The 70339-nt window shown below is 43.0% G+C and overlaps 6 protein-coding genes, 1 long non-coding RNA gene and 2 pseudogenes across 8 annotated transcripts in view; 6 read left to right on the top strand and 3 right to left on the bottom strand.

Moving 5' to 3' along the window:
- LOC135544279 (uncharacterized) overlaps window positions 1-20622 on the bottom strand; it is a 21455-nt gene extending 833 nt beyond the window's left edge. The window contains exons 1-3 of the long non-coding RNA XR_010456322.1: window positions 20450-20622; window positions 18624-18740; window positions 1-1262 (exon numbers count right to left, since the gene is read on the bottom strand). The exon at window positions 1-1262 is cut by the window's left edge and continues 833 nt beyond it. This is a non-coding gene — a long non-coding RNA (uncharacterized LOC135544279). The remainder of the gene's footprint in view (window positions 1263-18623; window positions 18741-20449) is intronic.
- LOC135543687 (dentin sialophosphoprotein-like) lies at window positions 1359-3132 on the top strand (the record flags this gene model as incomplete). The annotated part of the gene is given in 6 exon segments (XM_064971056.1): window positions 1359-1367; window positions 1493-2353; window positions 2385-2680; window positions 2682-2945; window positions 2947-3012; window positions 3048-3132. Coding segments are annotated over 6 exon segments (1581 nt in total), but the record flags the coding sequence as incomplete, so codon positions are not given.
- On the top strand, window positions 3695-8632 carry LOC135543686 (dentin sialophosphoprotein-like; annotated as a pseudogene).
- Window positions 15319-18632, top strand: LOC135544278 (leucine-rich repeat transmembrane protein FLRT1-like). Its single transcript, XM_064971766.1, has one exon. The coding sequence runs from the start codon at window positions 15377-15379 to the stop codon at window positions 17468-17470; it is 2094 nt and encodes a 697-aa protein (XP_064827838.1). The 5' UTR covers window positions 15319-15376; the 3' UTR covers window positions 17471-18632.
- An 11327-nt stretch (window positions 20623-31949) lies between the features above and the next one.
- Window positions 31950-42108, top strand: LOC135544277 (stress-induced-phosphoprotein 1-like). The gene is made up of 14 exons (XM_064971765.1): window positions 31950-32221; window positions 33266-33475; window positions 33580-33721; window positions 33837-33978; window positions 34170-34335; window positions 34493-34619; window positions 36201-36303; window positions 36571-36691; window positions 36819-36915; window positions 37081-37205; window positions 39989-40025; window positions 40273-40376; window positions 40658-40833; window positions 40982-42108. Exons 1-14 carry the CDS (start codon window positions 32213-32215, stop codon window positions 41052-41054), a joined length of 1632 nt encoding a protein of 543 aa, XP_064827837.1. The 5' UTR covers window positions 31950-32212; the 3' UTR covers window positions 41055-42108.
- Window positions 42109-43308: 1200 nt separating this feature from the next.
- Window positions 43309-49737, top strand: LOC135544276 (fermitin family homolog 3-like). Of its 2 annotated transcripts, XM_064971763.1 has the most exons (15): window positions 43330-43491; window positions 44163-44291; window positions 44870-45103; window positions 45216-45335; window positions 45469-45637; window positions 45744-45846; window positions 45965-46072; window positions 46197-46331; window positions 46872-46921; window positions 47257-47381; window positions 47657-47763; window positions 47955-48170; window positions 48290-48414; window positions 48530-48671; window positions 48833-49737. In XM_064971763.1, exons 2-15 carry the CDS (start codon window positions 44168-44170, stop codon window positions 49010-49012), a joined length of 1938 nt encoding a protein of 645 aa, XP_064827835.1. In that variant the 5' UTR covers window positions 43330-43491; window positions 44163-44167; the 3' UTR covers window positions 49013-49737. The 2 variants fall into 2 exon arrangements, with proteins under 2 accessions (XP_064827836.1, XP_064827835.1); XM_064971764.1 differs by lacking the exon at window positions 48833-49737 and having other exon boundaries at window positions 43309-43491; window positions 48290-48409; window positions 48530-48617.
- A 3509-nt stretch (window positions 49738-53246) lies between these two features.
- Window positions 53247-60825, top strand: LOC135544274 (histone acetyltransferase KAT5-like). The gene is made up of 15 exons (XM_064971761.1): window positions 53247-53314; window positions 53422-53488; window positions 53917-53985; window positions 54144-54406; window positions 55018-55086; window positions 56204-56386; window positions 56497-56577; window positions 57298-57363; window positions 57620-57868; window positions 58602-58691; window positions 58797-58937; window positions 59087-59180; window positions 59330-59489; window positions 59581-59662; window positions 59773-60825. Exons 1-15 carry the CDS (start codon window positions 53291-53293, stop codon window positions 59905-59907), a joined length of 1773 nt encoding a protein of 590 aa, XP_064827833.1. The 5' UTR covers window positions 53247-53290; the 3' UTR covers window positions 59908-60825.
- Window positions 60826-60901: 76 nt separating this feature from the next.
- Window positions 60902-64993, bottom strand: LOC135544275 (cation channel sperm-associated protein 1-like). The gene is made up of 10 exons (XM_064971762.1): window positions 64848-64993; window positions 64604-64717; window positions 64356-64515; window positions 63935-64170; window positions 63755-63818; window positions 63566-63638; window positions 63430-63475; window positions 63216-63303; window positions 62945-63059; window positions 60902-61041 (listed from the first exon to the last, which is right to left on the bottom strand). Exons 1-10 carry the CDS (start codon window positions 64978-64980, stop codon window positions 61003-61005), a joined length of 1068 nt encoding a protein of 355 aa, XP_064827834.1. The 5' UTR covers window positions 64981-64993; the 3' UTR covers window positions 60902-61002.
- A 2402-nt stretch (window positions 64994-67395) lies between these two features.
- On the bottom strand, window positions 67396-69120 carry LOC135543891 (insulinoma-associated protein 1a-like; annotated as a pseudogene).
- Window positions 69121-70339: the final 1219 nt, after the last annotated feature.

The following is a 70339-nucleotide window of genomic DNA, read 5'->3' as shown; positions in this document are numbered from 1 at the left end:
TATTGCACACTAGAATATTGGCCTGAATACAAATTCAGTCCTCCCCACACTTACATAAACAAAGGCAAATATAAATGTGCATGCAGGTGGAGAGGTCATTTCCTGTGCTATTTGTATTTATTTGTTTGCTTATTAGGATCCGCATTAGCTTTTGCAGAAGCAGCAGCTACTCTTCCTAAGGTCCACAAAAAAACACAAAACATGACAAGCAACAAACCACTGATAGACAAGGACAGTCACACACATGTAAAATACAACAATACACAAACAATAACAGCAACAAAAAGAAAAGCCTATTGTATCTCTAAACTGTGATACCGGCCAGGGTATGTGACGATGTGCACAAAATTCCAACAGAGAGAGGAGGGAGGGAGCGTGAGCAGGAGGAGTGGGTGGCTTATGGTCTCAACAGATGATACAGGCTGGCTCTGCCTCGCATGTCCATTTCAACTTCACTCCCAACCACCACCATGCTCTAACTGAGAAGCAAGAACAGAGTGACAGTAGCAAAAAACTATTCCAAGTACACTAATCCATTTAAAATATATATGCTGCCACATCCAACAATTACCCAGTGCTAGCTAAACAAACCTTGTCCTTAATTCTAAATGTGGATTTTTATTTATTAATGGGTATTCTCTGATTTTAATTTATACTTTCGTTCAACTGGATGTGTTGTAGGGGCCAACTCAACTTGTAAAGAATGTACACCCGTATTTCCTGAACCATTTTGATGTAATATCAACATGGCTAGTTATAGGGTAAATAGAAGTGATTGAGATGGAAATAGTGTTATAGAAACAGAGCAAGAAAGAAAGGGAATTTAAAGTTTTAAGTCTAGAGTCTTTCCTGTATTTTCCAAGTAACATAACTGTATAAAAAAAGGTTAATGCATGTATATTGAGTTTTCAAAAAATTGTGTGTGTGCAGTAAGCTAGTCAATTCTATAGCAGGCTGTGTGAATCCACTACAGTACTGACAGACTGACTGGGAAATGCAATAACAGGGAGAGTGAAATGCCAACATGGAAAAGCATCCATGATGATGTAGCACCTCTTCCATGATGATGTAGCACCTCTTCCATGATGATGTAGCACCTCTTCCATGATGATGTAGCATCTCTTCCATGATGATGTAGCACCTCTTCCATGATGATGTAGCACCTCTTCCATGATGATGTAGCACCTCTTCCATGATGATGTAGCACCTCTTCCATGATGATGTAGCACCTCTTTCATGTCAGATCTAATCTGACAGCCAACCTAGAGATATTACAGTCAGGAATTCACTGAAATCATCAGACCCAGAAATCACACGCCCCATTTTCACATTCATATATTCCTATTTTATATAATTTGATGTATCTGGTAATCGTCTCCTCTTATGTGGCAGAGTGGCCCTCCATTCCATGCAACAGCATTTTGCTGCAGGGGGCCACGACTCCTCTGTTAATGCTTAGAGGATTTACTTTTAATCTGGGATTGTGGAAGAGACACGGAGCCAAATTAATTCATATGGCAGCAGCAGCAGTAGTAACAGCAGCAGCAGCGACAGTAGTAACAGCAGCAGCAGGGACAGTAGTAACAGCAGCAGTGACAGTAGTAACAGCAGCAGCAGCGACAGTAGTAACAGCAGCAGCAGTGACAGTAGTAACAGCAGCAGCAGCGAAGGTAGTAACAGCAGCAGTGACAGTAGTAACAGCAGCAGCAGCGACAGTAGTAACAGCAGCAGCGACAGTAGTAACAGCAGCAGCAGCGAAGGTAGTAACAGCAGCAGTGACAGTAGTAACAGCAGCAGTGACAGTAGTAACAGCAGCAGCAGCGACAGTAGTAGCAGCAGCAGCAGCAGCAACAGTAGTAACAGCAGCAGCAGCGAAGGTAGTAACAGCAGCAGTGACAGTAGTAGCAGCAGCAGCAGCAACAGTAGTAACAGCAGCAGCGACAGTAGTAGCAGCAGCAGCAGTGACAGTAGTAACAGCAGCAGCAGCAACAGTAGTAACAGCAGCAGCAGCGAAGGTAGTAACAGCAGCAGTGACAGTAGTAGAAGCAGCAGCAGTGACAGTAGTAACAGCAGCAGCAGCAACAGTAGTAACAGCAGCAGCAGCGAAGGTAGTAACAGCAGCAGTGACAGTAGTAGCAGCAGCAGCAGCAACAGTAGTAACAGCAGCAGCGACAGTAGTAACAGCAGCAGTGACAGTAGTAGCAGCAGCAGCAGCAACAGTAGTAACAGCAGCAGCAACAGTAGTAACAGCAGCAGCAGCGAAGGTAGTAACAGCAGCAGTGACAGTAGTAGCAGCAGCAGCAGCAACAGTAGTAACAGCAGCAGCGACAGTAGTAACAGCAGCAGTGACAGCGTAGCAGCAGCAGCAGCAACAGTAGTAACAGCAACAGCGTAGTAACAGCAGCAGCAGTGACAGTAGTAACAGCAGCAGCAGCGACAGTAGTAACAGCAGCAGTGACAGTAGTAACAGCAGCAGTGACAGTAGTAGCAGCAGCAGCAGTGACAGTAGTAGCAGCAGCAGCAGCAACAGTAGTAACAGCAGCAGTGACAGTAGTAGCAGCAGCAGCAGCAACAGTAGTAACAGCAGCAGCGACAGTAGTAACAGCAGCAGCAGCGACAGTAGTAACAGCAGCAGTGACAGTAGTAGCAGCAGCAGCAGCGACAGTAGTAACAGCAGCAGCAGACAGTAGTAATAGCAGCAGCAGCGACAGTAGTAACAGCAGCAGCAGCGACAGTAGTAACAGCAGCAGCAGCGACAGTAGTAACAGCAGCAGCGACAGTAGTAACAGCAGCAGCAGCGACAGTAGTAACAGCAGCAGCAGCGACAGTAGTAACAGCAGCAGCATCAACAGTAATAACAGCAGCAGCAGCAACAGTAGTAACAGCAGCAGCGACAGTAGTAACAGCAGCAGCAGCGACAGTAGTAACAGCAGCAACAGCGACAGGTAGTAACAGCAGCAGTGACAGTAGTAACAGCAGCAGCAGCGACAGTAGTAACAGCAAGCAGCGACAGTAGTAGCAGCAGCAGTGACAGTAGTAAACAGCAGCAGCGACAGTAGTAACAGCAGCAGCAGCGACAGTAGTAACAGCAGCAGCAACAGTAGTAATAGCAGCAGCAGCGACAGTAGTAACAGCAGCAGCAGCGACAGTAGTAACAGCAGCAGCAGCGACAGTAGTAACAGCAGCAGTGACAGTAGTAACAGCAGCAGCAGCGACAGTAGTAACAGCAGCAGCGACAGTAGTAACAGCAGCAGTGACAGTAGTAACAGCAGCAGCAGCAACAGTAGTAACAGCAGCAGCGACAGTAGTAACAGCAGCAGCAGTGACAGTAGTAACAGCAGCAGCAGCGACAGTAGTAACAACAGCAGCAGCGACAGTAGTAACAGCAGCAGCAGCGACAGTAGTAGCAGCAGCAGCAGCAACAGTAGTAACAGCAGCAGTGACAGTAGTAACAGCAGCAGCAGCGACAGTAGTAACAGCAGCAGCAGCGACAGTAGTAACAGCAGCAGCAGCGACAGTAGTAACAGCAGCAGCAGCGACAGTAGTAACAGCAGCAGCAGCAACAGTAGTAACAGCAGCAGCAGCGACAGTAGTAACAGCAGCAGCAGCGACAGTAGTAACAGCAGCAGCAGCGACAGTAGTAACAGCAGCAGCAGCGACAGTAGTAACAAGCAGCAGCGACAGTAGTAACAGCAGCAGCAGCGACAGTAGTAATAGCAGCAGCAGCGACAGTAGTAACAGCAGCAGCAACAGTAGTAATAGCAGCAGCAGCGACAGTAGTAACAGCAGCAGCAGCGACAGTAGTAATAGCAGCAGCAGCGACAGTAGTAACAGCAGCAGCAGCGACAGTAGTAACAACAGCAGCAGCAGTAGTAACAGCAGCAGCAGCAAACAGCTGTGGCAGCAGCAGTGACAGTAGTAACACAGCAGCAGCAGCAACAGTAGTGACAACAGCGACAGTAGTAACAGCAGCAGCAGCAACAGTAGTAACAGCAGCAGTGACAGTAGTAACAGCAGCAGCAGCAACAGTAGTAGCAACAGCGACAGTAGTAACAGCAGCAGCAGCAACAGTAGTAACAGCAGCAGCGACAGTAGTAACAGCAGCAGCAGCAACCTTAGTGACAGCAGCAGCAGCAACAGTAGTGACAGCAGCAGCAACAGTAGTTACAGCAGCATCCGCAACAGTAGTAACAGCAGCAGCAGCGACAGTAGTAACAGCAGCAGCAGCAGCGACATCAGTAGTACAGCAGCGACAGTAGTAACAGTAGTAACAGCAACAGTAGTAGCAGCAGCAGCAGGGACAGTCGTAACAGCAGCAGCAACAGTAATAACAGAAGCAACAGTGACAGTAGTAACAGCAGCAGCAACAGTAATAACAGAAGCAACAGCGACCGTAGTAACAGCAGCAGCAGCAGTGACAGTAGTAACAGCAGCAGCAGCAGCAACAACAGTAGTACAGCAGCAGCAGTGACAGCAGTTACAGTAGTAACAGCGACAGTAGTAACAGCAGCAGCAACAGTAATAACAGAAGCAACAGCGACAGTAGTAACAGCAGCAGCAACAGTAATAACAGAAGCAACAGCGACAGTAGTAACAGCAGCAGCGACAGTAGTAACAGCAGCAACAGTAGTAACAGCAGCAGCAACAGTAGTGACAGCAGCAACAGTAGTAACAGCAGCCGCAGCGACAGCATTGCAGCAGCAGCAGTGACAGTAGTTACAGCAGCAGCAGCAACAGTAGTAACAGCAGCAGCGACAGTAGTAACAGCAGCAGCAGCAACAGTAGTAACAGCAGCAGCGACAGTAGTAACAGCAGCAACAGTAGTAACAGCAGCAGCAACAGTAGTGACAGCAGCAACAGTAGTAACAGCAGCAGCAGCGACAGTAGTGACAGTAGCAGCAGCAACAGTAGTAACAGCAGCAGCGACAGTAGTAACAGCAGCAACAGTAGTAACAGCAGCAGCAACAGTAGTGACAGCAGCAACAGTAGTGACAGCAGCAACAGTAGTAACAGCAGCAGCAGCCACAGTAGTAACAGCAGCAGCAACATTAGTAACAGTAGCAGCAGCAACAGTAGTAAAAGCAGCAACAGTAGTAACAGCAGCAGCAGCAACAGTAGTAACAGCAGCAGCTGCAGCAACAGTAGTAACAGTAGTAACAGCAACAGTAGTAACAGTAGTAACAGCAACAGTAGTAACAGTAGTAACAGCAACAGTAGTAACAGCAACAGCAGCAACCTTAGTGACAGCAGCAGCAGCAGCAACAGTAGTGACAGCAGCAGCAACAGTAGTGCAGCAGCAGCAACAGTAGTTACAGCAGCATCCGCAACAGTAGTAACAGCAGCAGCAGCGACAGTAGTAACAGCAGCAGCTGCAGCAACAGTAGTAACAGTAGTAACAGCAACAGTAGTAACAGTAGTAACAGCAACAGTAGTAACAGTAGTAACAGCAACAGTAGTAACAGCAACAGTAGTAACAGCAGTAACAGCAGCAGCAGCGACAGTAATAACAGCAGCAGCAGCGGCAGTAGTAACAGCAGCAGCAGCGGCAGTAGTAACAGCAGCAGCAGCGACAGTAGTAACAGCAGCAGCAGCAACAGTAGTAACAGCAGCAGCAGCGACAGTAGTAACAGCAGCAGCAGCGGCAGTAGTAACAGCAGCAGCAGCGACAGTAGTAACAGCAGCAGCAGCGACAGTAGTAACAGCAGCAGCAGCAGCAGTAGTAACAGCAGCAGCAGCAAACAGCAGTGGCAGCAGCAGTGACAGTAGTAACAGCAGCAGCAGCAACAGTAGTGACAACAGCGACTGTAGTAACTGCAGCAGCAGCGACAGTAGTAACAGCAGCAGCAGCAACAGTAGTGGCAACAGCGACAGTAGTAACAGCAGCAGCAGCAACAGTAGTAACAGCAGCAGCGACAGTAGTAACAGCAGCAGCAGCAACCTTAGTGACAGCAGCAGCAGCAGCAACAGTAGTGACAGCAGCAGCAACAGTAGTGCAGCAGCAGCAGCAACAGTAGTTACAGCAGCATCCGCAACAGTAGTAACAGCAGCAGCGACAGTAGTAACAGCAGCAGCAGCAGCGACATCAGTAGTACAGCAGCGACAGTAGTAACAGTAGTAACAGCAACAGTAGTAGCAGCAGCAGCAGGGACAGTCGTAACAGCAGCAGCAACAGTAATAACAGAAGCAACAGCGACAGTAGTAACAGCAGCAGCAACAGTAATAACAGAAGCAACAGCGACCGTAGTAACAGCAGCAGCAGCAGCAACAACAGTAGTACAGCAGCAGCAGTGACAGCAGTTACAGTAGTAACAGCGACAGTAGTAACAGCAGCAGCAACAGTAATAACAGAAGCAACAGCGACAGTAGTAACAGCAGCAGCAACAGTAATAACAGAAGCAACAGCGACAGTAGTAACAGCAGCAGCGACAGTAGTAACAGCAGCAACAGTAGTAACAGCAGCAGCAACAGTAGTGACAGCAGCAACAGTAGTAACAGCAGCCGCAGCGACAGCATTGCAGCAGCAGCAGTGACAGTAGTTACAGCAGCAGCAGCAACAGTAGTAACAGCAGCAGCGACAGTAGTAACAGCAGCAGCAGCAACAGTAGTAACAGCAGCAGCGACAGTAGTAACAGCAGCAACAGTAGTAACAGCAGCAGCAACAGTAGTGACAGCAGCAACAGTAGTAACAGCAGCAGCAGCGACAGTAGTAACAGCAGCAGCAGCAACAGTAGTAACAGCTGCAGCAGCGACAGTAGTAAGAGCAGTAGCAGCAATAACAGCAGTAACAGCAGCAGTAGCAACAGCAGTAACAGCAGCAACAGTAGTAACAGCAGCAGCAGCAACAGTAGTAAAAGCAGCAACAGCAACAGTAGTAATAGCAGCAGCAGCAACAGTAGTAACAGCAGCAGCAACAGTAATAACAGCAGTAGCATCGACAGTAGTAAATGCAGCAACAGCAGTAACAGCAGCAGCAGCCACAGTAGTAACAGCAGCAGCAACAGTAGTAAAAGCAGCAACAGCAGTAACAGCAGCAGCAGCAACAGTAGTAACAGCAGCAGCTGCAGCGACAGTAGTAACAGTAGTAACAGCAACAGTAGTAACAGTAGTAACAGCAACAGTAGTAACAGTAGTAACAGCAACAGTAGTAACAGCAACAGTAGTAACAGCAGTAACAGCAGCTGCAGCGACAGTAGTAACAGCAGCAGTAACAGTAGTAACAGCAGCAGTAACAGTAGTAACAGCAGCAGCATCAACAGTAATAACAGCAGCAGCAGCAACAGTAGTAACAGCAGCAGCGACAGTAGTAACAGCAGCAGCAGCAACCTTAGTGACAGCAGCAGCAGCAACAGTAGTGACAGCAGCAGCAACAGTAGTGCAGCAGCAGCAGCAACAGTAGTTACAGCAGCAATAGTAGTAACAGGAGCATCCATAACAGTAGAAACAGCAGCAGCAGCGACAGTAGTAACAGCAGCAGCAGCGACAACAGTAGTACAGCAGCGACAGTAGTAACAGTAGTAACAGCAACAGTAGTAGCAGCAGCAGCAGGGACAGTAGTAACAGCAGCAGCAACAGTAATAACAGAAGCAACAGCGACAGTAGTAACAGCAGCAGCAACAGTAATAACAGAAGCAACAGCGACAGTAGTAACAGCAGCAGCAACAGTAATAACAGAAGCAACAGCGACAGTAGTTTTAGCAGCAGCGACAGTAGTAACAGCAGCAGCAGCAACAACAGTAGTAACAGCAGCAGCAGCGACAGTAGTAACAGCAGCAGCAACAGTAATAACAGAAGCAGCAGCGACAGTAGTAACAGCAGCAGCAACAGTAATAACAGAAGCAACAGCGACAGTAGTAACAGCAGCAGCAACAGTAATAACAGAAGCAACAGCGACAGTAGTTTTAGCAGCAGCGACAGTAGTAACAGCAGCAGCAGCAACAGTAATAACAGAAGCAACAGCGACAGTAGTAACAGCAGCAGCGACAGTAGTAACAGCAACAGTAGTAACAGCAGCAGCAACAGTAATAACAGAAGCAACAGTGACAGTAGTAACAGCAGCAGCGACAGTAGTAACAGCAACAGTAGTAACAGCAGCAGCAACAGTAGTAACAGCAACAGTAGTAACAGCAGCAGTAACAGTAGTAACAGCGGCAGCAGCAGAGTGGGTAGGAAAATGGACTAGCGACAAGACGGATGCTGTCTCAAATCCCAGGAGTAACATGTCATAGTGATGTAGTGCTCATATCAAGGCACTTAACCTCAATGGCTCATGGGTAACCTTCTAATTTAACATTCACGGCTGTTACTGAAACATTCACAGAAATCATGTATAGATGTCCCTCTGAGATTTGAGTTAAAGTTTACATTATGATGCGTGCATCTCATTTTAGGATACGGCCCTAATGGAGTTTTCAGATTAAATGTACAATATGGTAACAGTACTGTTTGTACGTTACTTTGATTAAAGCATCTGCTTTGAATTTATAGATTGAGTGGATTAGGTAATATGTTAATCTCATTATTTATAAATTGATGATTATTATCTTTTAAGCCATTAATAATTTGTTTAATTGTTTTTAATACAATCATGTGTTTTGCAGCATTAGGTTGGTTTGTACCCGACTGGACATTTTGAAGGCAGCTGATTCAGATTTAGTAGCGGTAACATCAGTTCAGAGCTAATGACTTTGAAGAGGCCTAGGGTCTGTTCCAGGCAAGCAATGAAGCTCACTGATTGCACTCTGCTGACTCAAGCACAATGGACTGCTTCTAATAGTTTTTCTCTCACAGAAACGACTATATACAGTACTGCCAAAGACACGGTATTTAAACTATTAAAAGTCTTGCAGAATGGTCCAACAGTGCATTCAGAAAGTATTCAGACACCTTGACTTTTTCTATATTTTCCAGCCTTATTCTAAAACGGATTGAATTTTCAATTTTTTTTGATCATCCTTGATGTTTCTACAACTTGATTGGAGTCCACCTGTGGTAATTGCAATTGTTTGGACATGATTTGGAAAGACACACACCTGTCTATATAAGGTCCCACAGTTGACAATGCATGTCGGTGCAAAAATGAAGCCATGAGGTCAAAGGAATTGTACGTTGAGCTCCGAGACAGGGTTGTGTCAAGGCACAGATCTGGGGAAGGGTACCAAAACATTTCTGCAGCATTGAAGGTCCACAAGAACACAGTGACCTCCATCATTCTTAAATGGAAGAAGTTTGGAACCAACAAGACTTTTCCTAGAGTTGGACTGAGCAATCCAATCGGGGGAGGACCTTGGTCAGGGAGGTGACCAAGAATCCGATGGTCACTCTGACAGAGCTCCAGAGTTCCTCTGTGGAGATGGGAGAACTTTCCATAAGGACAACCATCTCTGCAGCACTCCACCAATCAGCCCTTTATGGTAGAGTGGCCAGACGGAAGCCACTCCTCAGTAAAAGGCACATGACAGCCCGCTTGGAGTTTGCCAAAAGGCACCTAAAGACTCTCAGATCATGAGAAACAAGATTTTCTGATTTGATGAAGCCAGGATTGAACTATTTGGCCTGAATGCAAAGTGTCACATCTGGAGGAAACCTGGCACCATCCCTACGGTGAAGCATGGTGGTGGCAGCATCATGCTGTGTGGATGTTTTTCAGAGGCAGGACTGGGAGACTAGTCAAGATCGAAAAGATGAATGGAGCAAAGTACAGAGAGATCCTTGATGAAAACCTGCTCCAGAGTGCTCAGGACCTCAGACTGGAGTGAATCTTCACCTTCCAACAGGACAACGACCCTAAGCACACAGCCAAGACAAGGCAGGAGTGGCTTTGGGACAAGTCTCTGAATGTCCTTGAGTGACCCAGCCAGAGCCCGGACTTGAACCCATCGAACAGAGAAGAGAGCAGCGACGCTCCCCATCCAACCTGACAGAGCTTGAGGGGAATTGCAGAGAAGAATGGGAGAAACTCCCCAAATACAGGTGTACCAAGCTTGTAGCGTCATACCCAAGAAGACTCTAGGCTCTCATCGCTGCCAAAGGTGATTCAACAAATTACTGAGTAAAGGGTCTGAATACTTACAATACCAGTCAAACGTTTGGACACACCTACTCCTTCAAGGGTTTTTCTTTTTTTTCTTCTTTTTTTTACATTGTAGAATAATAGTGAAGGCATCAAAACTATGAAATGACACATATGGAATCATGTAATAACCAAAAACGTATGAAACAAATCAAAATAGATTTTATATTTGAGATTCTTCAAAGTAGCCACCCTTTGCCTTGATGACAGCATTCTACAATCTTGGCATTTTCTCAACCAGCTTCATGATGTAGTCACCTGGAATGCATTTCAATTAACAGGTGTGCCTTGTTAAAAGTTAATTTGTGGAATTTCTTTCCTTCTTAATGCATTTGAGCCAATCAGTTGTGTTGTGACAAGGTAGGGGTGGTATACAGAAGATAGCCCTATTTGGTAAAAGACCATGTCCATGGACTGTCATTTCTCTTTGCTTATTTGAGGTGTTCTTGCCATAATATTATTATTTATTTGTACATTTTAATTTAAGCTTAATTGAACTAGGCAAGTCAGCTAAGAACAAATTCTTATTTACAATGATGGCCTAGGAACAGTGGGTTAACTGCCTTGTTTAGGGGCAGAACAACAGATCTTTACCGAATCCCCGAGCTGACAAGGTAAAAATCTGTCATTCTGCCCCTGAACAAAGCAGTTAACCCACTGTTCCTAGGCCATCATTGTAAATAAGAATTTGTTCTAAACTGACTTGCCTAGTTCAATTAAGGTTCAATTAAAATAAAATATAAAATATATATATTATTATGGCAAGAACAGCTCAAATAAGCAAATAGAAACGACAGTCCATTTTTGCCTTTATACATGAAGGTCAGTCAATACGGAAGATTTCAAGAATTTTGTGTGCAGTCGCAAAAACCGTCAAGCACTATGATGAAACTCATGGGGATCGCCACAGGAAAGGAAGAGCCAGAGTTCCCTCTGATGCAGAGGATAAGTTAATTAGAGTTAACTGCACCTCAGATTGCAGCCCAAATAAATACTTCAGAGTGTTCAAGTAACAGACACATCTCAACTGTTCAGAAGAGACTGTGTGATTCAGGCCTTCATGATCGAATTGCTGCAAAGAAACCACTACTAAAGCACGCCAATAAGAAGAGGAGACTTGCTTGGGCCAAGAAACACGAGCAATGGACATTAGACCAGTAGAAATCTGTCCTTTCCAGGTGAAGCTGGTTGAGAGAATGCCAAGAGTATGCAAAGCTGTCATCAAGGCAAAGGGTGGCAACTTTGAAAAATATAAAATTTCAAATATATTTTGATTTGTTTAACACTTTTTTGTTTATTACATGATTCCAAATGTGTTATTTCATAGTTTTGATGTCTTCACTATTATTCTACAATGTAGAAAATAGTAAAAAAATAAAGAAAAACGCTTGAATGAGTAGGTGTGTCCAAACTTTTGACTGGTACTGTATGTACATGTGATATTTTCGTTTAATTTTTTAAAATAAATTTGCTAAATTGTTAAAAAAACAGTTTTTTCTTTGTCATTATGGGGTATTGTGTGTAGAATTTTTTAAATTAATTTTAGAATAAGGCTGTAACATAACAAAATGTAAAAAAGTCAAAGGGTCTGAATTCTTTCCAAATGCACTGTACACTGAGATACATACAAATAATAATATACGGAAATAACATTTTGGAGAGTTGATAGAACAACAATGATTGAGCATGGCCGTATTCTAGCACAATAAAAGGAAATAGGTCATCGTTTTTACTTGTATATATTTCTTTTCCATCCTCAGACTCTTCATCCTCTATTTTTGTGTTTCATTTATTCATCCTTTGATCCCTTCATTTATCCCCTTCAGCACCATGGCCATCTCTTGCTTGCATCACTCCTTCCCAAGCACCAATCACTACATTTCAAATGACATTCATGGACATAGGCATGTAAGATAAGCTTCGTGCCAGTGTTATCTCTACCATGCCATCAATAGAGTGGATTTCCCCGATACACCAGCACCCGCTTTGGTAATCATTCCCGGATTTTCCTCTTTTATAATAAATATGTGGATATGAGTCCTGCCAGTTACGGTTTCTGTAGTGGATTTCATGGTGAAGATACTGTAGCAACAGTCAATGCTGTAATTTTAGATCTACTCTCTCTCTCTCTCTCTCTCTCTCTCTCTCTCTCTCTCTCTCTCTCTCTCTCTCTCTCTCTCTCTCGGTGGCTCTCTGTCTGTCTCTCTTTCTCTCTCTCTCTCTCTCCACCACCCCTCTCTCATTCTCTCTATCTCTCTATGTAAATTGATCCTCTACTTCTTGCTCCAGTATTGGAAAGTGTAGGGCTGTTTTGTGTACTGTACCCTCCCTGCCTTAGGCGACTGTCTGTCTGGCCAGACCATTTCCACACCAACCCCCTCCTCATCCCCTCCACACAGCCCCGCATTGTCTGACATCTCCCGAATACAGATGACTGCAACTTTGACTGCAACAATTTGTGGGGACACACACGCGACCTGTACAGTCTGACTCACGCACACACACTTCTATATACTTCTGTCACCGTACTCTACAATTACATCCACACACACAAACACACACACACTCTCACACCCTCAATGGATCTGCATAGACTATAATACCTTCAGAAAGTATTCATACTCCTTTACTTTTTTCACATTTTGTTGGGTTACAGCCTGAATTTAAAATTGATTAAATTGAGATGTTGTGTCACTGGCCTACACACAATACTCCATAATGTCAGTGGAATTATGTTTTTAGACATTTTTACAAATTAATTAAAAATAAAATGCTGAAATGTCTTCAGTCAACAAGTATTCAACCCCTTTGTTATGGCAAACCTAAATAAATTCAGGAGTAAAAATGTATTTAACAAGTCACATAATAAGTTGCATAGACTCACTCTGTGTGCAATAATATTGTTTAACATGATTTTTAAATGACTACCACATCTCTACACCCCACACATAAAGTACAATTATCTGTTAAGTCTCTCAGTTGAGCAGTGAGGAGTCAAACATAGATTCAACCACAAAGACCAGGGAAGTTTTCCAATGCCTCGCAAAGAAGGGCACCTATTGGTAGATGGGTAAAAAAGCAGACATTGAATATCCCTTTGAGCATAGTGAAGTTATTAATTACACTTTGGATGGTGGATCAATACACTCAGTCACTACACCGATACAGTTGTCCTTCCTAACTCAGTTGCCGGTCAGGAAGGAAACCGCTCAGGGATTTCACCATGAGGCCAATGGTGACTTTAAAACAGTTACAGAGTTTAATGGCTGTGATAGAAAACTGAGAATGGATCAACAACATTGTAGTTACTCCACAGTGCTAACCTAAATGACAGAGTGAAAAGAAGGAACCCTGTACAGAATAAAACATATTCCAAAACATGCATCCTGTTTGCAATAAGGCACTAAAGAAAAACTGTACAAAACAATGGTCAAATAAATCAACTTTATGTCCTGAATACAAAGCGTTATGTTTGGAGCAAATCCAACACAACACATCACTGAGTACCACGCTTCATATTTTCAATCATGGTGGTGGCTGCATCATGTTATGAGTATGCTTGTAATCAGCAAAGAATAGAAACAGAATAGAGATAAGCACAGGCAAAATCCTAGAGGAAAACCTGGTTCAGTCTGCTTTACACCAGACACTGGGAGACAAATTCACTTTTCAGCAGGACAATAACCTAAAACAGGACAAATCTACACTGGAGTTGCTTACCAAGAAGACAGTGAATGTGGCCTAGTTACAGTTTTGACGTAAATTGGCTTGAAAATGGCTGTCTAGCAATGATCAACAACCAACTTGAGGGAGCTTGAATAATTTTTAAAAGAATAATGTGCAAATATTGTACAATCCAGGTGTGCAAAGCTCTTAGAGTCTACCCATTAAGACTCACAGCTGTAATCGCTGCCAAAGGTGATACTAACATGTATTGACTGAGGGGTGTGAATAGTTATGTAAATGAGATATTTCTGTATTTCATTTTCAATACATTTGCAAAAATGTCTAAAAACAAGCTTTCACTTTCTAATTATGGGGTAGTGTGTGTAAATGGCTGAGAAAAAAAATATATTGAATCAATTTCAAATTCAGGCTGTAACACAATTTTTCTTTTGAATAAATCAAGGGGTATGAATACTTTCTGAAGGCACTGTAATTGATGTCATAATGTCTGTGAATTAGACCAGCCCTGCTAGTGTAAGCCAAATGAGTAACCATGGGAGGGAGAAACTAAAGTAACTGTAGAAAGTGTTTAAGATCTATCTATGTGCCATTCTTTGTTAATCCACCCAATCACAACTCCATATGTTCCTCTAATCCCTCCCAGTCTCTCCACCACATCGATCTCACTCTCCTTCTATCTTGCCTTTGAAGGAACTGACCCAAATACTCCCCTCTGTTTGACGGACTTCTTTGCACAGCTGCTCAGACTAAAAAAACAGACAAAAAAACCCACACTCAATCCCTCACTCTATTCTGCCACACACACACATATAGTTCACTCACAGAATATATACACACATACATACCATATGCTCATGCATATACACACATATGCACATATGCACACTCATAGCTTAGTTTATCAATATTCCGTAGTGAATGCAGAAAGAGTGGGATGTACTGTATACCTAATATGCTTAGTATTTGGGAGAATTTAAATAAATACTCTAATACACTGTTATAGGGCCAGGAGATTTCACCAAACATGTGGTCAGACCAGAAATATTAGGCCCTAGTTTTTGGATTCTTTCAGTGGACAGACCATATGGTCTGGAAAAACTGTATTTTTGGAATAGTAATTTCCCTCTAGGAACACTGTTTGACAAAAAAATGATTTGATATATTTAATTATGTTTAATATTTTCAAACAGGTTTGGCCACGGTTTATTTTACTGAAATTGATTTGAAGAAAAATCCTCTCCTTTCCTCCAACTCCTGCTGGAAGCAGATTACTGCCACTTCACCATGACAAGGGGATTGAAGTCGAGATATAGACCCTTAGAGGGATTAGTATACTGTAGCGGTTCAATTTCCATGTGACCATGTATAATTTGTGGGATATGGTTTAGGCATAATGAAATAAGGGTACATTGTCAAGCTTGTTGTATTCTGGCATGTCAGTGATTTGGGAATTTCAATTAAACCTCAGTGATCTGGTCACTTGAGCGAATTGTTAACTAAAACCTGTATCCTTTTCAGTCTATCTAGGGCTGAAGGAGCCGGCCTGGTTTGAGCTTATCCTTAGGATTCAAGGATCCAGGAAGTTGAGATCGAGAGGAAGGGACGTTCGTCATCAGCACCATGGCGTCTGAGGGAGTGGTCGAGCTGCGTGATTGGCTGTTCCTGCTCATGCTCTGCCTGACTCTGTTGTCCGAGGTGCTGGAGATTGCTGCAGCCACAGGGTACGACGAGGAGGGAGACCCAGTGTGCCCCTCTGTCTGCCGATGTGACGAGGACTTCATCTACTGCAACGACCGTGGCCTGAGCTCTATCCCCCCTCTGCCCCCCTCTGCCACTGTGCTCTACCTTCAGAACAACCACATAGACAACGCCGGGCTCCCCACCTCCCTAGAGCGTCAACTCACCATCCGAGTGGTCTACTTGTATGATAACGAGCTGGATGACTTCCCCATGCACCTGCCCCCTTCCCTCCGGGAGCTGCACCTGCAGGACAACAACATCCGTACGCTTCCCCGCGCCACCCTGGCCCGCATGCCTCTACTGGAGAAGCTGCACCTGGACGACAACTCTGTCTCCACCGTCAGCATCGAGGACCAGGCCTTCGTTGACAACCCACGGCTGCGCCTGCTTTTCCTGTCACGTAACCACCTGTCCAGCATCCCCTCTGGGCTCCCGGCCTCTCTGGAGGAACTGAGGCTGGACGACAACCGCATCTCCACCATCCCCACCCACGCCTTCCGTGGCCTCTCCTCCCTGCGACGCCTCGTTCTGGACGGGAACCTCCTGGCCAACCAGCGCATCGCAGATGACACCTTCTCCCGCCTCTCCAACCTGACAGAGCTTTCATTGGTGCGTAACTCCCTCCTGACCCCGCCACTCAACCTGCCCAGTACCCACCTGCAGCGTCTCTCTCTGCAGGACAACGCTCTGATCCACATTCCCCGTGGCTCCCTGGATGGCATGAGGAGGCTCCAAAGACTGGACCTGTCTGGCAACAACCTGACCACCCTGCCTCGGGGCCTATTCAAAGACCTGGACAACCTGGGACAACTGCTGGTGCGGGGGAATCCCTGGCACTGTGGCTGTAACCTGCGCTGGTTACATGACTGGCTTCATGCTAGGGGTAACTCCATCACGGTGAGGGGCCTCACCTGCCAGGGGCCTGACAAGGTACGAGACATGGCCCTTAAGGACCTGACCAGTCAGATGGAGGAGTGTGAAGTCCCAGGCATAGTGGCTGTCGGGGCTGGGGTCGGGGCCACAGGAAGTGAGACCAGAGACAGAGGGGGTGGAGCAGACGTAGGACAGGTTGATGCTAGCGCCACCACCCTCGCCCCTCCACAGGGCTCCCTTTTCACCCTGCGCTCCAAGCGGCCCGGCCTGGGGCTACCAGACTCAGGTCTAGACTACACACTGGGCAGCAGTGGAGTAGGTAAGAGCCTGGCCCTGAATGTCAAGCCCTTGGCCCCCGACAGCATCCGTGTCACCTGGAGCGTGGCCCAGCCCACCTCTTCCTTCAGACTCAGTTGGCTGCGGCTGGGAACCAGCGCTGCCATGGGCTCCATCACAGAGACCCTGGTGAGAGGAGACCGCAGAGAGTACCTGCTCACTTCCCTGCACCCCCACTCCAGCTACATCATCTGCATGGTGCCCCTGGCGGCCAGCTCCGGGGGTAGAGGAGTCATGGCAGGTGGAAACACTGACTCAGATGAAGCTCCAGTGTGCACTAAAGCTGAGACGTCAGACCCCAGTCAGCCAGATGTGGGCCAGGAGGACAACCAGGACCCTGAACACATGGCTACTCTACCTCTGGCTGGGATCATTGGAGGAGCTACGGCCATCGTCTCTCTGGCACTCATAGTTGCCGTCTTTTGCTGGTACAGGCATCGGGCCGGACGCCTGTCTTCTCGTGATCAATACAGCCGTGGCAGCTCCAGAAAGAGCAAGCAATACGATGACTACATTGAGTCAGGCACAAAGAAGGACACCACCATCCTGGAGATCCGAGGCCCAGGGTTCCAGATGACACCCATGGTTACCCACCAGCCGCTGCAACCCATGCCCCTCCGGGAGGATTACATCATCCACACTATATTCCCCTCCAATGGCACCGGCCTCTACAAAGGTGCCCACCAAGTGTCCAATGCAGGGTATGGCACCAACCGTGGCTATAGAGAAGGAGGGATCCCAGATATAGACTACTGTTACACGTGATAGTCCTGGCCAGTTCCACACTGTTCTAGGTGTACTGTATAGATGCACAGTTTTTTTTTTGTCCGCATGGGTTCTTCTGAAGCACCCCCTTTTGTGCCTTCCTCTTCTAGTCTCCCATTCCAGCTAACCCTGCTGTTTACTGCACTGACACTATTTGATGAATTGGTTGGGATGCCTGCAGGAAACTGCTACTGGTACACAGCAGCAGGGACTAACGAACGTCCCATTACAGGTGTTGATACGGACTGCTTCTTCACACCGTTAGTAATGGTCAGTGTACTTGTTCATCACTGCTTCCTCTCTCAGTGAGACAGAGTAAAATAATGTGCTGTGTTGAAACGGCAAGATATTTTCACATACAGTACAGTTCCATTTCAGGGCATATGTATGGGAACGTCACACTAACAAAGCTGTAAGGTTAAAAAGTCCAGAAAGGGTCAGAGAGACAGACTGATATGCATCCCTTGCCCACTGGCCATATTTTGCCCTCTTGGCTCATCCGTTTAAATGCCTCAACTATCCTGATGTGCCCATTTTGTCCTATCAGTTACCTGAAGACAGGGCTCTTTAAAGCTGTGAAGGGATATTTTTCAAACGGCCCACATAACCGCTTGTCTTAAAGCAGACTAGTTGTAGTCTGATCCAGTGGTTCCACAGGGTGAGGGTCTTGTCGGGGCCCAGGGGTGGCTGTCCCTGAAGATATCCTTGATGACTCTGGCTAAATTCTATAACGGAACAATGCATTGAATTCAATGCAGCCCAGGCTTGTAGATACTTTACTTAGATAGACATCCACTAAGCTGGTGCTTTGACCAGTCCCGTTTTTTGGAGCTGGGCCTTGACATTTTTGATGGGGAAATTACTCTAATGTCTCCCTTGATGGGGATGATGGATTTGTTGTAGGTCATTTTTGAGCAAGAAGAAGATTTAAGAAATAAATAAAAACTCTGAAGATTAGAATTCTCTTGACTGCACCAGCGTGAATGTTTATGTTATGTACACCTCTTCAATGAACACTATCTGAAGCAAAAGAGACATTATCAGTTTACAAGACTTGGTTAATAACAGAGTACCCTGCCAAGACTGACAAATCACTACTTTGAGACTTAAGAGTCAACCCTCCATTTCTCCCTCTGTGTAGTTATCAAGTTACCTTAGAAGGTGGTGGTGTTCTGGTGAGAAGGGGGGCCTCTGCTTGGTACTAGATGGCTTTGTAGTTGTTCACTAGTGGGCCGATTCCCAACAGGACAGAGGACTTCTGTGGAGCATCCTGTGGATAGACACAGCAGTCTTGTAAGTGTGAACCAGAAAATTACTATGTAAAACAGCTAGAGGATATCAGGTAGATTATCAAACCGTAACACTGTGGACCTGCACTGTGGGAGGGAGTGAGTAGGTCGAGGATCCGAGGAGGTGGGGTGAGGCGACAATGGGGTGAGTTCTATTTTCCTTTGTGTGGGCACTGATGATAATCCTCTGCTCAGCTGGGTTGGGCTCAATTCGAATTGAAGGCAGTCAATTCAGGAAGTGATTTGAATTTAAAACTCTTGAAATAAATAGCTTTTCAGTTTTTTGAGAAGTCATTGAAAATAAATGCCCTTATTTAGATTATTTGATTGTAATTTTAGTTTACTTCTTGAATTGACTGCCTTCATTTCGATTTGAGCCCAACTCTGCTACTCAGTCCACTTCCCCTACACCCAGCAGCACTACAAATGTAAATGAATCAGCACTTACAGCTACATAACAGGCAGTGAATGAGGGGATAATGACAGACAGGGAGACCTAGAGAGACACAGAGGAAAAGAGAGCGACAGAAGACAACACAGAAATGATGGCTCTGGAACGACGGAGTTAACCCGTGCATAAACCTGTTTGTCATAGCCTGCTACTCCACATTGCTTTAATATTCTCCATTGCTTGTTTATCACTTTACTGTTTCCATGGGGGAAACAAATCGTGATTCCTTGGCTGTTTTGTCTGTTAGGATTTCCTAGTAGGTTAACTGTCAAACAATATGTCAAAGGAGCATTCATTTTATTTTATTTTGAATACAACATGTGAAACTGGAACAAATGATGCTGTTGGTGGCAGGTTTTTATTTTAGAAAATAATGATAAATATAATTTTTACATTTTTTAGTTTATTCATCTTATGCTGTTACCATGACATCCACTAATTTCCACTTTGAGATACCATCCACACCTGTCTCGACAGGAAAAACTAAATACTGAGTCTTTTAAAAGTGTGCACATTTTTTGTGGTAGGGTCCCTATTGAGTGTACACCTTTAGAAATCAATTCTCAGCGAGTGGTAATAATACAGTATAATCTATCACATTACAGCAACAATGTCGCCATTTCACCATATGTAAGAGCACAAATAACTGTTTAAATATATATATTTTATTTTTTTAAGTAACCACACATAGGGGTTAGTGAGGGTAAGAATCATATCACAGGTAACCAGCTTACATACAGAAACCAGGCCTGCATGTTTTACTGTAACTCCCTCTCTCTCCTATAAAACATAGTGTATTTATTTGGTATGCAGCTATTACGGCAGGTAGCATAGTGCTTAGTGGGTTGCACCAGTTACCGCGAGGTCGCTGGTTCAAATGAGCCATCAAGGTGAAAAATGAGCAAGGCACTTAACCCTTTACTATGGCTGACCCTGTAAAACACCAAATTTCACTGCACCTATGTGATAATATATATATATTTTTAATTATTGTTTCAAGTTGAGCTTGCATGCCTAGATGTTTATGTTTGAGAGAAAGGGGGAGAGAGAGAGAGAGAGAGAGGGAGGGAGAGGGAGAGAGAGAGAGAGGGAGAGAGAGGGGGAGAGAGAGAGAGAGAGAGAGAGAGAGAGGGAGAGAGAGGGGAGAGAGAGAGAGAGAGAGAGAGAGAGAGGGGGAGAGAGAGTACCATAGTAAGTATGCAGTTTGTGTGCATCACAGTCATCGCAGGGAGCACTTACGGTAATTTTGTTTCATTTTTTTTAGACCATCTGCCGATTTTACTTCTCTGTCGACTCGACCAGCCATTGGTGTTTGTTTGTGTGTCAGATTGTGTGGCTCCTGCCGACTCCGACCAGCAGTTGTTCCACCTGCAGCCCATTAACACAGATGTCTTCCCTTCCCTGTTGCGACTGCCCTGGCTCCACCAAAGGCCCTGTTTGCATAGTCTGTGTTTCTAAAAAAAATAAAACACTCCTCTCTGTGCTCAGATCGATGCTAGCTGCACAATAACAGAGAGCGAAAACAGGGTTCAGCTGGGGATCCGTCACCCAGCACACTTTCTAAAGCTTTCTGGGTGAAATGGTGCTCATCATTATTATCATTATCATCAATTATTGCACATTCCCATCCACATTCAGTGTGCCCTCTTCATGCCCCTTCTCTTAGTAGAGTGCCCATCACCCAACCCACACAAGAGTTGGAAGCCTTTGGTATGCTGTGTGGATCCAGGTTTCAGGCGCCAACTTGTGCCACTTTCACATCATGTCGGAAATTTGGGAACTCTTGAGATTTCCGACTTGCTTATTCATTGTAGAAAGATGATACAGAATCAACCAACAGGAAGTTCTACGCAAATAACTTACGTTCATTTTAATTCTAAGGTCCCGAGTTTCCAACATAACATGAACACGGCATAACACACGAAATTCAAGGAAATGGTCTGTGGTTTTATGCTTTAAAAATCATTTTAATGTTATTTTTTTGTCTACCCCTCCATACTGTTCCTGTGTTTTTTGTAAGTTGCTGCTGTTGAAACATCGCTCTCTCTTCCTTTGTTGGACTCTGTGTTATACTGAGAAAAAATGAACTATTTTGTATAAAAGATGTCTCTTTTCAATGTGATTAAAGGGGAAATGTGCAAAGCCTTGTGGAGTCCATTTATTTGTGTGTGTGTGGAGTCCATGTATTTGTGTGAGTGAGTGTGTGTGTTACTGTGTGTGTTTCAGTCTGTCTGTCTAGCATTAGTGTGTTTGTGTCTGTTTGAGTGTACCTGTTCCTTGTTAAAGTTGTGTCCTAGCACACAGGGGTCTAAACCCAAGCCAAGCAGCTTGTTGGCTGTGGTACAGATGTATTGATTTCCACTGCTTTGGCCCCGTCATATCCCACAGGCAAATACACACACACACACACACACACACACACACACACACACACACACACACACACACACACACACACATCTACACAGCTGATAGACCTACAATGATTACCATTACACTCATTGTCTTCTCTTGCTGTTCTTTATTTCCTCCCCTGTTCAGAAACAAGCAGCTCCTAGAACAGATGGGCCAGCATTAACCTGCTCTCACATTCATACTGGCCTGTTCATGAGCGTCTTTAAACTATGTCCATGGCTGCTGGATGCACTAATACTGAAGAGACATTATCACAGCAGTGCTGGCTGACTATGAGTAACACAGGAATTTGTCTACTGGGACAATAAGCAGCTAAGAACAGTAGGAACCTTCCGATGAACTCATTTAGTTGGGAAAATAAATGTTGTTTATGTTTTAAGGCAGCTGTTTCTTTCCTCTAGTTGTCTGCCTAGCTGGTCTGAAAGAGGAAGGAACCATTTTGGATTTGATAGTCTGAGGCAGAGGTGTACACATTAGTGGTATGCATTACTGTGGTTTTAGTCCATTGAACAATCCTGACTGCAAAGGGAAACAAGTTGGGCAAATATACAGAGACATGCAGGCCCAAGGAAACAGTAATTTGTACAGGAGTTATGTTGTGTCCCCCATCCACCCCTCCTCTAGAGGACAGCCTAAGTGCTCCAGGCCTCATGTCTTTTATAGGATTTCCAGGGCACCATATTAAATAGAAGCATGTCAAAAGGTTGGAGGGGTGGGGGGGGGTGAGACAGGGGCGAGCCAATGTCACTGTATTTCCTATCTTTATTGGGAGTGACACAAACAACCCTCCACCTCCTCCCCTCTTCTGTATGGATTAGCTGAGAGTAGGGGGAGGTCAGTAGGCATGCGTCTCACTTCTTTCCCCCTGTCTCACACACTCCATTTGTCTCTGTCTCTTTCTATACCCAACCACCCCATCCACTGCCTCTGCTTCATCCATCCATCTGTGATTCCCCTCCTCTTTCCCTCTCTCGCTCTGTGTGGAATTTCTCTTTGTCTGTCTGTGTGTGTGTCCTTCATTTGACATACATGAATCAATCAGTCAATCCAATTTTATTCCGAGCAAAGCCCAACGGACCTGCCTTCAAGCCATTGCTCTGGAAAAGTAACGGAATCCAGTGTCTAATTACGTTCCAAATCATATTGCGATTGTGATCGTGAATTAAGACATACAATTTTGCTTGATTCTTAGATACAGGACAAACGATTTGATGTAAAGAAGTCAAATTAGGAGAAATGAAGCGCAGGTACAAGTTCTCAACTGCATCAAATGCAATTGTAATAATAAGTGTGTAATCAGCTGTGTTGGTGTCTAAGGCGGGTTGAGGGTCACCCGACCTAAGCAAGCAGTCTGCATGGGGACTGACTCAATGGAAAGGGACGGCTGTGGCCTGCTCTGACTGCACGCTGGTTTAGACAGTGTCACGCCCTGACTGTAGAGATCCTTTTATTCTCTATGTTTGTTTGGTCAGGGTGTGACTCGGGTGGGAAAGTCTATGCTTTCTGGTTCTTTTTTTTTTCTGATTGGGAAACATACTTAGGCAACCTTTTTTACTTTTCTCATTTGTGGGTTGTTGTCTTTGTTGGTGGGTTGTATAGCCTTACAGAGCTTCACGTGAGTTTAGTTGTTTATTGTTTTGTTGGCGACATTTAAAATAAATTAATTTACGCTTACCACGCTGCACCTTGGTCCGGTCATTTCCTTGACGACGATCGTGACAGACAGCTCATTGTTACTGCCTAAGCACATCTAATTAAATTGTATTTGTCACATGTGCCGAAAACAATGGGTGTAGACTTGTGAAATGTTTGCTTATGAGCCCTTCCCGAAATAATAATATAAATAAAAATAGCAACACAAGAGGAATAAAATACATGGAGCTATATACAGGGAGTACCAGTACCAGTACCAGATCAATGTGGAGCTATATACAGGGAGTACCAGTACCAGATCAATGTGGAGCTATATACAGGGAGTACCAGATTATTGTGGAGCTATATACAGGGAGTACGAGTACCAGATCAATGTGGAACTATATACAGGGAGTACCAGATCATTTACATTACATTTACATTTAAGTCATTTGGCAGACGCTCTTATCCAGAGCGACTTACAAATTGGTGAATATGGAGCTATATACAGGGAGTACCAGATCATTTACATTACATTTACATTTAAGTCATTTGGCAGACGCTCTTATCCAGAGCGACTTACAAATTGGTGAATATGGAGCTATATACAGGGAGTACCAGTACAAGATTAATGTGCAGGGGTACGGGGTATTTGAGATAGACATGAACAAGGCAGGTTAAAGTGACTAGGTATCAGGATATGCACTGAGTGTACAAAACATTAGGAACACGATCCTAATATTGAGTTGCACCCCCTTTTGCCCTCAGAACAGCCTCAATTCGTCGGGATCATGGACTCTATAAGCTGTCTAAAGTGTTGCACAGGGATGCTGGCCCATGTCGACTCCAATGCTTCCCACGGTTGTGTCAAGTTGGCTGGATGTCCTTTGGGTGGTTAACCATTCTTGATACACACGGGAAACGGTTGAATGTGAAAAACCCAGCAGCGTGGCAGTTCTTGACACACTCTAACCAGTGCGCCTGGCACCTACTACCATTTCCTGTTCAAAGGCACTTACATCTTTTGTCTTGCCCATTCACCCTCTGAATGGCACACATACACAATCAACTAGCTTTCACAGCTTTGCGTCAGAATTAAACATTCATCCATGATTTTCAAACATCAAATTTACAAGTTGTTGCAAACATAACATTTCAAGCTGTTTAAGGTTAAGTTTAGGCATTAACTCCTAATTTTGAAGGTTAGGGTTAAGTTCAGAAATCTTAAGGTTAGGCATTAACTCAGAAATCTTAAGGTTAGGCTCAAAATGGTTAAGGTAAGGGTTAAGGTTTAGGATAGAAAATCTAAAACAAGTTGTTGATGCTTCTGATTCCAAAGGCTGCTAGTTGAAATCCAATGATAGAAAGTCATTTTGGAGATTTTAGTTTTAAGCCTATCCCAATCCTTAACTCTTACCTTAACCATTCATAACCCTATCCCAAACCTTAACTCTTACCTTAACCATTCATAACCCTATCCCAAACCTTAACCCTTACCTTAACCATTCATAACCCTATCCCAAACCTTAACTCTTACCTTAATCATTCATAACCCTATCCTAAACCTTAACTCTTACCGTAATCATTCATAACCCTATCCCAAACCTTAACTCTTACCTTAATCATTCACAACCCTATCCCAAACCTTAACTCTTACCTTAATCATTCATAACCCTATCCCAAACCTTAACTCTTACCTTAATCATTCATAACCCTATCCCAAACCTTAACTCTTACCTTAATCATTGGAATCACAGGCAAATGCTTACGCCCATACACAACGTAGCAAATCCAAAACCGATTAAGGCAACGGAGCTCACTGATGCCCCTAGTGGCTCGTTTCCATGCTATCTCCCGACGTCGTCAGACATGGATGGATATTGAATACGGACTTGTATCATGGGTGATCTGGCTGTACACAATCCTGCATCTACACTGATTGAAGTGGATTGAGCAAGTGACATCAATAAGGGATCTTAGCTTTTAACCAGATTCACCTGGTCAGTCTATGTCGTGGAAATGTTTTATATACTCATTGGATAATAAGAGTAAAATAAAAACAGAGTAGCGGCATATGATGAGTGTAATGGTGTGTGTGCATTTGTGTGTGCGTGTGTATGTATATTTGTGTTGTGTCCGTATGCGTGTGTGTTATGTGTGTGTGCGTATGTAGTGTATGTGAATGTGTGTGGGTTTGTGTGAGTGTCAGTGTAGTGTTTGTGAGTGAGTGTGTATATAGTGTGCATATATAATCTTGTGAATGTATATATAGTCAGTGCAAGATATGGTCAGTGCAGATAGTCCAGGTAACTATTTAATTCACTATTTAGCAGTCTGATGGCTATTTAGTAGAAGCTGTCTCAGAGCCTGTTGGTCCGAGAGCCGATGCTTCGGTACCGTTTGCCGGACGGTATCAGTGTGAACAGTCTATAGCTGGGGTGTCTGGAGCTGGGGTGTCTGACACTGCCTGATATAGAGGTTCTGGACAGCAGGGAGCTAGGCCCCGGTGATCTACTGGGCTTTCCACACCACCATCTGTAACACTTTGCGGTCGAAGGCAGTGCATTTGCCATACCAAGTGGTGATGCAACCAGTCAAGATGTTCTCGATGGGGCAGCTGTATAACATTTTGAGGATCCGAGGGCCCATGCTAAATCTTTTCAGCCTCTTGAGGGGGAAGTGGCGCTGTTGCGCCCTTTTCATGACTGTGCAGGTATATGTGGACCTTGTTAAGTCCTTAGTGATGATCTCTGTCGATGTGGATCGGGGCGTGCTCTCCCCTCATTCTCCTGCCGTCCACGATTAGCTCCTTGGTCTCACTGGCGTTGAGGGAAAGTTTGTTGTAGTGGCTTACCACCATTGTGTCATCAGCAAACTTGATGATGGTGTGGGAGTCGTGCGGGGCCTCACAGTCGTGGGTGAACAGGGGGTACAGGTGGGGACTAAGCACACACACTCATGGGGCCCCCGTGTTGAGGGTCAGCATGGCGGAGATGTTGTTGCCTACCCTCACCACCTGGAGCCTGCCCGTCAGGAAGTCCAGAGTCCAGTTGCAGAGGGAGGTGTTCAGTCCCAGGGTCCCCCATCTTGATGAGCTTGGGGGGGACTATGGTGTTGAATGCTGAGTTGTAGTCTATGAACAGCATTCTTACATACACACACACACACACACACCTTGCTGTACCTATTTCATGCTTTCTTGGGCCCATCTGGATGATCAACACCACACTGATTTAGTGCCAGCCCCTCTCTCCCCACTCCAGGAGCCCCATTCATTACAAAAGCCAATGCAATAATCCCCATGCTTTCCTTCATGGACAGGGCTGTCGGCTGATCGATACAGAAGGAATAAATCAATTGATGCCACTGCCACACAAACTGACTCTCCCCCTGTCCCTACCCACAACCTTCCCTGTTGTTGTTTCGCTCCATACCTCCTCAGCTCTCAGGCTGACCTCTCGTCTGCCTCTTTGTCATTACAGTCGCCCCTTCTGCTCTGACAGCACCACTGCTTTCAATATCCTGTATTCACTATTCTCTCAGTGATTCATGTGTTTGCTTCATGTCATTACAGAGCATGACATCACATCAAATCCCATGTAATTTCACATATCACATTCTCTCCACTCATCCTTACCACTTCTTTGGGTGATGTTGCTCTGTTCTCTTTTGACACTGCCTCTCTAATTTGTCACCTCTTCTGCAGACAATCTAGCTGTGCAGTGAGCTGTGAAAGACTCTCTCTCGCTCCCTCACTCACAAATGCGTGCACACCAATATACACACAGGCAAACACATACACGGATATATATATATATAGACACTCGTTCTTATGCTGACACTCTCATATACACACCTGCTCTCCAATTTCATTATCTGTCACATAAAAGTTATGTAGGTTGATTCAGCAGCGTTTGGGCCATAGGGTGATGGGACATAAGACATTTTTATGAATAGGCAGAGTCATGGACATATATATATATATATATATATATATATATATATATATTTACAATATTTCTCTCACGCAGAGCCAAACGTTCATTGCCCTTTTCATTATTTTTTTCTGCCAAGCTATTCAGTGTGTTTTCTAACGGACTTGGAAATGGCACAAAAACACATTTAGGATGGGATCATTTAGACCAGGGGAGTCAAACTCATTTCATGGAGGGCCGAGTGTCTGCTGGTTTTTGGTGTTTCCTTTCAATTTGTATCCAATTAAGACCTACACAACCAGATGAGGGGAGTTCCTAACTAACCAATGACCTTAATTCATCAATCAAGTACAAGGGAGGAGCTAAAACACTGAGACATTCGGCCCTCTGAATGAGTTTGACAGGTGATTTAGACTATTGGCGTGGAGCAGCGGTAGAGAACCTTGTTCACGGTTGCTGGTTTATGTCCGGCTCGCCCCAGCTTCGCACCCACCCACACACACATTCACACGGGGCGGCAGGGTAGCCTAGTGGGTTAGCCTAGTGGGTAGAGCGTTGGACTAGTAACCAAAAGGTTGCAAGTTCAAATCCCCAAGCTGACAAGGTACAAATCTGTTGTTCTGCCCCTGAACAGGCAGTTAACCCACTGTTCCTAGGCTGTCATTGAAAATAAGAATTTGTTCTTAACTGACTTGCCTAGTAAAATAAAGGTAAAAAAAAATCTCTTACTAAGGTCATAAATTAACAACATTTTTTCAAAGAAGAATCCAGGGGTTGGGTCGGCAACACCCAGCAGTGTACGTGAGCGATGCTAAGCTCCTGCTGCCATCAGCCGACATACAGGGGTAACTGCAACTCAGCAAGGCACTGCAAAGGATTAATGACAACATAACAAAAGGATCCTACATCACATGTGCTTTAGAAAATCCACACTGTTGCTGCATTGAACTGTGATGGCAAGCAGATAGATTAATTAAGTAATGATTATATGATAATTTATGATGAATCATAAACTTCCCAAAAAATCCTACAAAACATCCAGTGAAATCGGAAATATCAGCATTACTTTAAATGTGTTCATCAACATGTTGTCCTGAAACTCAATGCTTTGTTGGGGATTAGGACTGATGTGACACTTTGTGACATCTGCTGATGTAAAAAGGGGTTTATAAATAAATGTGATTGATTGATTGATGTTTTTCTCCAGAGGAGTCTGATTCAAGTAGAATATGAATCTCCACTGGGATTCTCTGCCTCTAATCCTATTATGGGGGCTGAGTCACTGGCTTACTGGTGCTCTTCCATGCCGTTCCTAGGAGGGGTGTGTCACTTGAGTGGGTTGAGTCACTGACGTGATTTTCCTGTCTGGGTTGGTGCCCCCCCCCCCCCCCCCCTTGGGTTGTGCTGTGGCGGAGATCTTTGTAGGCTATACTTGGCCTTGTGGTGGTTGAAGTTGGTGATTGAAGATATCCCTCTAGTGGTGTGAGGGCTGTGCTTTGGCAAAGTGGGTGGGGTTATATCCTGCCTGTTTGGCCCTGTCCGGGGGTATCATCGGATGAAGCCACAGTGTCTCCCGACCACTCCTGTCTCAGCCTCCAGTATTTATGCTGCAGTAGTTTATGTGTCGGGGGGCTAGGGTCAGTCTGTTATATCTGGAGTATTTCTCCTGTCTTATCCGGTGTCGTGTGTGAATTTAAGTATGCTCTCTCTAATTCTCTTTCTTTCTTTCTTTCTCTCTCTCTCTCTCTCTCTCTCTCTCTCTCTCTCTCTCTCTCTCTTTCTCAGAGGACCTGAGACCTAGGACCATGCCTCAGGACTACCTGGCATGATGACTCCTTGCTGTCCCCAGTCCACCTGGCCGTGCTGTTGCTCCAGTTTCAACTGTTCTGCCTGCGGCTATGGAACCCTGACCTGTTCACCGGACGTGCTACCTGTCCCATACCTGCTGTTTTCAACTCTCTACGAAAAGCCAACTGACATTTACTCCTGAGGTGCTGACCTGTTGCACCCTTGACAACCACTGTGATTATTATTATTTGACCCTGTTGGTCATCTATGAACATTTGAACATCCTGGCCATGTTCTGTTATAATCTCCACCTGGCACAGCCAGAAGAGGACTGGCCACCCCCCATAGCCTGGTTCTTCTCTAGGTTTCTTCCTAGGTTCTGGCCTTTCTAGGGAGTTTCCTAGCCACCGTGCATCTACACCTGCATTGCTTGCTGTTTGGGGTTTTAGGCTGGGTTTCTGTACAGCACTTTGAGATATCAGCTGATGTAAGAAGGGCTTTATAAATAAATGTGATTTGATATGGTAATGTTCCTTGCTCAGGCGTCGCTGACGCATGCCAGATCTTACAACGTCTGGATAGGTATTTTAGGTTTCAGGTAACCACATCATATGTTATGGCAATCTGATAGTCGATGACACAGTCGATGACGTGGCACCCAACCATTGTTTGATGCATGCAATATCTGAGCAAGGGAACCAAAACAAAAAGCTGCAGCTCAATCAGGCAGCTCTGGTGCTGCAGGGACGTCTCACAAGGACAGGTAATTACAATCATCATGGTGTGAGTATGGAAGGGGAATGAGATCACCTTAACCCTTACATTAAACATATGTTTAGGCTACTTGTTTGCCTATTATTATTAAATCCTTACCACTTGGTGTTCAAGCTCATTATACTGTGTGTTACTATGGATTCCATGTCTACTGTAAAGATGATATATCCACCCTTCAGAAATATTGACTATATTTTCATACTCTAACATCCCTTGTGGAAAAAAGTATAGCAGTATGATAATATTAATAGAGTTGATCATGTTATCGTGTAAGTATCCATTCGTATTAATTAATTAAAGAAAATAAATGTTATTTTTTATAACACGAATCTAAGATAGTTTATAGGCTACCACTATATTTATTAATGACTTCATTGCTATTCATTAATTTATTTAACATTACAACAATAGGAAAGGAATAACATCACATATACAGCGCATTCAGGAAGTATTCAGATCCCTTGACTTTTTCCACATTTTGTTACATTACAGCCTTATTCTAAAATTGATTAAATAAAGAATTTTCCTCATCAATCTACACACAATACCCCAATAATGACAGTGTAAACAGGTGTCTAGAAATGTTTGCAAATGTATTAAAAATAGAAATACCTTATTTACATAAGTATTCAGATCCTTTGCAACGAGACTTGAAATTGAGCTCAGGTGCATCCTGTTTCCATTGATCATCCTTGAGATGTTTCTACAACTTGATTGGACATGATTTGGAAAGGCACACACTTGTCTATATAAGCAAGTCAGAGCAAAAACCAATTCATGAGGTTGAAGGAATTGTCTGTAGAGGCACAGATCTAGGGAAGGGTACCAAAAGAATTCTGCAGCATTGAAGGTCCCCCAAGAACACCGTGGCATCCCATCATTCTTAAATGGAAGAAGTTTGGAACCAACAAGACTCTTCCTAGAGCTGGCCGCATGGCCAAACTAAGCAATCGGGGGCCTTGGTCATTGAGGTGACCAAGAACCCGATAGTCACTCAGACAGAGCTCCAGAGTTCCTCTGTGGAGATGGGAAAACCTTCCAAAAGGACAACCATCTCAGCAGCACTCCACCAATCAGTCATTTATGGTAGAGTGGCCAGATGGAAGCCACTCCTCAGTAAAAGGCACATGACAGCCCGCTACGGTGAAGCATGGCGGTGCCAGCATCATGCTGTGGGGATGTTTTTCAGCAGCAGGGACTGGGAGCCTAGTCAGGATTGGGTAAAAGATGAACGGAGCAAAATATAGATCTTTGATGAAAACCTGCTCCAGAGCATTCAACACTTCAGACTGTGGTGAAGGTTCACCTTCCAACAGGACAACGGTCCTAAGCACATAGCCAAGAAAATGCAGGAGTGGCTTCGGGACAAGTCTCTGAATGTCCTTGACTGGCCCATCCAGAGCCTGTGGACTTGAACCTGATCAAACATCTCTGGAGAGACCTGAAAATAGCTGCGCAGCGACGCTCCCACATCCAACCTGACAGAGCTTGAGAGGATCTGCAGAGAAAAATGGAAGAAACTCCCCAAATACAGGTGTGCCAAGCTTGTAGCACCATACCCAAGAAAACTCAAGGCTGTAATCCCTGCCAAATGTGCTTCAACAAAGTACTGAGTAAAGGGTCTGAATACTTCTGTAAATGTAATTTTCTTTTTTTCATTTGTTGTTTTTTTTGCCAACATTTCTAAACCTTTTGCTTTGTCATTATGGGTCATTCTGTGTAGATTGATTAGAACAAATTACAATTTAATCAATTTGAGAATAAAGCTTTAACATAACAAAACGTGAAAAAAGTCAAGGAGTCTGAATACTTTCAGAATGCACTGTATGCAGCTTTCATTCTTTATTATATATAACCCAGGGCTTTCTAAGGGGAGATTTCTCTCATAACTCATTATGTTCCTTTTGTCAAACCAGGTCCACTGACAGCATATCACACTCAATTGATGATTTATATAAACAACAGCAAGCGTTTCCCAATATCCAGAATGTTCTAGAAAAGAGATGAATCAGATCGATCCTTCTAGAATGAATATGGTAACGTTCCTTGTCTCGACGTTTGTTGTTTTACTCATCGTACTCAACGCGAACTAACCTTTGATTTGCTGAGCTTTTCTCGATTAACCAAGCTGAACCAATCATACACCAGTGCACATAAAGCCAGAAATATTACTGAACTATAAAGGTAAGCACTTGGGTTGCCATGTATGCAAGGCGGAGCTTAGAGTAACACAGTTTGGTTATCAATCAACTTCATAAACACTTTTATATTGATAAATTATCTAATACACAGATCTATATTTAACAAACAATAGAAAACATCCTAAAGGAAACTGCAACAAAACATTTTTGATCTCGGGTCTTCGCTTTCTTTGGACATAATCTGGCAACCTAGTTCCACATTGTGCAGGGGCGGTGCTTTCGTCTCACAGTAGTTTCTGGAACCTCATGGTTATACCATGGAGAAAGTGAGTAGGAACTCATCAATATTCTGGTCAAAAAACTGTTTCTTCTGGAATATTTACAGTATTGTCGCACCGTTTCTGTATGGTGGTCAATTATAACGCGTTTGACCTATTTGAAGATTGATAGCTAGCCAGCAAACTAGTTACACATTTCTACCTTGCTTTACTCAATGCGGACTTCATTGTTACTAGCTCGCCATGTAACGGTAGCTAGTTGGCTGGCTAGCTAACCGGTAATGTTAGCGTATTAGCTATGTAGCTAACCGGTCATGTTAGCACATTAGCTTACAAAATAGCTTTCAATTGTAGTTGGCTAATTTAGCCGGCAAATATGTTTGGTCCAGAACCGTGTGTATTAGTAGCCAGCCGATTTAACTACCGGTAGTTAGCTAGCTAATCAGCTATTATAGCTAGCTAGTTACCTAGCTAATATTACATACGCATGGTCTGTCGATCATCAGAAAAAAACAGCGCAGGCACGAATGACTTGATGCTGTGAAATGACTAACATTGCTGGTAGTTAACTTTTTCACGTTTACCAGCATGGCTATCTAGCTAGCTTTTCCAATTAGCTAGCTAGCGTACTAGTTGGTTATCTAACTGACTACTAAGTTAGGACATGATTGGCAAGTTAACCAGCAAGTTAAGTTAAGCGTTGGGCAGGACTACAAGTCAGTCAGCACTCAAACTTGCTAGATATCATATAGCAGTAGCTAGTTCAACTCAGTAAACCACCTTTAACATCTTAGTGGTTCAGCTAGCAGTCTATATCCGTTTAGCTGAAACATGGCAAGGTTCTGCAATATGTAATGGCCTCATAGCATGTAGGTGTCAAGGCTTGTTTGGTTTAACCTGACTGCTGGCTCCTAACGTTAGACCATGGCTGCTTTAGGAATCAGATTGTTTATAGAGCTCAAATTGGACAAATCACGATGGCAGTATTTCTTTACTTGTCAGTTTTTAGTAGAAAATCAATATCATGAAAAAGCAATATATTTAAACAGATTTGATTACAGTTAATTTATTCAGGTCCCTTTTTCCCCTCAGGTGTCACAGTTGAAGGATCAGGGCAACAAGGCACTGAGTGCCGGGAAGATCGACGAGGCCATACGCTGCTACACAGAAGCGTTGGCCCTCGATCCCTCAAACCATGTCCTTTTCAGCAACCGCTCGGCTGCCCATGCCAAGAAGGGCAACTACGAGAGTGCTCTGGAGGACGCCTGTCAGACCATCAAGATTAAACCTGACTGGGGAAAGGTGAGACGATGTCACAGCACAGTTGCCCAGAGAGGGTGGCTTGTATTTGCACTAGTTATTGTCAAAAGTGACAAGCCTCATCACCATGATTTGTGCTTGCACAGGGCTACTCAAGGAAAGCGGCAGCCCAGGAGTTCCTTGGACAGTTTGAGGATGCCAAATTGACGTACCAAGAGGGATTCAGACAGGAGCCCACTAATCAGCAGCTCAAGGAGGGGCTGCAGAACATAGAAGCCCGGTTAGCAGGTAGAAATATTTGAACCTGTCACACATTCACTTACATTATAAAAACAACAATGGGATTTTGTTTGCTTATCATGTGTTTTCCCTGTGTTGTGAATTTCACCTCTTGCCTCACCAGAAAAAAAGATGATGAACCCCTTCTCCATGCCCAACATGTTTGAAAAGCTGGAGAGCGACTCTCGAACCCATGCCCTGATGAAAGATCCAGAGTACAGAGCGCTTTTGGAGCAGCTCAGGGATAAACCGTCTATGCTTGGCTCGTGAGTATTTCTGTGGACACCTTTTGTCTTGTTGCACCTGTACATTTAGACATTTACTGCATTCGTTCATGCTTTTCAGTTTTTATCTTGTCTGACTGTAGTAATAAGTACCAGAACACAACATTCCTTTGTCACGCTTGTGCATTTCCTGTGATCTAATTCAAGTACATTGTCTGTCCTTCAACCTGTAGGAAGCTCCAGGACCCTAGAGTAATGACCACCCTGTCGGTCCTGCTGGGGTTAGACTTGGCTGGCATGGATGAAGAGGAAGAGCCTACTCCTTCCCCACCTCCCAAACCCAAAGAGACTCAGCCACCCCCTCCCAAAGAGGAAGACTTACCTGCGAACAAGAGACAAGTAAATATATTGCATTATAAGTAATCCTATAGTCCTTCACAGTCTGGGACAATGGTAATTTGTGCATGTATCTCCTCAGCACCCACACCGATTTGTGGGATTTCTTGCCCTCTCAGCATTGTTTTTAACAGCTTAAATGTCCATTGTGCTTCCATAGGCTCTAAAGGAGAAGGAGCTGGGCAACGAGGCGTACAAGAAAAAAGACTTTACCACTGCACTGGAACATTATGAAGAAGCCCTCAAGCATGACCCAACCAACATGACATATCTTTCTAACCAAGCAGGTATACAATCATCATTGTGTATACACACAGAGACAGATAATATTGTGTCAAACAGAGTCTGGTGTTCTCTGTGTGGATAGTCCACTGGGAGTAAATGGATACGACTGCAATCTGGCCAAAGTGATGACAGACACAGAAGCCCAGTAGTTTAATTATGAAACAGAGTATACATGTTTTTTTTTACCAGGTAAGTTGACTGAGAACACATTCTCATTTACAGCAACAACCTGGGGATTAGGTACAGGGGAGAGGAAGGGGATGAATGAGCCAATTGTAAGCTGGGGATGATTAGGTGACCATGATGGTATGAGGGACAACTTGGGAATTTAGCCAGGACACCAGGGTTAACACCCCTACTCTTAAAGAGAGTCAGGACACCCGTTTAACATCCCATCCGAAAGACAGTACCCTACACAGGGCAGTGGCATGTTTTTTTTAGACCTGAGGAAAGAGTGCCTCCTGCTGGCCCTCCAACACCACTTCCAGCAACATCTGGTCTCCCATTGAGTGAACAACCCCGCCCAGCTTCAGAAGCAAGCCAGCCAGCAGTTGGATGCAGGGTGGTATGCTGCTGTAGTCTGTGTACAGAGGGAAACGGGATAAAATAAATAGAAAATTACTATAATGTAAATCCAATAAACAATATTACATTAAACAGTCATGTCAGCAATTTCTATATGCAAGTTACAAAAAGAGAAAATTAACACACCATAATTCCTCTCGAGAATTAACATTAGTTACACCAACTGGTAGGCTAATCACATAATTGTACAAAATGGTAAGAGCATTGGTGAAGAAACTTACCCCTCTACATACACATTTATTGTATGTACATATAACAATAGCAACAGGAATATTATAAAAGTTAAATAAGTATTTTTTTCTGACTTACAAAAACAAATATCCCTGCAAATTAAAACGTTAGATCTCCAAGAAAGCCAACGAACTGAGAAATGTTTTGTTTTTTATGCTAACAAGTGGTTGCTATGGTGAATAATCCAATAATAATTGGTAGGACACATGAAAGGGGCTTCCGAGTGGCGCAGTGGTCTAAGGCACTGCATTTCAGTGCTAGAGACGTCACTACCCCAGCCATGATTGGGAGTCACATAGGGTGGCGCACAATTGGCCCAGCGTTGTTAGGGTTTGGCCGGGGTAGGCCATCATTGTAAATAAGAACTTGTAAGTATGTATATGGGAAAAAATGTCATATTATATCCATGATAGAACTAATTGGCTTGATCAGAATCAAATGCGATTAACTGAGTGAATATCTCTACCCCCTAATCCTGGATACAATTTTCTATTTCCATATGATTAAGCGCAGATAAAGCAGCTTAGCATTTGACCAATTTGTGTGTGTCCTCAAGTCATTTTGCAGAATAGATTTGTCCTGCTTTTAAGAATAATTATTAACTACTGCTACCATAGTATTTTATTAGATCCCCATAAACTACTGCTATCTTAGCTTACCATCATGCAGACAATGTCATATGATTCTTCTATGTGTAGTTTTTATGATCTGATTGGATAATGAGGTGCTTTCTAAGGTGTCTGCATTTTTCCTTTTGCCCATCACAGCTGTGTTCTTTGAGAAGGCTGAATATGAGATGTGCAGGGAGCTGTGTGACAAGGCCATCGAAGTGGGCAGAGAGAACCGGGAGGACTACAGACACATTGCCAAGTGAGTTCCTTGTCAATTCACTGAAAATAATTACACATGAGTCACCCTCTAGGGTATAAACTGCTGGGAGTCTGAAGGGGACTGTGGCACACGGTGTATGAGGAGAGATTAGGTCTCCTGAATAAGCAGCCTAATTAAATCCTTATATTCACCATTGGCCGGTCACATTTCGGTAATGTTGGGCTCTGCTACAAACCGGGGAAATGGAATGTCAGAGCTTGAGTCATCTGTGCTTAATGTCTCTTTATCCCTATCCTCCTCTCTCAGGGCCTTGGCTAGGGTTGGCAACTCGTACTTCAAGCAGGAGAAATACAAGGAAGCAGTCCAGTTTTACAACAAGAGTCTGACAGAGCATCGCACCCCTGATGTCCTTAAGAAGTGCCAGCAGGTACAGAGAGTGTTGACCCTATTGAATGAGGACTGTCAGGGTAGATTATGCTGGGTTCGATAACGACTCTTTAACCAGTCTGTTAATCACCGTCCTGTCACTCTCACCATCCCTTCTATGTCTGCAGGCGGAGAAGGTATTGAAGGAGCAGGAGAAGCTGGCCTACATCAACCCAGATCAGGCCTTGGAAGAGAAGAACAAGGGCAACGAGTCCTTCCAGAAAGGTGTGTGTCTGTGAAATGGAGGATCTACAGCGGTTGAAAGTATTAATTATGTGTCATGCCTATTTGTACTCTTAGTGGTAAGGTTTCTCTAGTTGTCTGCATACCATTTTAGATTCTGGTAGTGTTAGGATATCTGACATGCTGTGGTTATTCTCTGTTCTACAGGAGACTATCCTTCAGCCATGAGACATTACTCTGAGGCCATCAAGAGGAACCCCAATGACGCCAAGCTCTTCAGCAACAGAGCTGCCTGCTACACGAAGCTGCTGGAGTTCCAGCTTGCCCTAAAGGTACAGCACACCTGACTACTGTGGTGCCATGCATGTACAGTGCCTTGCAAAAGTATTCGACCCCTTGAACTTTGCGACCTTTTGCCACATTTCAGGCTTCAAACATAAAGATATAAAACTGTATTTTTTTGAAGAATCAACATGTGGGACACAATCATGAAGTGGAACGACATTTATTGGATATTTCAAACTTTTTTAACAAATCAAAAACTGAAAAATTGGGCGTGCAAAATTATTCAGCCCCTTTACTTTCAGTGCAGCAAACTCTCTCCAGAAATTCAGTGAGGATCTCTGAATGATCCAATGTTGACCTAAATGACTAATGATGATAAATACAATCCACCTGTGTGTAATCAAGTCTCCGTATAAATGCACCTGCACTGTGATAGTCTCAGAGGTCCGTTAAAAGCGCAGAGAGCATCATGAAGAACAAGGAACACACCAGGCAGGTCCGAGATACTGTTGTGAAGAAGTTTAAAGCCGGATTTGGATACAAAAAGATTTCCCAAGCTTTAAACATCCCAAGGAGCACTGTGCAAGCGATAATATTGAAATGGAAGGAGTATCAGACCACTGCAAATCTACCAAGACCTGGCCGTCCCTCTAAACTTTCAGCTCTAAACTTTCAGCTCATACAAGGAGAAGACTGATCAGAGATGCAGCCAAGAGGCCCATGATCACTCTGGATGAACTGCAGAGATTTACGGCTGAGGTGGGAGACTGTCCATAGGACAACAATCAGTCATATATTGCACAAATCTGGCCTTTATGGAAAAGTGGCAAGAAGAAAGCCATTTCTTAAAGATATCCATAAAAAGTGTCGTTTAAAGTTTGCCACAAGCCACCTGGGAGACACACCAAACATGTGGAAGAAGGTGCTCTGGTCAGATGAAACCAAAATTGAACTTTTTGGCAACAATGCAAAACGTTATGTTTGGCGTAAAAGCAACACAGCTCATCACCCTGAACACACCCACTGTCAAACATGGTGGTGGCAGCATCATGGTTGGGCCTGCTTTTCTTCAGCAGGGACAGGGAAGATGGTTAAAATTGATGGGAAGATGGATGGAGCCAAATACAGGACCATACTGGAAGAAAGCCTGATGGAGTCTGCAAAAGACCTGAGAATGGGACGGAGATTTGTCTTCCAACAAGACAATGATCCAAAACATAAAGCAAAATCTACAATGGAATGGTTCACAAACATATCCAGGTGTTAGAATGGCCAAGTCAAAGTCCAGACCTGAATCCAATCGAGAATCTGTGAACTGAAAACTGCTGTTCACAAATGCTCTCCATCTAACCTCACTGAGCTCGAGCTGTTTTGCAAGGAGGAATGGGAAACGATTTCAGTCTCTCGATGTGCAAAACTGATAGACATACCCCAAGCGACTTACAGCTGTAATTGCTGCAAAAGGTGGCGCTACAAAGTATTAAACCTCTTGATACTCCCCATCCCGGATCCGGGATCGTGAATAAAGCCTCAGGCTCATTAGCATAACGCAACGTTAACGATTTCTGAAAATTGCAAATAAAATGAAAATAATGCGCCTGCTCTCAAGCTTAGCCTTTTCTTAACAACACTGTCCTCTCAGATTTTCAAAATATGCTTTTGAACCATAGCAAATCAATCATTTGTGTAAGAGTTTTGCAAGCTAGCTTAGCATTTTGAGTAGCATTTAGCACGCAACATTTTCACAAACCAGATAACCAAATAAATAAAATCATTTACCTTTGAAGAGCTTCGGATGTTTTCAATGAGGAGACTCTCAGTTACATAGCAAATGTTCAGTTTTTCCTGAAAGAATCTTTTGTGTAGGAGAAATCGCTCCGTTTTGTACATCACATTTGGCTACCGAAACGAACTGAAAACTCAGTCACCAAAACGTCAAACTTTTTCCGAATTAACTCCATAATATCGACCGGAACATGGCAAACGTTGTTTAGAATCAATCCTCAAGGTGTGTTTTCACATATCTCTTCATTGATATGCAGTTCGTGGAAGCCTGCTTTCCCCTCAGAATCGCATGGAAAAATACCAGCAGCTGAAAAAGACGCACCAATTTCGACGGAGGACACCGGGCGGACACCTGGAAAATGTAGTCTCTTATGGTCAATCTTCCAATGATATGCCTACAAATACGTCACAATGCTGCAGACACCTTGGGGAAACGACAGAAAGGGCAGGCTCATTCCTCTCGCATTCACAGCCATATAAGGAGACAATGGAAAACGGAGCCTCAAAAATCCTGCTGATTTCCTGGTTGCCGTTTCATCTTGGTTTTGCCTGTAGCTCCCGTTCTAGGGCACCCACAGACAATATATTTGCAGTTCTGGAAAATTCAGTGTTTTCTTTCCAAAGCTATCAATTATATGCATAGTCGAGCATCTTTTTGTGACAAAATATCTTGTTTAAAACGGGAACGTTTTTCATCCAAAAATGAAATTGCGCCCCCAGAGTTTCAAGAGGTTAACTTAAGGGGGCTGAATAATTTTGCATGCCCAATTTTTCAGTTTTTGATTTGTTAAAGTTTGAAATATCCAATAAATGTCGTTCCACTTCATGATTGTGTCCCACTTGTTGTTGATGCTTCACAAAAAAAATACAGTTTTATATCTTTGTTTGAAGCCTGAAATGTGGCAAAAGGTCGCAAAGTTCAAGGGGGCCGAATACTTTCGCAAGGCACTGTATATGAGCTTTATCCTCATTACAAACTAATAAAGTGGATATCAAGTGTTTATCAGTCAAAGGACTAGGACTGATATTTTTTCTCTCTTTTTAGGATTGCGAGGACTGTATCAAACTTGATCCTACCTTCAGTACGTATTGAACTTTAAAACCTTTTTACTTTAAAAATGAAATGGTCAGTCCACCATTTAATTGATTTAGCACATACAGGCCTCCTAGCTTTTCTAATGTTTCTGTTTTGCTCTTACTTGATTTTGGTCATCAGAAAACTGAAGATGAATTGCATCTTGAAAACTTGACTGCTGACGTGCAATTGTTTGAACTGTATCAAACCTAGGCCCTTAAAAAGCATAGACTTCATCTAACTTCTCTTCACAGTAAAAGGGTACACGCGCAAGGCAGCTGCTTTGGAGGCCATGAAAGATTTCTCTAAAGCGATGGTTGCCTACGAGAAGGCTCTGGAGCTGGACTCTACTTCCAAGGTACAGTATGACAGATTTACATTGGTGCCCAATTTTTCAGTTTTTGATTTGTTAAAGTTTGAAATATCCAATAAATGTCGTTCCACTTCATGATTGTGTCCCACTTGGACACAATCATCTCCTTTACCAACCAATTCTAAAATAAACTGAAAGTGAAGTTTTATTTTGTATGCGGTTTCTATTAAATATTAAGCCATGGCTTATGGTTCTTCTACCTTGTTTTGTTGGTGTCACTGAGCGGACTGAGGCTAACAGTTAAACCATCTCTGTTCTGAGTGCAGGAGGCCACGGAGGGCATCCAGCGCTGCATGATGAGCCAGCACGTGAGGAATGATGACAGTCCAGAGGACGTGAAGAGGAGGGCCATGGCTGACCCGGAGGTGCAGCAGATCATGAGTGACCCAGCCATGCGCATGATCCTAGAGCAGATGCAGAAGGACCCACAGGCACTCAGCGAGTAAGCAGGCCAGCTCCGCAACTACACATTTTACACACTCACTATCTACATAGTATACAACGCATGCACCATAATCACACACTGTAATTGGCCAAATGAGCTTGAAATGTAGTTAATTTGTTCTCTCTTTCTCCCTGGACCCTTTCAGTCACCTTAAGAATCCAGGCATTGCTCAGAAGATTCAGAAACTGATAGATGTGGGTCTGATAGCCATCCGGTGATGAGTGAGGAGAACAGGGCCAGAACCCATGAAGAACCAACCGCAAGACCACAGAGGATCAAGATGCCATTCCTTTAAGATATAACCTCTCCCTTCTACTCTCTCATGCCATCTCGCCCAAACTTTAACCAACAAAGGGTTTCATTTTCTTTGTCCATTTTTACAGCCTTAATGAAATTGTACTTAGTGTCTTCCTCATCACAGAACTCTCTGAAACAAATCATTTGATTGGGCAAACTTATCAAACACCTATTACTGGAGCAGCAGACCAGGCTAGAGCTTTGGTTGGCACAATGACACTGCATTCATATCAGTGCTGCAGCTTATATCAGTGCTGAGACCAGCAGTCTTAAATATCTGTGTAGGGCGCCTGACTAAGATTTCTCCTTTTCTGGACAGGATATCTTTCATAAATTCAGGTCAATGTAGTTGTGCTACTGGTGTACAGGCTTACAAGCTCACAATACTGTGCTTTCCAGATATTTAGAAATGAATGTTGCTTGGTCATGGAAGTACTGATCTTGGGATCCGCATTGGATTACAGCTGTGGGAGTTAAATGGTATTTAACTTTTTTGAATATCTTCTCTCGTCATTAAACCCCTTTGACTGGTAATACAGAGCAGAGAGAAGTATCATCTCTAGTTGGCACTTGTATTAAAGCTCTTCTGCTTCACATGGTGCACCAAAAATCTTCCAGCCAACAACTGCAGGATATTGTTTCTTAAGACCTTTAATGTCATACTCAATGATGTTTTGTTTGTCAGGTTCTGACAGTAATGTGGGAGGGTTGTGTTAAAATATATGTACTGTTCCCTTCAAGCTTATTTTTTTCTTTCACATTTCACCATAGCCTTGCTATGCTAGAGTTCTTCAGGACTCTCTGGGTGCCAGTAGACTAGACATAGCAGATTTGAGTCTGTGATTACACAACCAGTCCATTATCAGAAGTGGCACCCACACATGCTTTATGTCAAGACAAATCCCCAGAAGTGTAATGTACAAGTGAAATTGAATCCTGTTCTGCAAAATATATCTGAATGTATTTTTAAGTTAATTTGTGTCTGTGGTTATGTCCTTACTCTTTTCCAACAAGGAGACGCCTCAAAGCATATTCAGATTGTGCTAATCTGGATGGATTTGCAGACTACTTAATAAAAAAATCTCACTTTTTAAACTGAACGAAAATATAAATGCAACATGCACCAATTTAAGATTTTACTAAGTTACAGTTCATATAAGGAAATCAATCAATTTAAACAAGTTCATTAGGCCCTAATCTATGGATTTCATGACTGGGCAGGGTATAGGCCCAGCCAATAAGAATGAGTTTTTCCCCACAAAAAAACTTTTATTATAGACAGAATTAGACCTCATTTTCAGATGATCCTGCAGGTGAAGAGGGTGGATGTGTTGAAGTGGTCTGAGGTCATGAGACCGTTTGGACGTACTGCCAAATACTCTAAAATGACATTGGAGACTGTTTATGATAAAGAAATTAACATTAAATTATCTGACAACAGCTGTGGTGGACATTCTTGCAGTCAGCATGCCAATAGCACACTCCCTCAACTTGAGACATCTGTGGTGTTGTGTGACTACTGCACGTTTTAGATTGGCCTTTTATTGTCCCCAGCAAAAGGGGCACCTGTGTAATTACCATGCTGTTTAATCAACTTCTTCATGTGCCACACCTGTCAGGTGGATGTATTATCTTGGCAAAGGAGAAAGGTTCACTAACAGGGACTGAAACGAATGTGTGCACAAAATCTGAGAGAAATTTGATTTTTGTTAATATGGAAAATGTCCAGGATCTTTTATTTCAGCTCATGAAACATTACATGTGTTTATATTTTTGTAAAGTATAAATGTATGAGAAGTATTTATCCAATGCCCTGAAAACAAACCTTGACCTTATGACAAGACTTGCCATTTTTATGCATCTTAACCTTGATCTATCTTAAACTCATGATTTGCCTCTAATTAACCACTAAAGGGCATTTACTCACCAAGCCCTCAGGAGTGTCTCAAATTCACCCTCCCTACCCGTTCACAAACGAGCCACGTTCTCATCATGATATAAAAAATGGTAGCATACATGTTTTAGATGGAAACTAATCAAGTTGTTCTAACTATCCCAATTCCAATGTGTTTACTAGTTGATTTTATTTGTATATCCTATGCATAACTATTGTCTCACATGTTTCTCAGAAACAATATCTGATGATAAACTCCCCCTTAAAGAAAAATGGCACGTAAAAGCGGAACAGTTACAGCTCTCTTGACATTTGCTCACACACAGGATGAGACCGCAGCAACTAAGACGTTGTGAGAGAGACGGGAGGAAGTAACAGGCAGATTTCACAAGCTGCAAAGAAAGGCAGAGGCAGAGGGCACCTATTGTTTGACTGAAGAAAATTAGTTTGGGACTTACAACTAGGTAAGGGAACAACAATGTCCTGTCAGGGCAGAGAGTAGAAGTATGCTATATGAAAATGAAGGCAGGGTGATGTTGAGGAACTGATTCTGAAGAGTTAATTACTGATGTAACATTTTATTATGCCTATGATAGTCTAAAAGTAAAGAAAGGACAGATAGAAAAGATTGGATAGGAGTATGGGTGTTATTTCACAGATGATTGAGAAAGGGGTCATTCATTTACAGGAAGTAATACCGTTTTAGTTTCCTATTTTATAATTACAACATAATGAGGTTTATGCTGGTGGAGTACTTCATTTCAATATATTTTAATGTGGGGGTTTGCTAAAGAAGGTCACGTGCAGAGCAGACAAGATTTTTCCTGTAGTTTTATTCACTATTACCTGATCTCACCCTTTTTTGTCTGATCTAATACATTGTCTATCAATGTTCAGTATTTCACTTGCAATGAGAAAACAATCATTTTTGCTTTAATTGAAAAGTATTTTAATATTGGGTGTTTCTATCTTAAATGTGTTAATGCAGATGGATTTATTACCACTATAATACAGCACCTTAAAAATGAGAGTTGATCGTTAGTTCTATGATGTAGCATCAGCTATCACAATTAACACCTGATAATTGAGTGATAATTGTTCACTGTGATGATGAGTGCTATATTTTCCCTCTCAGTAAGTATGGCTGCCTGGGATCTGTCTGTGACAGTGGAGGAGCTTGGCCCAGAGGCCCCACCCCTCAAAGTTAGCGTGACCTCAGACCTGCACATTGGTGGCGTCATTCTCAAAATTGTGGAGAAGACTCGTGAGTTCCCTACCAATGTACACTTCAACTTCCATCCATCTTGGTAGTATATTAAAGATAATAGTATATTTAAGCAACAAGGCCCGAGGGGTTGTGTTATATGACCAATATACCACAGCTTAGGGCTGTTCTTAGGCGTGACGCAAGTGCCTGGACACAGCTCTTAGCTGTGTTATATTGTCCATATATCCCAAACCCCTGAGGTGCCTTATTGCTAATATAAACTGGTTACCAACGTAATTAGGACAGTAAAAATTAATGTTTTGTCATACCCGTAGTACATGGTCTGATATACCACGGCTGTCAGCCAATCAGCATTCATGGCTTGAACCACCCAGTTTATAATTTCAGACTGCATATGAACATCTATTTCATATACAACAGTGGGGTGTAGAGTATTAAGTTATTATTCCTTCATACTCCACAACATCTGTAAGTCAGACAAAACAACATTCAAAATATCTATGCAACTGAAAACAACAGACTGTACTGTATTTGGAGTGTCAAATATGATCACCACCAGGCACCATAGATGTGTTTATATACATCATCACCAGACACCTCTCTGTCCACTCCAGAGATAAAGAAGGATTGGTCAGACCATGCCCTGTGGTGGGAACAGAAGCAGCAGTGGCTGCTCCGACCATCCTGGACCCTTGAGAAGTATGAAATCCATGCCGACGCTCGCCTGGGCCTCACCCCCCAGCACAAGCCTCTAAGACTGGGGCTACCCAACGGGACCACCCTGAGGCTTCAGGCCTGCTTCTCTCGTCCAGTCTTCCAAACGGTCATGGGGGTCTGTCATCTGCTGAGTAAGTAAATATATGAAGAAGAGTTCCCACCTAAATAAAGTAAGAGATTCTTCTTATTGTTGCAGATGTTAATCCGTAGCCCCTTACACTGCTTCCCTCTGGTCATCCTCAGACCTGCGTCACCCAGAGGAGCTGTCGTTGTTACGGCCAATGGAGGTGAAGAAAAAGAAAAAAGACAAGGAGGCAGAAGAGGAAGTAGTATACGATCTAACAGGCCTTCGGACCTCATCAGGTAGGTCCAGTTGAATTGGAGGCACACTTCAAATTTCCAAATGGCTGAGTAACATTCCGTACAGTATCTTTCACTGTACAGCACATACCAAATACTGTGTAACATATCCTAACTGCATATGTAATAACGACAGGTCCAGCTCACACACTGTCCAATGGCATGCCTATGCACTTTGCTGACTCACTGCAGACTGAGGCTGTGTATAAGATGTTGTCTGTCAGCCTACCTGCACCTGCTCCTGAGACTATCACCAAGATGCCCCGTCCCACCAGCCTTATGGACAAGGCACAAGTTCACAGCAGGTGCGTGTCTTGTTTATGTGGGCACAGCACACATAGATGTGTTTATGTAGGTTACTCTGTGCCAATAGAGGGTGTAATTAAATCTGTGTTTTCTTATTTTCATTAGATGGCTGGATTCGTCTCGTTCTCTGCTCCAACAGGGAGTGCAGGAGCATGACAGGCTGCTACTACGCTTCAAATACTACTGCTTCCATGACCTGGATCCCAAGGTAGACCTGCACCACACTTTCTGAGGGGCTATCGATTATTTCCTTTGTTTACCTAATGGTGGCCATGAATTTGGCTGTGTGTAATCTGTCACTTTATCTGCCTTGTCTCCGTCTCCAGTATGATGCGGTCCGTCTGACCCAGCTGTATGAGCAGGCTCGCTGGGCCATCTTGCTGGAGGATGTTGACTGCACAGAGGAAGAGATGATGCTCTTTGCTGCCCTTCAGGTAAACAACAACTGATTGAAATGTCACCAAAGGTTTTTCCCTGTCTGTGACACATTGCTTCCCTTCTCTTTCACAATGTTATACGTTTGTGCATGTGCTTTGTGTGTGTGTACACTATCCTCAGTACCACATTGGTAAGGTGTCTCTGTCAGAGCCCCAGCCGATGACATCATGTCCTGCCATGGATGATCTTGACTCTGCCCTTCAGTGTTTGGAGGTGAAGATGGAAGCGGAGGAGAGTATCACTGCGGACATGCTGGTTAGTCCCTCTGAGTCGGTAAAGGCTATACGGACACTCCTGACCTGCAAACCAATTTTTCATCTCAGAATTGGTTCAAATGAGGTTAGGGTTAAGGTTAAGGGTTTGGTTAAGGTTAGGGTTAAGGTTAAGGGTTTGGTTAAGGTTAGGGTTAAAGGAAAATTCCACTCAAAAACTATCTTTAGTTATTTGTTTCATTAGTCCATTGTTGATATAGTCCCAAAATGTTTTGCATGTCAACAATCAAGTTTTCAAGATATATAACTTTCAAAATGCAGAAATACAGCGGTATGATGCATTTAGCCGGTATTATGCATTTAGCATCATATTGCATCATATGATGCTAAATGCATCATACCGGCTGTATTTCAGTATTTTTAAAGTGATATATCTTGAAAACTTGATTGCTGACATGCAAAACACTATACTGTAACGGTATGTAGCTGTGGCCATAGCTGATTTGTAAGGCAGCAGGAAAGAAGTTGAATTGCAACTGCACATGAAAACACAAAATAGACACGTGATTTTATCTCTACACAGGAAACAATGACGGTAGCACCAGAGCTGCAGGACTACTTGAAAATCTTCAGGTAAGATGGGTTGACATTGTACATCATTGTTGGCTGGCTGAATGCCCTCTGATTTCAGACCCATCTTTCTGCCGGTGACAACCTCTTCCTGCCTTGGATTTTAGATTGGATATCGATCACGCAAGATATATGAGACTTTCGGATAGTCTTGGGGAGTTTCTATGAGACATACGCATACTCACCCACACACTCCCAAGCAAACACACACTCCGATGCAGCCACAGTTATATTGACCTGCACACTCACACACATTCAACTGCATACCCTTTCCAATGTTGCAGAAAAACGTTATCATTTTAGTAGTACTTTGTTTTATCTCACTTTCTCTGACCTAGACCAAAAAGACTGACACTAAAGGGCTATAAACAGTTCTGGTTCGCATTCAACAACACATCCATCTCCTACTACAAGAGTAAAGAGGAGAGCCTCAAGGAACCCATTCAGCAGATGAACCTCAAAGGTAAAAATGCACTGACATACGCTGTTGGGAAACTGCACACCTAGCTACATGCACATGCACTCAGCCCACATTTTCGCAATCACGCAAGCTGATACCACTGCAAAGATGTGTATATACAGCATCCATTCTAGTACGTAGCGCTTCAGAAATGACGTTTGACACAAGATTTCACTTCTGGGTCAATCAATATTATTGTAGATATAATGAATCGCTGATGACTTCAATTAGCCAAGTGAGTCTAACCTGGCCACTTAAGACACTGTTGTGCTCCCCAGGCTGTGAGGTGGCCCCAGACGTTAGTGTGGCTGGTCAGAAGTTCTGCATCAGACTGCTGATCCCTGGGGCTGAGGGAATGAACGAAGTCTACCTACGCTGTGAGAATGTAAGGAACTCAACTCTCAGCTCACTCTGTTTAGAGAATTCTTCCCATGAATGAGAAGCTATTCATATCATCCTATGCAACCTTTTCCAAGGAATAGACTCAACTGCTACATATCAATGTACTAAGTCCTGCTATGTCATGCTCGGCTATGGTATATTTCCATCTTATGTCCATTAATCTCCTGTCACTAGGAGCTGCAGTACAGCAGGTGGATGGCAGCTTGCCGTTTAGCCTCCAAAGGGAAGACACTAGCGGACAGCTCTTTCTCTAGTGAGGTGCAGAATATCCAGTCTTTCCTGGCCATGCAGCGAACCAACCCTGGGGCCAATACTGCTCAGACTGATGACAGCATCAACACATACAGCCTTGTATCCCCACGCTACCACAAAAAGTACAAAGCCAAACAGGTAAGAGTCATGGCGATCTGGGGGAAACTTGCATAATATTACAGAATGTATGATAATAGAATCAACCATAACGTTCAAACTTGACTCCAGTGATTCTAACCATTCCTCTGTTCTGTCAGCTAACTCCACGCATCCTGGAAGCCTATCAGAATGTGGCCCAGCTCCCTCTAACAGATGCCCTCCTCAGGTTTCTTCAAATCTGGCAGGCTCTACCTGACTTTGGAGTGTCCTATTTTGTGGTGAGGTGAGTACTTGTCCTTTTGTCAAATATTTTCCATCTATCCGCCTTGTCAGCATAGCACTACACCTTTTCTCACTTGAAATGACCCATGTTCTACACATTTCCTGTATAATCACAGGTTTAAGGGATGCCGTAAAGATGAAGTCCTTGGGGTCACCAACAACCGTCTCATCCGCATTGACCTCAGCATAGGAGATGTGGTGAAGACATGGAGATACAACACCATGAGGCAGTGGAATGTCAACTGGGATATTCAACAGGTGAGACATCTCACTGTCTGCATAATGTGTCTTCATCTATATCTTACTAGGTCTGTCTACTGTATTGTATCAAATATGTACCAACTAATTATGACTTAAATGTTTATCTGAAGAAGACCTATAAGTGGAATCGATTGTTAAACCTCTTTTCTTTATTTCAGATGGCCATTGAGTTCAATGGCAATGTGAACATTGCCTTCAGCTGTGTGACTGCAACCTGCAAGATTGTGCACGAGTACATTGGGGGCTACATCTTCATGGCCACACGCACCAAAGAGCAGGCCGAGGTGTTGAACCAGGAGCTCTTCTTCAAGCTGACTGGTGGTCATGAAGCCATCTAAACATCCATGAATATCTGTATCTCAGAATGCACCTCTTCATGGTTTTACGTTACATGGACATGCAGTATTAGAACAGGTTGTCAGAGTGACCAAGACTTTCAATGGGAAAGTGGTCAGTTGAACACGTTCTGCATAGGCTACCATTTCCACAATTGTATTGTTTTTACTCGACCATACAATATGTTTTTCTGGCGTTATAAAAGTCCATTTAGTTTTCAAATGTTTGTGTATTTTTGTATTGAAATGTATTCAATAGGCTACATCAATAATATTGAATGAAAAAAAATGGCGTATTATTTGCTCTGTTGTTGTGGTTGTTAAAAATAATAAGATGTAAAAAGTGCACATTTATCACCAAGGCATAAAGCCTGATGGAAGGATGGAGGCAGGCCATAGAAGTCCGATTTTTTTTGTGGCCTAAGGGGGAAACTTTTTGCCCACACTGCAAGATGGCTATGTCGGTTTTGTTGTTGTCATTATTCTGATTTTTCAGGGGGTTGCAGCAGCACCCTCAGCACCCCTACTTCCCATGTCTATGAGGCAGGCCTACATTCACAGTCAGACAAAGGCTGTTTTAGGCTTATCTCACAGGACTGAATAATTCAGCTTTATTAGTTTCAATTTTTATTAGTCGTACATTGAGCTCCAAAGTATGTTTTGTTGTTGTTTTGACTAAAAGTATTGGGACAAATTCCCTTATGTGTATTAAAGTAGTAAAAAGTAAAGTCTTTGGTCCCATATTCATAACACACAATGACTACATCAAGCTTGTGACTACACATCTGTTAGATGCATTTGCTGTTTGTTTTGGTTGTGTTTCAGATGATTTTGTCCCCAATAGAAATTAATGGTAAATAATGTATTGTGTCATTTTGGAGTCACTTTTATTGTAAATAAGAATAGAATATGCTTCTAAACACTTCTACATTAACAGAAAATCCTGAATGAATCGTGAATAATGATGAGTGAGTTCATATATCCTACCCCAAAGACATGACAGAATTCTTTGGGGGTATGGTATTTGTGCATATGTAATTTTTTCACTCATCATTATTCACAATTAATTCAGTATTATTCCTAATAATGGTAGCATCCACATTAATGTAGAAGTTGCTGGCCTTCTAGGCAGAGTTGCAAAGAAAAAGCCATATCTCAGACTGGCCAATAAAAATAAAAGATTAAGAACACAGACACTGGACAGAGGAACTCTACCTAAAAGGTCAGCATCCCGGAGTCACCTCTTCACTGTTTACATTGAGACTGGTGTTTTGTGGATACTATTTAATGAAGCTACCAGTTGAGGACTTGTGAGGTGTCTGTTTCTCAAACTAGACACTCTAATGTACTTCTCCTCTTGCTCAGTTGTGATAATATCCGTCAGTTGTCATAGACGCTTGCTCAAAAACTTTAATGAGCAAGCCTCCCTTCATGAACTGGCCTCTGTAAAAAGGTATAGAATCAGCTTGATCCCCCCCTTTTTATATTTTCAGTGGTATTGTTAACAAACATGCCCCCATAAAGAAAATGAAGATTTAAAAATAGGTTCAGCCCCTGGTTCGACCGTGATCGTGCAGAGTTACTCCATCTCAAGAATTGCATTTGGCGAAAAGCTTGGCACATGCATACTTAGGCTGACTGGCTCTTGTTCAGGCAAATAAGAAATAAGTGCACTCAGGTTAATATATCCCATTTCTTTTGTGTTCAGTCGGCTGGGGCTTTTTTAAATGGGTGGTAAGAAATAAGTGCGACTGAGCCACACAGGACCACAGGTTATCTGGAGCAGTTCTCTCTCTGTGGGTCTAACCCCAAGAGGTTCTGAAGAACGGTTAAAGACCTGGAGAATAAACCCTCCTCCTCACAGCTTCCCATGCCCCTTAATGTTAATGATGTTGTTATTACTGACATGAAGAACATGGCTGAGCTCTTTAATCACCACTTCATTAAGTCAGGTTTCCTATTTGACTCAGCCATCCTTGCCCGTCCAACATTTTCTCATCTCCCACCCCTTCTAATGCAACTTATCCCCAATGCTTCTCCCTCATTTTCCCCTGCCCCGCTACAAAGTTTCTCCCTGCAAGCAGTCACTGAGTCCGAGGTGCTAAAGGAGCACCTTAAACTTGACCCAAAAAAAACATCTGGGTCAGATCGTTTAGACCCTTTCTTCTTTAAGGTTGCTGCCCCTATCATCGCCAAGCCTATCTCTGACCTTTTTAACCTGTCTCTCCTTTCTGGGGAGGTTCCCATTGCTTGGAAGGCAGCCATGGTTCGTACTTTATTTAAAGGGGGAGATCAAGCTGGTCCTATTTCTATTTTGCCCTGTTTATCAAAAGTGTTGGAAAAAAATTGTCAATAATGAACTGACTGGTTTTCTTGATGTCTATAGTATTCTCTCTGGTATGCAATCTGGTTTCCGCTCAGGTTATGGATGTGTCATTGCAACCATAAAGGTCCTCAATGATGTCACCATTGCCCTTGATTCTAAGCAATATTGTGCTGCTATTTTTATTGACTTGGCCAAAGCTTTTGATATGGTAGACCATTCCATTCTTGTGGGCCAGCTAAGGAGTATTGGTGTCTCTGATGGGTCTTTGGCCTGGTTTGCTAACTACCTCTCTCAAAGAGTGCAGTGTATAAAGTCAGAAAATCTGCTGTCTCAGCCACCGCTTTTCACAGAGGGAGTACCCCAAGGCTCAATCCTAGGCCCCGCCCTCTTCTCAATTTACATCAACAACATAGCTCAGGCAGTAGGAAGCTATCTCATCCATTTATATGCAGATGATACAGTCTTATACTCAGCTGGCCCCTCCCAGTATATTGTGTTAAATGCTCTACAACAAAGCTTTTTTAGTGTCCAAAAAGCTTTCTCTATCCTTAACCTTGTTCTGAACACCTCCAAAACAAAGGTCATGTGGTTTGGTAAGAAAAATGTCTCTCTCCCCACAGGTGTGATTACTACCTCTGAGGGTTTAGAGCTTGAGGTAGTCACCTCATACAAGTACTTGGGAGTATGGCTAGACGGTACACTGTCCTTCTCTCATCACATATCTAGACTTGATTTCCTCTATCGTAATCACTCCTCTTTCAGCCCAGCTGCCAAACTAACCCTAATTCAGATTACCATCCTACCCATGCTAGATTACAGAGACATAATTTGTAGAGTAAGGTAAGGGCAGGTAAAGGTTCTCTCGAACGGCTAGATGTTCTTTACCATTCGGCCATCAGATTTGCCACCAATGCTCCTTATAGGACACATCACTGCACTCTGTACTCCTCTGTAAACTGGTCATCTCTGCATACCTGTCGCAAGACCCACTGGTTGATGCTTATTTATAAAACTCTCTTAGACCTCACTCCCCCCTATCTGAGATATATACTGCAGCCCTCATCCTCCACATACAACACCTGCTCTGCCAGTCACATTCTGTTAAAGGTCCCCAAAGCACACACATCCCTGGGTCCCCCCTCTTTTCAGTTCACTGCAGCTAGTGACTTGAACAAGCTGCAACAAACACTCAAACTGGACAGTTTTATCTCAATCTCTTCATTCAAAGACTCATTCCCGAACACTCTTACTGACAGTTGTGGCTGCTTTGCGTGATGTATTGTTGTCTCTACCTTCTTACCATTTGTGCTGTTGTCTGTGCTCAATAATGTTAGTACCATGTTTTGTATTGCTACCATGTTGTTGTTATGTTGTGTTTCTACCATGCTGTGTTGTTGTCTTAGGTCTCTCTTTATGTAGTGTTGTCTCTCTTGCCATGATGTGTGTCTTGTCCTATATTTACATTTGATTTATTTTAAATTTTTAATCCCAGCCCCTGTCCCTGCAAGAGGCCTTTTGGTAGGCTTTCATTGTAAACAAGAATTTGTTCTTAACTGACTTGCCTAGTTAAATAAAGGTTAAATAAATAACACATAAATAAAAAGTTAACATGACCTTTATGAATTTTGATGCATGTATGTGGCTCATGTGTTTTTTTTAAATTACATACTGTTTTAAATGTCTAAAAAAGTGACGTTAGTTGATGAAGGTTATCTCATAGAACAAAACGTCTCCTACGCCTGTGTTCAACACAGATCTTATTTTCGTCATTTATAAAATAAAACTACAAAAACGCCATTAATTTCTACATAGGTTTTGTCTAACGAACCATGGATGAGTTGGAGCCTACAAAAAGACGCCATTAACATACATTTCAACAATGGCACAGATACAAAGATGAGTCCTCTATATATGTCCATTCCCCCATAACTCCTTGCGCGCTTCTATGTTCACAGATGACCAAAATGGCGGATTCGTCGGTGGGTACTCGATAATCCCAAATTGTTATACAATTACAACGTGTATGTGTAGATGTGTGCCCTCGACTTTCATTAATATACATTTTCAATATATTTTCTTTCGACAGGTCGATGTTATCGAGGGCTGTCGGCTCCCTGTTCTCCGAAAAAATCAGGAAAACGAAGACGAGTGGCGTGAGTGTTGTCTCTTGGCTACCGCTAGTAGGGTAGCTAGCGCTACGCTAGCTGCATAATAAAACAACTGCCATGGCTGAATTTTTGAAAACACAAGCGGCTAGCTACGGCTAGTGGCAGATCGGAAACAAATGCGCTGGTTGTGTTTTACGGGGATTTAAAAATGCGTTCTACTTGTGTGTGAACGCTAGTTAGTTAGCTAACTACGTATTTTGATCGCGTGTGAATGCTGAAGTTACAGTTAGCTAGTTAACGTTATATTTCACATGTTGTGTGCGCTGATCGTATTTAGAATATAACGTTAGCCAAGTACACCATCTAGCTATCTAGCTAGTTTCCTACCTAATGTGTAAATTGGGACCGCGAAGGTGCTCATTGCTTGGATAGGTATCGATATCTGTCATGTCGTGTGATGTTTTTCTTTGCAGCCCTGGCTGAAATTCTCAGTGTGAAAGAGATCCCTGGGAGAAAACTCTACTATGTCCACTATATTGACTGTGAGTAGCCTATGCTTCATGTAATTCAGAGTGAATGTGATTGTAATGTTCTGACATTGCCACCAGTGATCCTCACAGTAGAAGCACATGTACCAGTATGTCTAAATGTGGAAAACATTTGACTAGATGTGTTTGTGTCTCTGCTTGTGTTTTTAAAGTCAACAAGCGTCTGGATGAGTGGGTTACTCCGGAAAGGCTTGACATGAAGAAGCTCCAGTTCCCTAAGAAGGAGGCTAAAACGCCTACTAAGAACGGGCTTCCTGGTTCACGTCCCAGCTCCCCAGAGAGAGAGGTGGTAAGAGCAGCCGGAACTGGCCCCCAACATCCCCCCAGCCGGCCACCCCAGCCGCAAGCCCAGCAGAAGTGTCTACCCACCAAGACTTCTATACCAGACTTTCAAGTGCTGCAACAACAAGTTCAGGTTTGGCAGTAGTGTCTTAAGCCCAGTCCTGGGAATTGTACTCTGATGCTGACAACTAAGATTGTCATTGTAACCTAGATGTTTTTTTTGCAGTTGTGCTTAATACTGAGATTATGGACAGCTATCTTGTTTAAACCTGTCCAATAAAGTACAACCTATTTTGTGAATACCATCATTTGGTATATAGTCTTTTGAAGCTATGATAATTTGTTGAAATTAGACTGGTTGAAATTATTTATAGACCTTTGTTAAATGAAAATGGCACAATTGGTGCTTCATAAATTATTTCAAAGATCTTATAAAATGAAATGTCAGGTGGCTTATTCAAGATTTCTGGTCTTGGCTCTGTGAAGAGACAGAAGTGGCAAAATAAAGCACCGGGGGATGTATTTCTTCTGTTTTATGATACACTGGCTTATAAAGTCATTCTCAGGCATGTGCAAACCACATGTTTATTTTCAACTGCTCAAAAATATGCTGTCTTGACTGATTATGCTTCTATTACAATATTTAGTGGATAACATGACTAGTTCAGGTGAAAAACGCAACTCAATGCTTGTGGAGTTTTGTGTGACTGTCAGTTAATCCTCTTCCTTTCTGTTCAAATTCAGAGGAAGAGTCTTGATCTCAACCTTCAGACTGCCACAGCTCCTTCCAGAGGCAAAACCCTGCCCACACCGGTACAGCTTCAAGTTACCCATTCTACAGAGATCCATGATTAACTACTGTTTTGTCCACAAAGTCAGAATGGGTTCATAGCTAAATTTGAATACTAACAACAACCAAATTTAGACTCACTACAGCTATTTTTGAACTTACAGATGTATAATTCTAAAATCCAGGAAAAACATCTTGCGAGTAGATCAGTGCTCAGACTGGTCGATCTCCAACACATTCCTAGTCGATCACCAAACATTTCTGTAAAAAAAAGATCAAGCCTATTTTTATTTTTTTCATTTGTTTTGCACTGATTGCAGTAGGTGCACTTGATTCAGCAGCCCTAGCGAAGGTAGAACTCAGCCTACCGGGTAGGTCCAGAGAGAATATCAAGTGTACCCATAGGTCTACCGCTGGCCAAACAGATAACTCGGATCATGTCTGCACGGTTTCCTCGAGCCATAGTCTAAAAAGAAGCCTCGAACGCACAGCAAAGTTGATACTGTGAGATTTCAAAACTTTTAAAACCTTGACAAGAGAGAGACATGTACAGCAAAGAGCTGCTGTTTTTAGCTTGCGTTATTATTAGTGGCTTACCTTTTAAAAAATTGTGGAATATTTAACTTTTTCTGGTCATAAGAGTAACAACATTAATTGGTGCATGAGACAGAAATAATGCAGTGTGACTTGAGTATTGCCATCAGCTGGAAGACCATGTTCCTTTTCTCAGCGGAGGGAGAGGAGGGAAGGTGAGTCAGGTCAGGCAGCCTCACCACTGCTTCCTCCTTCCGTCAGACTGAACATCAGATGCAGGCCAAAAAAAGCTAATTATTATGCTCTCTCAACTTGTGAGAGACTAAGCTATCAATTACCAGTGTTTAAATATAATTTCAAAATGTTCTGGGAAGAACATTGGCTATGCTTCATTTTCCCTACCAATATGCGGTGGTAAAGGAATTGGGCCTTTTTCCCCCCCCGGCCCTAGAATATGACTGGTAATGTAAAAGATGGCTATAACACCTTGGTTATGCCTGTGGTGTGGTTGGCATTTGAAATTCCATCAACATAATCTTAAGAGATTAATTAAATGTCTCGGAATGAGTTTTTTTTCATGTCTGCCCATGTTTTTGCCTCATACAGAAGAGGAAAGCAGAGTCTGTGTCCCTGGCAACACAAGTGTCCCCGGCAACCCCCGTGCCATCCTTGCCAGGTTTGGCTGAAGCCTCCCAAGTGTCAGTTTACCCTGCTGTGAGGGACACCAACACTTTCAACCTTAAATCCAACGCCCACGATGATCACGAGCAGCTTACCTCACTCACGACGGTACACCAACATTTTATAACTTTGCCCTTTTGTAATGATCAATCTCTAGCCTCCCACTATTACTGTGCGTCTGTTTTGATTTCTTATCCCCTCTTTTCAAATCTTCCCAGAATGGTACTGCCCGTCGCCCCATGCCCAATCAACCAGGCAGGAAGAGGAAGCAGCCCCCCAACTGTGGGGGAACCGATGAGGTATGGAACACTTAAGGGATGATGACCATTTGTTTTTTTAATCGACTTATTAGTTGCTCTTGTTTCAACTGTAGACCATCTTTTCTCCCATCATTCACATTTATAGATTGATGCACTTTAGCATTATACTGGCATCAACAATTCATTCTTATGTTTTTGGAAATTGCATCCGCTTCCTTTGAGTTGAAACGCATCAAAAAAAATCAGATTTTCACACAGGATAAAGCACAATAATATCCAGTTAGTGCTAGGGTCCTTACTACATTGACAAGTTGAGCTGGGATACTGGACTAGTGTTGATTCTTACTGTCCTTGATCTGTATGTCTATCTTTCATGGTTATATGGTTTCAGTTACAGTCATCTGTTTCAGAAGCCTGTGTTGGCATCAGGACAAGCACATTTTCAACAATTTTACTTGCAGCATTGTAGTGATCGTGTGAGGAAGCAAAATTGGGTTTTTACATAATTATCTGTGTGAACTTAGGAATTATCAGCTATTGTGATTTATTTCCTTCCCTTTCTGTTTAATGTTAAGATAACCCTCCCCAAATTAACAAGGAACGAAAGAACAGGTCAATATGATATATGAAGAAATCTCCCTGTTGACATTTAACTATTGAGTTGTCCTGTATTGGTATAATTAGTATAAAAGTGAATTATTTTCCGTCCCTCTTAAATCCGTGTCCAAAAGCCCTCTAATCTGCTTGTTTTTCTGCTAGATAATTAAGGTTTTCCAGTATAACAACAGCCCTCGATGTGCCAATGTCTATCTGCCGCCAGGAGAGGTCCGTCTCATTTCCTTCTCATTGCCTGTGTGTCTTTGTTTCTGGAATTATTTTAAAGGTTTTGGCCTTCGATCAGACCTTTATTTCATATGAGAGCTATTTCTCAGTGTCTGGTTTTGTTTAGCTGTAAAAACTACCTATGTTTAATCAATTATTTAATTTGAATTTATTGGCTTTTGTTTGGACAAGGTTCGAACACAATGCATCAGATATGGAATACTGTTGTTCTCTTCCCTTTTCTACTATTTTGTGTCAGGACTCGCAGGACAGCTCCGATGGCATCCCCTCTGCCCCTCGCATGACCGGCAGTCTGGTGTCGGACCGTAGCCATGACGACATTGTCACGCGTATGAAGAACATTGACTGCATTGAACTGGGCCGCCACAGGCTGAAGCCCTGGTACTTCTCCCCCTACCCTCAGGAACTGACCACATTGCCTATTCTCTACCTCTGCGAGTTCTGCCTCAAGTACCTCAAGAGCCTTAAGTGTCTGCAGAGGCATCTGGTGAGATGCTACATTAGAATATCTCAATGTAATGTGTGTAATACCATCACTAGAGACAGGGTTTCTGTGCAGTCATGGTATTGTTTGAGCTACAGAACCCCAGGGGTCAAACAACCAGATGGGCTGAGCTAAGGGATATAGCTACACTGAGTATACAAAACATGAATGTTCTTTCCATTATATAGACTGACCAAGTGAATCCAGATTAAAGGTATGATCCCTTATTGATGTCACTTGTTAAATCTACTTCAATCAGTGCAGATGAAGGGGAGGAGACAGGTTAAAGATGGACTTTTAAGCATTGACACTATTAAGACATGGATTGTGTATGTGTGCCATTGAGGGTGAATGGGCAAGACAAAAAAATGTAAGTGCCTTTGAACGAGATATGGTTGTAGGCCCCAGGCGCACCGGTTTGTGTCAAAAACCGCAACGTGGTGGAGTTTTCACGCTCAACAGTTTCCTGTGTGTATCAAGAATGGTCTTCCAGCCAACTTGGCACAACTGTGGAAAGCATTGGTGTCAACATGGGCCAGCATCCACTTGATACCTTGTAGAGTCCACCCCATGACAAATTGAGGCTGTTCTGAGGACAAAAGGGGGCACGACTCAACATTAGAAACATGTTCCTAATGTTTGGTATACTCCGTGTATATGTCCACTAGGGGCTTGGATACAGATTCACCATGTTTATGTATGTGATCCCACATTATTCTCCTGGTCTCTCATCTAGACCAAGTGTAATCTTCGGCATCCCCCTGGCAATGAGATCTACCGCAAGGGCACCATCTCCTTTTTTGAAATAGACGGCAGAAAAAACAAAGTGAGTGAAGTCCATGATCCTCCCAGCTGCATGGTCACCCCTCGTTATTCTAATGAGTTTCATTGAGATTCTCGCTTCACAACTCATTTCTCCCATGTTTGCCAGACATATTCTCAGAACCTGTGTTTACTGGCCAAGTGTTTCCTGGACCACAAGACGCTGTACTATGACACAGACCCCTTCCTCTTCTACGTCATGACAGAGTACGACTCCAAGGGCTTCCACATAGTGGGCTACTTCTCCAAGGTACACTGAACTCCCCTTATATCCTATTGTTAGCAGGTAAACATCCGCTGCTCACGAATATCAGCAATAATCCTATGAAATAATTCCTTAGACATGTTGAAAATACATAAGCTTTTTGCAGCTGACTTACCCTTGCTTTCTGTGCACAGGAGAAAGAGTCGACGGAAGATTACAACGTGGCTTGTATTCTCACCTTACCTCCCTACCAGAGGAGAGGCTACGGCAAATTGCTCATTGAGTTCAGTAAGTGACATAACTGACATTTTAAATATTGTATCCTGGTGTAAATGTGTACAACCATTGTACCTCTGTGTCAAAATGATCTGTGGGAGTGTTGAAATGTGGCCATTTGGTATGCCGTCACTAATTGTCTTGTTTCTGTTGGTCTTCAGGTTATGAGCTGTCTAAGGTAGAGGGGAAGACAGGCACACCAGAGAAGCCTCTGTCTGACCTGGGGCTGCTCTCCTACCGCTCCTACTGGTCCCAGACCATCCTAGAGATCCTCATGGACCTCAAGCCTGACAACGGGGAGAGACCTCAGATCACAATCAAGTATGACTCTGTCCTGTTATTCTGATTGTTTTATTTTTATAGCTCAAGTTGCTTCTGTAACCTAATATCACATTGTCTTGTATATTTCCAGTGAGATCAGCGAAATCACCAGTGTGAAGAAAGAGGATGTCATATCTACACTTCAGTACCTAAACCTCATAAACTACTATAAGGTGAGCGATACTAGAGAGCAGGGGACAGCACTCAGCACTGTACTTTTAGCTGTTAAGGGAACATTCTTGATCAGCATATTTGAACCTCTTCTCTCCCTATGGTTTCTCAGGGCCAGTATATTCTGACTCTTTCAGAGGACATAGTGGAGGGGCATGAGAGAGCAATGCAGAAGCGTCATCTGCCCATCGACCCCAAATGCCTTCACTTCACCCCCAAGGACTGGAGCAAGAGGGGCAAGTGGTAGAACCCTGTCTGTTTCTCCTGGCCCCACTCTCCCTCTTACCACAGACTTTCCTGAAGCAAGCAGGATGGAGAGCACCACAGGTCTCCTCAGAGGGAGCTTCAATAGATTTATTTTTTCTTCCCCCTAATTGTCATCGGACCCTTTTTGTTGAAGATTTAAAAATGAACAAGAACTTTTTATTACCCATGTTTCATCTCACTGTTCTGTCTTTGACAAAAGTAGATCAATTTTCTTAGTCTCAAAGTAGGAATGGTCATAATTTCAGATTAAGGACTCCTACCCTCGGTTTCTTCAACAGTGTGCCAGGAAGGTGAAGGCAGTCTCGGACTAGTCAGAATATGTGCTCATGTTAGTGAAAATCACTCCGTTATTGTTTTGGATGTAATCCTGGATTTTGACTACACGTCCAGTTTCATTGATCCAACACACAATGAGAACTACAGATCTAACTGTGCTTGTAATTGTATATACACTATCCTGTTTTATAAATGATTTTTAAAGTGGTGAAGCATTTCTGTATGTCAAATGTAATGTGCGGGGATGCTCAGTACAGAAAATAAGCCATGTCGAACTGTTACAAGAATGTAAATGTGGATACATGTACAGTTCTGTCCTTTAAAAAAAAAACTTGAATGTAAATTAACATGTTTGGCACTGTGTGTGTCATTTAATTTAATTACTATTTACTGTACATTTGTGTGTATTAGGAATTTGTAGTAAGTGATTCATACTTTTTGTGTTGTCACTACTATTTGGTCATTTCCCTTCATATTTAAGTGCAAATTCAACATTGATTTGTTTTATCTTTTGTATTATCTGAACAGTGTAGGGGTTTGTAAGTGGTTTAGAGTGTGGGAATGGGTGATTTAAATAAAGTTCACATTTTTGGCCACAAAGAAAGGCTATAAATCTATCAAACATGAGCTTTATATAAAAGCCTAAAGAGCCTAATGGATTTACACATATCTAATAAACTAGGGCACTTTTACTGGGTTTCATGACTTTAATGAGTTCTCAAAGTATAACATCTGAGTTGCCATCACTGCTCTGGATAAAGCAATAAGGGTTTATTTACAAGGTTTGACCCTTATTTCTCTATTCGTGGTCATTCCCCTGACTGTCCTCCTCTGTTGCCTGAAAAGGACATCAATACAACAGTTTAGAAGCTGAATCAGAAGCCTTATTCCTTGGCTGTTTGCACATTTCCAGGTATCTATGGCTGCAGTTACACAGGCAGCCCAATTCTGATATTTTGCCCAATTTGTTGCAAAAGAGCTGGTCTGATTGGTCAAGAGACCAATTTCCTGGTAAAAAGATCAGAATTGGGCTGCCTGTGTACACGCAGCCTGAGGCAGCAGACATCAATTTATATGTACAGTTGAAGTTGGAAGTTTACATACGCCAAATACATTTAAACTCAGTTTTTCACAGTTCCTGACATTTAATCCTAGTAAAAAATTCCCTGTTTTAGTTCAGTTAAGATCACCACTTTATTTTAAGAATGTGAAATGTCAGAATAATAGTATGATTTATTTCAGCTTTTATTTCTTTCATCACATTCTCAGTGGGTCAGAAGTTTACATAAACTCAATTAGTGTTTGGTAGCATTGCCTTTAAATTGTTTAACTTGGGTCAAACGTTTAGGATAGCCTTCCACAAGCTTACCACAATAAGTTGGGAGAATCTTGGCCCATTCCTCCTGACAGAATTGGTGTAACTGAGTCAGGTTTGTAGGCCTCCTTGCTCGCACACACTTTTTCAATTCTGCCCACACAGTTTCTATAGGATTGAGGTCAGAGCTTTGTGATGGCCACTCCAATACTTTGACATTGTTGCCATTTTGCTACAAATTTCGAAGTATGCTTGGGGTAATTGTCCATTTGGAAAATCCATTTGCGACCAAGCTTTAACTTCCTCACTGATATCTTGAGATGTTGCTTCAATATATCCACATAATTGTCCTTTGTCATGATGCCATCTATTTTGTGAAGTGCACCAGTCCCTCCCGCAGCAAAGCACCCCCACAACATGATGCTGCCACCCCCGTGCTTCACGGTTGGGATGGTGTTCTTCGGCTTGCAAGCCTCCACCTTTTCCCTCCAAACATAATAGTCATTATGGCCAAACAGTTCTATATTTGTTTCATCAGACCAGAGGACATGTCTCCAAAAAGTGTGATCTTTGGCCCCATGTGCAGTTGCAAACCGTAGTCTGGCTTTTTTTATGGCGGTTTGGGGCAGTGGCTTCTTCCTTGCTGAGCGGCCTTTCAGGTTATGTCGATATTGGACTCGTTTTACTGTGGATAAAGATACTTTTGTACCTGTTTCCTCCAGCATCTTCACAAGGTCCTTTGCTGTTGTTCTGGGATTGATTGCACTTTTCGCACTAAAGTACGTTCATCTCTAGGAGACAGAACGCGTCTCCTTCCTGAGCGGTATGACAGCTGCGTGGTCCCATGGTGTTTATACTTGTGTACTATTGTTTGTACAGATGAACGTGGTACCGTCAGGCGTTTGGAAATTGCTCCCAAGGATGAACCAGACTTGAGGTCTACAATGTTTTTTCTGAGGTCTTGGCTGATTTCTTTTGATTTTCCCATGATGTCAAGCAAAGACGCACTGAGTTTGAAGGTAGGCCTTGAAATACATCCACAGGTACACCTCCAATTGACTCAAATGAAGCTTCTAAAACCATGACATAATTTTCTGGAATTTTCCAAGCTGTTTAAAGGCACAGTCAACTTAGTGTATGTAAACTTCTGACCCACTGGAATTGTGATACAGTGAATTATAAGTGAAATAATCTGTAAACAATTGTTGGAAAAATGACTTGTGTCATGCATGTCCTAACCAACTTGCCAAAACTATAGTTTGTTAACAATACATTATTGGAGTGGATGAAAAATGAGTTTTAATGACTCCGACCTAAGTGTATGTAAACGTCTGACTTCAACTGTAAGTAAAATGGAGCTATATTGCACTCCACTCCAGAAGTTTCTGTCTACAGAGAGAATGTCTACAGAGAGAAATGCTCTCACCTCAAAGAAGGTGTCAATGAGACGCTCCAGAACACAGCCCTGAGAGCGGAAAGTCTGCTGGTTCTGATCTATGGATGCCAGCAGTCTGAGGTAGCTGGTGATCAGCTCTATCTCCCTATGGACCAGTCATGTTGGGGCTCTTGTTAGATTGCGACTACAGCACATAGACTAGTTTGTAAAATGGCTTGGCAAAACAGGCTTTTCTGTTTGCATTGTGAACCAAATTGACAGCTGGCTTTTCTCCTGTTTTGTGTTAGACATAGTTTCTTACCTCTTTCCATACTTATTTTCACTATAGGTCAATTTGAGGGCCTCTTCATAGAACTCCTCATCGGTCTGTGGTTCAATAGGCTGGGGCTCTACAGACAGGAGGAGAGGAGACTGGTTCAGTCCTGTCTTTCTGCTGCTTATTGTTTGTATTTTGCCTCACCCACAAGTACATGTGGTAGCCTTTTGAAAAATGTCGGACCGACCGAACAACCAACCTAACTTCTTCATTGACTGCATCTCGCTCTCATATATATCCTGGAACTAAAGTAGAAAAGAATGCAGTGGTATGTTCAGCAACATCTACTCCAGTATCTGTCTTTTTTGCCTTATTGTTTGTCATGGTCGGAATACCTTTTGGATCTTTGACGCCATCCGTCTCTTGATTGTCATCTGGAAGTTGTCGACGAGAACAGCAATGAATAGACTATGCAGATAAAATGACAATGTACAATTAAAAGGGTGTTTGCTCTTGAAGAACATAGTAGGAGTATCAGACATGCATTGTAGTGTCTTTGTTGCAACATTTTCAAGCCTACTCACTTGAGGAAAGTGAAGTATTCCACCACAATGTACAGGACAAGGAAGATGATAATATGTGGTGCACCTGTCATTTTTAGAAAGTTAAAGTCTTGACCACAAATAGTTACATCATGTGATGATTGATGATGCCCAACTTCTAGACCATGCATGACACACACACTGTAGTGTTCCCTCTCTCACCGTTGTCTCGGCTGGTAGAGTAGATGAAAGCCCAGTCATCCAGCGTGAGCAGCTGGAACAGAGTGAAAATTGTCCGAAACATGGTGCCAAAGCGATGCGGGTCAGACTCGTTGAACATCTCTCGGAAAATTACAGCAAACATGAAGAGGAATGTGAACATGAGGATGATGATGGCCCCCATGGACTGGAGAGACTGGAGACAGGTGGACACGATGGACTGGAGATTTTGGAGAAAGCTGTCAAGGAAAGGATGACATGTTACTGAATCATGATGAAAGATATTAGATGTTGATGTATTAATATAGGTTATGTACTTGGGGTGTCAGACTTCATCCATTGAAGTGCCTATGAAAGGAAATGAAACAGAAAGGTGGTCGGTCTGAATAATGAGTTCATGCTGAAAAACATTCATGCATCCTACCGGATGGTACGCAAGACCCGGAACGCTCGGATGGCCCGGACCCCTTTGAAGAGCTTGAGGATGCGGAAGATTGTGGATGCCTGACCTCCACTGAAGTTCCCTGTAGACTCAATGAGTGGCAGCAGGAAGTCAATGAGGCTCATCGTAATGATGAAAAAGTCTGAGACAGGCAGAGAACAGAGGGGAAAAATAGAAATGAGATGAAACAGTGGGAGACTGATCCCAAGCCAATGCAAACAGCTACTTACCCAGGTCATTCCATGGGTTTTTGAAGTAGAGTCGACCCCAGACAAGCAATTTCAGCACACATTCCATTAAATAGATTGCCAGAAAAGCGGAATCCAAAGCTGAGAAGAACCACCCTGGCATTGGGAAACAAAACAGATGTCATTAACACACTTCAACCCATTCATGAGCTCTTTATGCAGGAGGATAGAGAACTTACTAAAAGTAGATTTTAAAGAGTCAATGTATTTTCCCTGTTTCTCACACCTCCTCTCACAGTCACACTTTCAAATGTCTGGGCCACTAGGGTCCCTGTGTTGAGCACCACCACAAACAGGATGAACTTGTCAAACATGGGGTCTTCTGTGAAGGCCACAATGATCCTGAACAGCTGATGCATCCAGTCCTGCAGAGCACCCCATGCCCTCAGCCAACCTTTTCTAGAGTTTCGCTGTTCCCTGATCCTTCGCTGCTCATCTGAGAGAAAGAGAGAGAGAGCGAGAGAGAGAGAGAGAGCGAGAGAGAGAGAGAGAGAGAGGAGAGAGAGAATAGAGAGAGAGGAGAGAGAGAGAGAGAGAGAGAGAGAGAGAGAGAAGAGAGAGAGAGAGAGAGAGAGAGAAGAGAGAGAGAAGAGAAGAGAAGAGAGAGAAGAGAAGAGAAGAGAAGAGAAGAGAAGAGAAGAGAAGAGAAGAGAAGAGAAGAGAAGAGAAGAGAGAGAAGGTTGGTGGCACCATAGGAGGTTGGTGGCACCTTAATTGGGGAGGATGGGCTCATGGTAATGACTGGAACAGGATGGGTATAATGGTTTCAAACACATCAAACATGTTTGACTCTTCTATTTATTCCATTGCAGCCATTACAATGAGTCTGTTCTCCTATAACTCTTCCCACCAGCCTCCTCTGGCACACTCATAATTAAAGTGGCCGTTGTGATTTGTAACTTTTCCGGAACAGTTTGCCTCTATGACGATAGTCGTCAGTATACCATACTTCACATACCTTTTTGGATGAGCCTCTTCAACATTTCACCATCTAAGGCCTCACATGTTGAGAACACTCGCTTCTTGTGTGGCTGCTTGGAGGCTACAGATGACTTGTGGTGGCTGGTTGAGCCTGCATAATAGATAATGAATGATGATGAGACATACAAACACACAGAAGTACAGAGAGATTTGATGACAGTGTGGATTATAAATATTGGATTCTGAAGTCATTCTTCCATGTAAAAGTAAAACGTTGTGAGTTTGGGCGGTGGTGGGTGTCTTGCCCTTTCTAGCCACTGTCTGCCTGTATGATGGTCGATTTTCCATCTTGCACTCCAGGCTAAACACACACACTGCAGAGAAGAGTACCAGTGAAGTATAATGAAAACATGTAACATCAAACCTGTAATCTCTTATTGTAACAACATGTAAAGCTACTGACCACCAAAATGGTCATAGTGGATCTTGAGCACTTTCTGATGGCAGCACAATGATTTATTGTATTGTTAGACTTAGAGGAACTTTAGTTTTCCAAGGGAACATTACTTCATGCCATCACTACTTTATCTTCACCACAATTCCCAGTGTCATTAGCTACAAACACTTCTAATTAAGGCATATGTCAAATATTCATCAATACAAACAAGTCGCTAAGCATTTACCGGATTGTCTCTGGAAAAATAAAACCTTCGGCATAGAGGAAGGGTAGAGAATGCCACTGAAATACATCTGTGCGTCATAAGGACGTCTTTATTCTCAACACTTCCTTGACCATTCTATTCCATCCATTCTATTATTCTCTACTGCGCTATTATTTATCGTTTTTTTTCTCTCTCCACAAGGATGCGGGATGATAACAGTTTAGCTTACAACAATTGTTTCTATTTGATGTGAGAGGATCTCTTGCGTCAAAAAATGAACGAAGGACACTTCCTTGGCTTGTTATAATAAAACATTTCAATTTGAACCATTTCAATTTATTTTGGAATAGTGGTGGAAAAAACAGGACGTAGTCTACTTATATTTTGTCCGATTTCTAACACATTTTGAAATAGTAATATGGTTACGTTTTGAAATGTAGGTCGTCATTGTAAATAAGAAGGTTCTTAACGGACTTACCTGTATAAGTAAAGGTGACACGAATATTTTTTTTAAATGGCTATTCACTACGTTTTATGAAAACAACGATACGTGCATAATTTCGTAAATATAGGCAAAATTGTTATTCCGTTTTTTTTTATCCGTAAGAAGTCGAAAACAACTTCCTGTCTTTGGAATTTAATAAGCGTTATCCTACTTCCGGCAGTCACGGAGTACCCCCAACAGTACACATTTTTGATGTGACCCTGGACACCTAATTCAACTTGTCAACTTATCATCAAGCCCTCAATGAGTTGAATCAGGGGAGTTTGTCAGGGGCAACAACCAAAATGTGTGCTGTTGGGGGTACTCGAGGACTAGAGTTGGAAAACACTCCTACTGCACCCTTCCCCTGAAGTTGGACCTAATGACCACTGTCAAGGTCGATGCGTAAAGTTGGAAAAATGTATTGTCGATAAGGACTATTCTACATCAAATGGGGACATGGAATAGTCCATATTTTTTAATAGACTATTTGCTCTAAATAAAGAGCATACTTTTAGAATTGGTGTTGGAGATTATATGGTATGTATGGTAAGTGTATGTTGCAGGAAATGGATCTAACCTAACAAAAAGTAAAAACACTATGACATATAATATAATACATATAAATATATAAATATAATAAATACACAAATACACAATTGCATAGTAGATTTATACTCCCTTTATTATTTTAGGAAGAAGTTGGCATGGTAATATTGTTTCAACGAAAAATATGACATTAATTTGGTCAGAGGTAATTAGAGGCAATGCGAAATAGCTTTTTTATCATTACGCAAATCATCACAGTCAAAAGCAACATGATTAATACAAATGTGAGCAGATAAATAAACAAACACATACATTATTAAATATACAAATAAATAAATATCAAATAAATAATTGATTAGATAGATAGATAAATATAACTTTGTAGAAAACAAAACGAATTTACACAAAACTATAGCCAACTATTCAGGAGAAATATTTCTGATTTCACAACAATTGTTTAGAAGAACTCTGTCCAAACATGGAATTCTGTCATAATTCCCGAAACAAACAGTCTGATGTTATTAAATCGTTTGAGACAAAACGATGACCTGTCTGCTCTCCGTTGGGTGATATTTGTTTATGTGTCTGGTGAGGCCGGAGGAGGAGAATACATTTTCACCACAAAATCGACACGGAAACACCTCTCCTGTCACCTTTGTGATGCACTCAGTCCCTGCGTATTTGGAGGAGGGCTCGGGTGTTTCTGAGCGGGACTCGAGCAGACTGTTGGGTTGTTGGTCGGAGACTTTGGCCGAATGAGACTGATTCTGAGGATGACTAGCTGCCTTCCTATTGTGCAAGGCCAAGTGTTTCCTCAGGTACGCTTGTTTTCTGAATTTCTTTGAGCACTGTGGGCATCTGAACATAATTTCTTCCTCAGAGCCCGAGTCTGAGTGTGGCGGGGAGGGTGGGAGCGCCTCTCTGGCTGTTGGTGTGTCAGGTCGGCTCTCCTCTCTCTGTGATGAGACTCTCTCCACTTGGAAACCCTTTGGCTTGTGCCAACGTCGGTGGGAGGCCAGGTTAGCGGGACAACTAAACACTTTGTCACACTCGTCGCAGCGATATTCGATTCGGACGATGCGAGAGCACTTGTGAAAGGCCAAAGTGAGAGGGTCTACATACCGCTCCTTGCAAAGCTGACAGATGAATTCTCCAAGCGGAATGCTGGTGTTGGAGCGTTGCTTCACCTCATCCTCTGCCTCCTCTGTAATGCGCAATCCGAGGACGGGAGATGTGGTTACCTCATCCCGGAGGCTGGACTTCTTCTCTTGGTTTTGGGAGCTTGAGGACTTGCGCTTTTTAGAATTAGTATGGGGAGATTTAGCGTTGGAGGAGGCAGGCCGCTTCACTGATGTATATTTAGCATTCCCGCACATGGTGTCCAGTCTGGTGGTCATCTCCTGAAGAGACGACGACACTGGGGAACCATCAATGGTGAAACTTCCCAAATTTGCCTCGGGGAAGGTATCTGCTGGAGCAGAAGAAAGAGAGCTTAGCATTTGATGAGCGGCGTCCACGGGTGTGTATTGATATCCCTCGCTGTCAGGCCGGGTCGGGCTCAGTGAAGGCGCACAGTGAGACTCTGGAATTCCACCGAAAATACCCGGCTGGGAACTCTGATAAAGTTGTGGCACACGGAAGGCAGTGCATGAGCCGGGGCATTTTCGACCAGCGAAGAGCAGTTGGCGTCCAGCGCCAAGTCCTCCTCGCGTATCCTGTATGAAACAGGACCAGCCTTTTTAGAACGTTTTATAAGGAAACCCTTTGGCATGGTGACTGTCAGGAAGCACACTCGACGCGTTATAAACAACCTCAATAAGATTTTGCTGTTAAAGTCGAGGCCAGAAATTGGAATGAGGCGTGTCTAATCGCAGTGCGCCCTATTCGCTCTGCAGTACTTGTCCACACTGGCCCTCTGTCGTTTGTCTCCGTCTTTATAAAGGCCCCGAGCGGTCATTGTGCGTCAGTTCGGACGCAGATGGCAGCAGTCCAGCCGTCAATAGAAAGGCCCGGCAACATGATCCACCGGGAGTCTCTGAGGAGCACAGCGACAGATGTCAGCCTCCCCCATTGCGGAGTCCCCCCCAGACCACTTGTCCCGTCCTTGACGGTCCCTTGCCATTATGCAGATTACACAGAGCCACACCACACTTATCCAGCCTTTATCCTCCCATGTCCTCTGAGACTATTCAACACACACGTACCGCAGCCGTCCATCCATTCATCAAAACACACGATTCAAAAGGAGGAGGGGGGGTGAGTCAGACTTGTGCCAGTTTGGGGGTAAAGAGGCAGAGGGAAGAGGCACAGCACCAGTACATCTATGCAGATCAGTGCCGATGCGCTGCTCAAATGCGCCTTAAACATAGACGTCCAGGGGCATTCAACCCGTTGAACAATTTAATTTAATGTGATTTCAACATCAAAATAATAAAAATCACCAAAAAAGTAACTCCATTTGTGCAGTTATTTTACGTTTTGGGAATTCAGGCCAATCAATTATTTTATCATCAACGTTTAAATACATTTTGCTCCCTAGTTGTGGCAAACATTGAATACCTCCAACGTCAAACGTCTCAACTCAACAATAGAAACAGTCTGTCATGTCATTGTCAGTGAAATTAACCATTTTTATCACACGTTTACAATCTGGCGGAAAAAACACATTACATATACAGACCCAACCCCCAACATAACAAAAATACATATTATTAGCAGCAAAGCTATCTGAATCAGGGCTGTCTTGTAAAGGGCAACAAAAACGTTTGAAATCAATAAATGGTAAAGGTCACAGACCAAACATCTTCCATAGCCTAACTGTAAAGCCATGAAACGTGTGACAGGTTTACCTATTAACTAAATGTCAGTGTTTAAAACTTAAACATAAGGCATTTAGATTTGCCAATTAATGTTCTTATCTTAAACACAGGTTGTTTAGTATGCAAGATTAAACATGATAGTCAGCTTTTTCCAGTCACTTTCCAACCAGGAGAACACCTATATCTCCTGTGTTCAGATTTTAAACACTAGTGTTTACTTTCCCATCATCCTGTTTAGAGTGCATTGTCACGAGAAATTGATGTGACTTTCCATGCCTTTTAT

The sequence above is a fragment of the Oncorhynchus masou genome, chromosome 8, assembly GCF_036934945.1.
Source record: "Oncorhynchus masou masou isolate Uvic2021 chromosome 8, UVic_Omas_1.1, whole genome shotgun sequence".
NCBI lineage: Eukaryota > Metazoa > Chordata > Actinopteri > Salmoniformes > Salmonidae > Oncorhynchus > Oncorhynchus masou.
The sequence above is the reverse complement of the archived record's forward strand: the minus strand, read 5'-3'. Positions and strand labels throughout refer to the sequence as shown.

Coding starts and splice junctions, on each gene's coding strand:
- LOC135544278 (XM_064971766.1), top strand. CDS start 15,377: ATGGCGTCTGAGGGAGTGGTCGAGCTGCGTGATTGGCTGTTCCTGCTC.
- LOC135544277 (XM_064971765.1), top strand. Junction 36,304..36,570: donor GACTACAGACACATTGCCAA/GTGAGTTCCTTG, acceptor CTCCTCTCTCAG/GGCCTTGGCTAGGGTTGGCA. Junction 40,026..40,272: donor CAAACTTGATCCTACCTTCA/GTACGTATTGAA, acceptor TTCTCTTCACAG/TAAAAGGGTACACGCGCAAG.
- LOC135544276 (XM_064971763.1), top strand. CDS start 44,168: ATGGCTGCCTGGGATCTGTCTGTGACAGTGGAGGAGCTTGGCCCAGAG. Junction 44,292..44,869: donor CAAAATTGTGGAGAAGACTC/GTGAGTTCCCTA, acceptor TGTCCACTCCAG/AGATAAAGAAGGATTGGTCA. Junction 46,073..46,196: donor TGCTCTTTGCTGCCCTTCAG/GTAAACAACAAC, acceptor CACTATCCTCAG/TACCACATTGGTAAGGTGTC.
- LOC135544274 (XM_064971761.1), top strand. CDS start 53,291: ATGACCAAAATGGCGGATTCGTCG. Junction 54,407..55,017: donor TGCTGCAACAACAAGTTCAG/GTTTGGCAGTAG, acceptor GTTCAAATTCAG/AGGAAGAGTCTTGATCTCAA. Junction 59,490..59,580: donor AGACCTCAGATCACAATCAA/GTATGACTCTGT, acceptor GTATATTTCCAG/TGAGATCAGCGAAATCACCA.
- LOC135544275 (XM_064971762.1), bottom strand. CDS start 64,980: ATGCATCAGCTGTTCAGGATCATTGTGGCCTTCACAGAAGACCCCATG. Junction 63,639..63,754: donor GAATACTTCACTTTCCTCAA/GTGAGTAGGCTT, acceptor TTATCTGCATAG/TCTATTCATTGCTGTTCTCG. Junction 61,042..62,944: donor TCATTGACACCTTCTTTGAG/GTGAGAGCATTT, acceptor TGTCCTTTTCAG/GCAACAGAGGAGGACAGTCA.